The sequence below is a fragment of the Daphnia pulicaria genome, chromosome 6 (genome assembly GCF_021234035.1).
Source record: "Daphnia pulicaria isolate SC F1-1A chromosome 6, SC_F0-13Bv2, whole genome shotgun sequence".
Lineage (NCBI taxonomy): Eukaryota > Metazoa > Arthropoda > Branchiopoda > Diplostraca > Daphniidae > Daphnia > Daphnia pulicaria.
Window position 1 is genome coordinate 18,667,810 of NC_060918.1, and position 72,089 is coordinate 18,739,898.

Genomic DNA, 72,089 nt, shown 5'->3' on the forward strand with positions numbered 1-72,089 from the left:
ATTTCTTCTGTCCCTCAACAAGGTGGCCCATCAGGTACCTAATATTTATATTCATTTCATTCCCATTTGTTAACTTCATGTTTTTCTGTTAACATTCTAGGCCAAAGTGCTATGCTAGCCTTGCCCATGCCAAGTATATCTTCTGTCGCTCAACAAGGTGGCCCATCAGGTACCAATTATTTATATTTATTTCATTCCGTTTGTTAATTTCATGTTTTGCTGTTAACATTCCAGGCCAAAGTGCTATGTCAGGCTTGCCCATGCCAAGTATATCTTCTGTCACTCAACAAGGTGGCCCATCAGGTATAAACTATTTACCTGACAGAGTTATCCATCTATTCTGAATCTGAAGGAAGGGTTAGGGAATTCAGTCACTGACACGCACAGCTGTGCCTAAATATTTTTCCAATCTTTTCTCACCATTCACTCTTTCTGTGACTTAATTGTAATTGCTGACAAGTAATTGTTTCAACTATCCAAATGTGAGTTTGTCATCTATACTAACGGGATGCAATTAATGCAAGTTTTGTATTTTCTGTTTTTTTTTTTCAAATGATTCTAACCAGAGTCGAATTATTTCTTGTGTCCAGCATGATCGGGATGTCTGACGTGGACATTTTGATTCAAGAGTATCTAGATGAAGCCAAAAATACTCTGATTTTTCTGCAACAAGTGGCAGCTTGTCGTGAAATATTGAACATCATTAGTTGGAAATTCTCCAATTACAAAAAAGGCACTTTAAAAACATACAAGCTGTTGTGCTGCATTTTGCACAATTCTCTGCCGTTTAAAGGGGTAATTTAGCAATTTAGAAGATTCACGTAAGCTCTTTTATGAAATGGAAAAATTCTACAGGAACTCCCTGTCCCCTTTGGGATGTGGGATGTTGCCCCAGCTCGCCTTATTCGCATCCAAAATTCAGTTAAAAGATTAAAGTTTTCTAAAGGAGGAGTGAAAAAAGGATGTAAGGCGGAGAAAAAATGAAGAAAGCGAACAAAAATAAGCGTGGGAAGAGGAACAGAAAGAAGTTCTAAATTGGATTGGTTTTGATGGATATTGCTACTTATTCCTTTGATTGCCACGAATATGGAAGGCAAAATTTAATAGTTCCATACTGTCTTTTTTGGACTCTTAACCTTCTAATTTTTATCGGCATAGCCTTTTGTAAATTCATTAAATTTTGTCGAATAGATTCCATCTACTTTGGGAATTTTGTTAATCATTTAAATTGGAACAGGATATTCAAAGACTTGATGAAATATCTGAAATAAGATTGTGTGGAAGAGGATTCAAGAAGTCGAAGAGGACAAAAGCTGACATTTTGCTTTCATGCATGGTTCATGCTTCATGTTACAAATTACAGGCCTCGCGTTAAAACTTGTGTTTGCAAATGAAACCTTTCTGCCAAAAATTTGTAATCATAAAACAGCAAAAGGTGCATTAGGATAGAATCAATTGTCGCCTAAAGCTCTGCCCCTGGTTCACGCGTTCACGCAAAGACCATTAAAATCAAATGGAGTATTCATATGCCCAGCAATATATACCAATTCAAAATCAATAATTTCCCGCTACCTTTCTTTCAATTGTTCTTCCTAACCTTCTTTCTACAATGGAGATCAATATTCGCCGAAAAGTCATTTTTTGATTGGGAAATAAACAAAAAATCACTTTTTGATTAAGAAACAACGAAAAGCACTGTTTATTGGAAATTTCAAAGTGATTTTTGATTGGGAAATACAAAAAAAAAACACATTTTGATTGGAAAATCCATAAAAATCACAAAAAAGTCACATTTTGACTGCATCCCGTACACTTGGCCAAGGAGTGTTCAACCCCTCGATTCAAAGGCAACATGAGAGCTATCCTGTGAATGGGCTAGAGATTTCCAAGTTTCAAAAAAGGAATTTCAAAAACTTACAAGCTCTTATGCTGCATCTTGGATAATTCCATACCGATTAGAGGGGTAAGTTAGAAAATTTGAAGATTCACGTAATCTCTTTTATCAAAAAATGAAATATTATGCAGGAACTCCCTGTGCCCTTTGGGATGTGGGATTTTGCCCAAGCCCGCCTAATTCGCATCCAAAACTCAGTCAAGAGGCTAAAGTTCTCTAAAGTAGGAGTAAAAAAAGGATCCAGAGCCGGAAAGAAACTGAAGAAGGAAAAAAAACAAGCGAGGAAAAAAGAACAGAAAAAATAAAAAGTTCTGACTTGGATCGGCTTTCTTGGATATTGCTATATGTTGCATTGATTGCTAGAAGATGGAAAGAAAATGAATATTGATATTGATTGATATTAAAATGATATTGAAGACCAAGAGCTGGAAAAATGGATGAATATTACATTAAAAAAGTTTCAAAATGCCGGTAATACTCTGCGTTTTCCTTTGTTTTTAAAGAGAAATTCCTATATAATTCCTTATTTTAATTCCCTAAAATCATTATTAATAAAACAATTAAAGGACTGACGAAAGATGAATGACTCACAGTCTTAGTAGTTTAGCCTTTGTTATACTAGACTGTACTGTTTCCTAACTGAAATTTAACGGTTGGAGCAAATTACCGGACTTATCCAACCAGTGCCAACATAAAAAATGAGAGAATCCGGTGTCGCATCATTCGCATCAGCTTCTTCAACAGACAAGGCTAGTACTAGTACTGGAGGCTCTAATGGCCAAAATGACTGGTCTCGAGGCAATATGTACTAAGTAGTACATAATCACGGCAGCACTTTTTCCAGCATTCTGATTTGCTCTCACCATACAGTGTTGCCAGATTGATGTAAATCAACGCGTGAAAAAATACAATCTCACTTGGCAACGTTGCCTATGCAGTGCGCGCTCCGCTCAAAAACCAGCTTCCGCCACGCAGCCGCTTGAATCAGAAAAGTTAAATAAAAGGCTAATCGGATACGAGGTTCGAACCTTCAACCTTTTGAGTGATTGGGTGGCTCGCTAACCACTTCACCAATGGTACTTTACAGGTTTATTTTTAGGTAGGGGGTAGGTAGGGCTATGTTTCATTCCTCTGGCCGTTTGGTTGCACCACAAGACCAGCCTGTATAAAAAAGTGCAACCGCGATTGTGGACTAAGTAGTACATATGGAGTGAGACCATGTTGCAAAATGAATACCATGGAGGCAACTTTCAAAGCCAGATTGCTAAACCAAAGGTTCATTTCAGTTCTATCCAAGCGACAATCCAACTCGTTCACCTCTATGTTTTTATGCCTGTAACATGAAAGGGATTTTGCAATAAATTGTCCAAACATTCCACCAGCTTATCAGTGTCCATTATTGTCCTCGGGAAACGCGAGTGCTAGCCAATTTGGGCAAGGTCGGCCAAATTGAGTTCACATGAGATCCCATTCAATTTCTTTCTTCCACCCAGTCCTTAAAGAACAATAGTCCTTTATGCCCTTTATCGACGTAAGCCAATATAAGTTTTTTACTTTTAGACGCCACGTAAACAAGGGTTAAGGGGGGATTATCTATAGGGCTTTGTTCGTACAAGAAATATAAAGATCCAGAGGATCTCGCCACGGATGTCCCTACGGCCGAAAAAGGGTAAGAGGCCTCTTGTCGTAGGAACAATGATAGATTACAACTTGGACGGAACAACGGCGGTGAGAATCAACGAGAATCTAGTTAAATCAGCAGAAAAAACCAATACAGTTTTGCCGGTACTTTTTTGGTAGTAGTCCTCGCATTCTGATTGGCTCTCTCTTAGTGCCCCCCCCCCTTTAGTAGGGGAACCCATTCATCAACGGTAATGGTGCTGGGGAACGGCGTTCCATTTATCCACATCCATTTGTCCACATCAAACGCAGCCAGCAAACCCGATAGAGAAAATTAAAAAAAAAGAAGCTGCGAAAGCACATACACACGAGGGCAGAACACGTAATGTGTGTGTGTGTGTAAAAGACGAGCGCAAATTTAGAACAAAGGAATAAGGTCATCGTAGCAGTAGCAGCAGCCTTTCAAAATTTAAACATTTTTTTCCGCCCGCTTGCTGTGTGTAAATGGAATCGAGTTGTTGTTGTTGCGATGGAATGTCCTCTTTTCTTTTGACCCCTCATTTTTTAAATTTTCTTTTTTTGGCGCAATTTTTAAAATAGAATTATTTTTCCCTTTTTCTTCTATCCACAAACGGGGGGAAATTGTTCAAATCTTTTCCGGTGCGCGCCGATTTGTCTGTGTATTTGTTGATTTTTTCTGATTTGAATTATTATTCGGCGTGACGAGGAATTTTAAAACAGAAAAACAACTTCTTTTTAAAACATAAATACAGATATGGCGTCTGAATCTGCTCCGGGGCATGACATGTTTGAGGTCAATCAAATATTAGATAAAAGGTAAGCTATAGTTTAATTGTATTTGGGTTTTGATTATTAATTGATAATTTTTTTTTAGCAAGTACAAAAATAAGACAATGTACTTGATCAAGTGGAAAGGCTACTCCCACGCTGAAAACACGTGGGAGCCTTATAGCCATCTACACGAAAATTGCAGTGATGCAATCAAGAAACTTCGAGAACGGTAAGTCAAATTTATTTTTACCATTAATTAAAATATTATAAATCTAATTATTTTTATAGTTTCAGGAATATGGGTGGCAAAGTGAAACAGCTCACCGATGCTGATGTGCTCCACCAACGGACTGCAACACCCCACATCTTCATCGATATTGACACCATCGATAAAGATATTGTGGAAGAACAACCGGATGCAGTTTTGCTGAACGCTCAATTGAAGTGGATGCATCATGAAGGATTCATCCGTGGCATGGTAAGATGTTAATTACTTTAAATTGCATTATATATATATATTATTAACCTGTAAAATTTTTAGGAATATGCTGCTTCATTGTCAGCTTTTTCTGGTCCGCCGGTGGGAGATGAGCGCTTAACGAAAAAAATTAGTGGAAATTTAAAAAAAAAATCACAATTAATAAGATAAGCGAAATTCTATGTTCATGCTTTTTTAAATAAAATCCTTGTAATCATCCTTGATTTCCACCCTTCACCACTCCTACTGCAGAGTTTTGCTCCCACGAATACCGTGATTGGGCGTCTGTGATGCCGTCGTTGTTCGTTGAGAACCTGTCATTAAATTAGGTCTGTAAAAAAAGAACCGGAAAACTCTTAAAACGTAAAAGTGTTACCTGATTGCTATTTTTCCCTGACAGTGGAAATTTAAAAAAAAAAATCACAATCAATAAGATAAGCGAAATTTTCATGCTTGATTAAATAACATCTTTTAAATCATCATACTTGTAACATCATTCATCACTCCTACTGTAGAGTTTCGCTCCCACGGTTACCATATTTGTGCTTCTCGGATGTCGTCGTGTTGTTCGAGCCTAGCATCAAATCAGATATGTACAAAAGGGACCGGAAAACTCTTGAAACGTAAAAGTTTTACCTGATTGCTATTTTTTCCACTGCTTGAACGCAGCACCGCAAGGGTTCATCCTGGCTGTCTACCTTGACCTGTGACTTTGTTGGTTTACAGCTGCAGATTGCAATTTTGCTTCAGCCATCACGAAGCAAACACATCCAATTCCGATGACCTTGATGCCTGGATAGTTTTGAATACGGATGAACTTGACCTACATTATTCCCATTATATCTAAATAAATCCGCACTGAGACATCTCTCTTTTCCACCGTAACGCTTAAACTGCATAGGAGCGCTCCTATCGATTCAAGCTCATTTACAGTATGTACCTTTAAACATCTTGTAGGGTACACGAGCTTTTATTATCAAGCCAATAAATCACGTCCCCACACTGTAATTGAAGAATCGGAAAGAATTTCCAAATAAGAGACTTTTGGGGAAAACACTTTCTCTCTGTGTTACCTAAGGTTACTGAACCACCACTCAAGATCTTGCATAAACTCCACCGAAAGTGCGCATTTTATCTTAAGATCAAAATTAGCGCGTCTGGCCAGATTGATATAAAAGGCCTGCATTCTTCTGAAATGAGCCAGTGCAAATGGAATCGCCTATGTAAAATTTCCCATTATCGAAGCCATTTCCCGCAAAGAAATTACTGATTTTCCTAACGCTACGTCGCATTTAGCCTTAACTTCCGCCGCTTTGCTGCTTGGCATCGAAAAGGAAAAATTATTTTAATTAATCATGAGGCCAAAATACTCCATTATTTGGCTAGGTTCCACCATTGACTTTTAAAAATTGATTAGGAAGCCTATATGCTGCAAAAGATCGATCGGTTTTTTAAATCCCCCCTTCACGCCTTCTTTCGACGAATTCATAATTAAAATATCATAGAGATAAATAACCATACGCATTCCTGTGTTCTTAGCTTTCTTGTTTTTTTGTGGGAAACCTGTCCCAATGTGATTGTCAAGTAGGCATCCTTCAAGATTAATTTGACCATGCAATCCCTCTCTCTTATTATGAAACGTGATGAGTCAAGATTCTCCATCTTGAAGTGTTCCTACCTTATGAATTTAGGATTCAACGTTTTCTAGAATCACAATCGACCGAAAACCCTCAGAATTAGTGCCTTTTCTAACGTCAACTTTCTAACCCAACCTCCACTTCGGCCTATTTTTCAATAACTCGTCAACTTCCTGGGCCATAAATTTTAACATGTCCACAGATATTTGAACAGGTGACGGCTTTTTAAATTGCTTTGGAGCTATAAGAAATCAAAGTTTACCCCACTCGTCACGCAATCTAGTACCCAACCATCTTTTGTAATTTTACCAATATTACAAGCAAAATCCAAAATACGAGCTCCTACTTTTATTATCTGTTCCTTCTTACAATTAATGCTAATTTTAGGGGAATCCAAAAGACTGCACGCTACATACCTTTCTCCGCCTCTGATAGAAGCGAATCGTCTCTGATCTTCTCGGTCTCAAGACCCTGGTGGATGGATCAGGACGGCGATGGCTTGTCTTACTTGCGCTTACTCTGGCCTTCTCCCTTGCCGCCGATTAGTTGGCCAGCGTGACATCTTGTGCCGCCTCTTACAGCATAGATTGAAAAAAGGAGTCGGTAAAAAGGAGCTCTATAACCTCCTTTCCAAGGACTCCGGGTCCACTAGAGAGGCCACCAAACGTCTTCTACACTGAGAAATGTGGTTATAGACTCTTCTCTATTGCTGCAGGATCAATTGAACCGTATTTTCTACCTGATCTTTCGCTTCGCCATCGCCCTTGACTTCAAAATCTAGCACAAATTTCTTTGAAATCAATTTCGATTCGTCCGCTTTTAAACTTTGCACCAACCAGTTTCTAATAATCTCATCTCGCCAGAGATCTCCTCAAAATTGGCTCATCGGAGCCACTAGCAACATTGGACTTGCTTGTTTGTCACCTCGACTGACAAATCCTTAATTTTATGCTTCTTCCGCTGCTTTGTTTTCGGGAATCAGTTACGATAAGCTGGCCTACACGCAGGGAATTCCGCCTCCTCTTGTTCTGACTCTACATCATCAACGTTCTCTTCCACCTCAACATCTTTTTCCTCTTCTTCCTTCATTCTTCTACGCTTCCTCTTTTTCCGATCAACTCGCTTTGCACTTGGCTTATCAACTTATTCGTAAACTTCCTCATCGACATAGCTTGGTCTACTCGACCCTTCTTTAAACTCGTTGCTTCTTTATCAAAATTATTTATTCCCGACACAGTGCCCCTTGAACATATGCTGTCCGTCATTCCCGAATAATCATCTCAATTGTTCTCCTCAGCTCGCGTTTTCTCATCTCAGCTCATATGGGCTTATCTACCATGTGAGAGTTTCACATTATGTCGACACCCAAATAAAAAAAAGGTCTATTTTGACTCAGCTAATCCGGCGAATCATCCTGCAGGATCTTAGTGAACATATTGGTATTTTGGGGTTTTCCTCGTCAGTGTCTCCCGAATATCGATGTGCCATGATTCTCGGACGGTTAACAAAATATTCGAATAACAAAACAGGTTTTTTTGGTTTTTTCTCCCTATTTTCCCCGTGTTATCATCTCACAGGACTGTGGGATGTTGTGATAACGCAGGAACTCTTTTGCTTAAGTAGTTTACCAAGACGTTTGTTTCTACGTGTTGAGCAGTGTCCCAAAAGGACCAGTATGCAAAAAAATATTCGTGCTGTTAGGTTACAATTAAATCAACTGTCGCCGTGTGAATGGGAACTAACATTAGTTGGATGTTCTGTTTTTGTTTTGTCAATCAATCCTTCTGTCTGTATCGAAACACCAACTCACTACTCTACAACACTATTCCATTTACTACTAATGCGATTGGTCAAAGTGTCAAAGCTGTTTTGGCATTGCTTGGCGAGATATAAGAATGTAAAGACTAGTTGACCGTACCATCCACTAGATCCCACCAGGGTGAGCCGGCGCCAGAATCATTACATTCAATGAACAAGTTCTGCCCAATCTACAAGACTCTAATCCTCATGAACGAGCCATTCCGGAGTGTTCCTATTTTCCTCGATAGGAGGAATTGGTATGGTTTTGCTGGCGTAATTTGAGTAAGGTTCGGCAGTGAAAGCCCAAGTAGTGCCTCAGAAAAAGATCTTGTTTCGCAAATTTATACTTACAAAATTTACAACAGCGATTTTATCTTACATTAAACACTATTAGTTAATGCCTGAAAAACAAAAATTTGCATTAGCAGAAATCAATTCTCCACCATATCATAGGGAAGACTCTTCAAGTCTGACATCATGCGATCGAGATGGGCCGACCCGACGACCACCTTCGTCACTTGGATCACTCGTCTGTTCCTGGCGACGGTGGGATTCCTCATATGGACGAGAACCTCTAGAATGAATAATCGTTAAGACAAATGACATTTTTAGAATGACTGTTTTCCAAGAAAGGAAATACAAATATCTTACCGATTCGGAAACCGGTGGGCCGTTCGTCGAAGAGCGGTAAGGTATGAATCGCGTTCCATGACGTGGCCACGGGCCTGGTTAAATGCTGCAAAGGAAATTTGTGCCAAACGAAAGCTTAGGTAAATGTAAACAGCCGGGAAGAGTTAAACAATAAAAACGTAATATTTGACAATTCAAACACCTGCTATAGCTGCCGCCGGTGAATAGCCTTTGCGCTCAATCAGGTATCGACAAACCAAATAGCCAGTTCTGTTGACCCCGTGGGTACAATGAACTACCAGTACCTTCCCTGCAAGATAGGAGGCAGAAAAATATTAATGACTGAACACAAAGATGTCACCAAAATGGTCTCTTGTCATTCTTTTAAATTATTGAGGAGAAACACACTCTTCAGAGCGGGCGCCACGAATAAACTTGTCTGTGAATTGAAAAAATCTTGAAGAAAAAGGTGGATCACCAAAACATAGGGGATAAACAAAATTGTAAACAAATAAAATTAAAAAATCCAGGCCTTATTACTTCGTCACTACAGTGTGGTTGGTGATCTCGCCGTGTTCTTTGCAAAATATCTTGAAGTGCTGAATTCCTCTCTCAGTCAAAATATAAACCACAGCAAAAAATTAAACATCTACGTAAACATTACCAAGAGGAAAGATGTAAAGATGCACAAATTCATACCTTTGATTCATAATATCGATCAGTGGCCGTTAGGTCGATGACAGAACCAAAATTGGGGATCATTTCAATCAAATTTTCTACTGTGAACCTGGTGAACGGATGAAAGTTTCACACACCATATTGTCATTAATTTTACTTAACTACGGTTTAATCAAAAATAATTTACCATTTGTCATGACTAAGTCTGTTCTTCACCCAATATTGCAAAAAACAAGATAAAATTGGATAAATAAAAATAAAGCTTTATCAATTTACTGATGTCATTCACAAAAGGAATAAAGTTTAAACTTGATAGTACTGCAACTTAGAAATGATAAAGAAAATATAACTGCTTTGTTCAAACCTATATAGAATATTGTAGGTAAAGACCACTGTGCCTAAAATCTTTTAACGATTGCTATACTCAAACAAAACTGAAGGAAGTTGGTATGAAACCAGAAGAAAAAAACATAACTGAAGATCTAAAATTACAATCTGGCAGTAAAATAACTAGAAGTACAGAAAAACACGATTCTATCTCTTTCAAGGGAACTTTTCAGGCCATGATATGGAGTGTTTAAATCTCTGTTCTTACTGGTGTGTAATTAAGCCATCTGAAAAATGAGTAAACCAAATAATATAGTTCATACAACTGTTAGATACAACTGTTAGATACAACTATTGTTCGCACACTGAGAAATTTTCAAAAATGCTTGCATTTACTCCTCTTCCACTCAGATCTTCTAGGTTGTTAAGCTTTACGTTTTAAATTTCAAGCAGGAGAGATTCCCGTTTCATCTTCTTAAGGGGATTAACACGATTCTCACATTTCTTAGATTTCCTCTAGAACCCATGTTCTTCTGTGGGTTGGGTCGGTGGGTTTCTCTGACTCTCAGTGGTATGTATCTTTGCTAGAATGAGAAATAAAATTTGTAATCGCGCATCATGTTTCGTGGAAGACACACAGGTGAAAATGCTGGAGAACACTACAGAAGGAAAGCCTGCAGATTTGTAACCTGCTGAAGAGAATGGACTAGATGTTAGGGTTGTTTGGTTTTCCTTTTTTTAGTAGTTGGCGTAGTTGTTTACTACATGTTTTTGTTTTAATTCGGCATGTTTTTTTTGTTTTACAGCCACAGTGTATAAACACATTTTTTGATTCTATCAAAATCTCCTGTAAAGAATGAGACGGCCTTGAAAAAATCGGAGAAAATCGTTCTTTACATGCGTCGAGGTGATTTCAGTATTTCTGGAATACGACACCCAGCAATATTACGACCAAAAAAACTGGAGAATAGAGTACTTAGTCAAATTTAAATATGGGCCGGATTATCCCCCCCCCCAGCAAAAAATTTTTTTTTCGATTCACTTCAAATCGACCTCACTATTCAAATTATGTGAACGAGGGATTTAATTGTGACAAGTTCGTCGGCCGTTTTTGAAGCAATTTTCACTGAAGCAATTTGCACAATGTCTCCAATTTTGAATGTTGACTGCCACATTGGACGATTTTGAATGAGGGTTAATGTAATGCGAGAATAAACACTAATGGAAATCTTAATTCTTTTCTAAGATCGACCCCATTACTCTTTTCAGCCCCCACCTGTCGTTTCGATCTGATGCCTTATAAGTTGATGCTTGTGCTTAAGCTAATTCGTCATTGTGTAGACGCCGACGACGACTAATTTACAGAAAAATGTTGAATTTCATGTTCAAAAACTATCTTGCTCGAACAGAATGCTTTGCGATCACCGTTAACCAAAATACACCTCTGAAAATTCAAATGGCAGTAACGGACATTACATTGTTCTTTTGCAACTTAACCTCATAAAACAATCATTACAATCATCACAATTATCAATCAATCATCACAATCATGTAATAATGCAACATTCCTGGCGTTAGAAGGAAATACCAGAGATTTTCCAGCCTTAGCAGTACGCAAATTTTCAGATCTTTGCAAAGAAATTCCCCAAATGGGGGAATTTTTTCCAAAAGTTAATTTCTCTGATAACACAAAACCTGAAGATTGAAACTAGAAGAAATAACTAAAATGGTATCGAAAAGTGTCTTTTTTTTACAAAAATTACCTTTGCAACAATTTAAATGAAGCAAGACTAACTACAACAGAAATTTTTGTCCATTTTCTTGTTACGTAAGTTAGGTAGATGAAAACTTTCAAAGAACTTGCCAGCAAAGGGCCGAATAGTCGACTGAAAATAACCAGTACCTGCCCGAGAAAAATGTCGAACATCTCCTTTTTTCCAAATTTCGGTGACATTAAGTGTCCACTGATAGATGTCCATTGGTCTTTACATTTTTGTCGTTAAATTAACTTACAAAACTAAACGTGGATACGCGTTAAATTGCTGCATCTATAGCATATGTATGAGTAGCGCATCTATAGCCACTCAATGTTGGGTTTACTACATTGCCGTTTCAGTTGTTGGTATGTTTTCTGTTTCATTAGATCCGGAAAACAGGAAAACTGAAAAAATTATGCGGTTTACTATTCCAAAGACAAATTGTTGAAAAACCTACTATATACAGATACAGTTATAGAGTAATCTGTGTGTTGTTTGATTTCTAAGAACTTTTCTTTGGGAAAAAAAAGTTGTATGTGTAGAATGAAAACTAAACGATATCTTTCAGTGCCAACCAAGGACATTACATTTGAAAATCAAAACTTCAAAACAAACCAAATAAGCCTAATTCCAAATGAGTATATCTCTTATAGTTGTTGGAAGACATACTGGTGGTTAAGCAACTGACACGGCCCACCATTTCCGAGACGGGTCGATTCATTCAATTTATCATTTCCCTCTTCTTCTTTTTTTCCCTTCAACCTACATCCATAAATCGCAGACGGGTTGGGGCCATTGTGTTGCGCGCTGTTGGAAAACGACGAGAATTTCAAATTTGCGGGACGTCGCCGTCGTGCTACGTGACTCAATAAGCTTATCGAACACGTAGTACTACTATATTCCGATTAATTTCCCGTCCTCGTAGGTGTATCAATTCGCAAATTAGCAATTCAATGGCGAGTCACTTTGTTTCACTTAGCGAATTGGCAACGCTCGGCATTGATTTTTCGGTTTTTTCTTTTTGTTACGGAACGCGTAATCAGCGCTCGGTTGTTGGCGTTTGCGTGGGCTCTGTGGGTGTGTGGGCTCGTGATGTTAAATCTGAAACATGTGAATAATTTACATATCTAAATAATTATTTACATATGTGTTATATTTGTTTTATGATTATTTTTTAAATGTAATATTTTATTAATCGGAAGTATCAAATTTGCGTTTTCAATCTTTCAGAGTACGTAAGTTCTTTTTACATCAACAAACTGAATCAGTGTCTGAAATGGTAAGTTTAACAATTATGTACATTAAACATATTACATATATAATGGTTTTTATCACAGTTGTAGGAAATCAACGAAGACAACGATCCGCCATTCCCAAAACTGGACATTGGATACCCCACGAACGTTGATGATGTGGTACGTAAAATGTATTCTAAATGACTAATCTGTACTTCATGATGTATACTAAATATATGTCACGTAGGAAATTGGCGATGACGATGATGATTACGATTGCCGGTACTCTATGCTAAAATTGTTTACGAGGTATGTACTATGTATACCATATGTATAATGTATATTCAAAATGTTGTGTTCCATTTACTTAATGTAGGAAATTGGCGATGCCAACGGACCTCAACTATCACCTTTGGCCATCAATAAAGACGATTATTTCACCACCTCCATTGACCATGTAAGTATTATTCACTGACAAGGGAATGAATATGTGAACTGCAAAATCAAAATTGTTATTCAACGTCAACTGCAACAAATAAGAGGTAAATTACTATTACAATAACATATTTGTATATATATTTTATAGATGCGATGGATGAAGTCTTCCCAGGAAGTAACCGTGGCAGGAGTGATGCTATTCGTAAAAAAATTTAACTCCGTATTACTCAGATATTTCACTATTCTTTCGAAGAATACAAAGAATTGCTACTTAAATACAAGGAAGTGAAATTGAAATTGGCAATCTTTTGCCAATTTCACTATCAATTTACTTTCTTATTTTTTCAATTATGATGACGCTCACAGCTTCATCAGAATAAATGTATCTCATCTCATATATCTCATCTCATGTATGTTTTTACATGGCCTTCTCATTGCTCCATTTATTAAGAATAATTATTTTTTTTTGTTTTTGCACTCTTTCTTTTTCAATTTATTCCATAATTAGAAGGTTTCATTATTTGTTAATCCAGAACTTTGTAAAACATAAACATTCAGAAAAAAACATCTTTATTATTTTCTTGAACTAATTGTATGCAATTGTATTGTAGTAGTTTATTCAAAATTGCAGTGAAATGTATTTCCAGGTGTCTCTTTGCTTTCCTCAAGATTTAGTGGGTCATTTCCAATTACATTGAAGTGTAATTCTGCAATATTCTCATAATCATCCTCTATTTCGTCATGAGAAGCAACGGCTTTGAATTTGTTGGGTGCAGTCACGAAAGGCAATCCTATTGAATTCCAATATAAATTAATGTATTGAATTCAAAAAAAAATTAAAATTACAACAAATTTAGTTTCAGTTGAATACCTGTAAGCTCAGAAACTCTTGCTGTTACTTTCTCAGCAAATCCAATGAGCGTATGTAGACTGGTTTCAAGCCGTTTCAACAGTGGGAAGTTAGATTTCAGCAGAAATCATACAGATGTACCAATCGGACACATGACATATCATCACAAAGTTTTACATCCAAGAGAAGTTTGACTTTAGCACAATACACTACTCCATCATATCTACTCCATCCATCAAGAAACTTAACCAGAATCACACACAAGTTGATATACGGCTATATTTCAGATCAACATATGTATTCCAAATCTGCGTATGTGTGTGTCTCTAATGTTTCTCCGATCCCTGAGGCCTTGTAAATAATTTTAGAACAAAGGAATTAATTCATCACGATTTTGTCATCATGATAGAGTTTTCTATTCCTTTTGGCTTATAACCAACTTATAAAGCACGCAAACAATCTCTTTGGAAAGATCGTTATCCTCCCTCATTGTTATCGAAATGTGTCCTTTGGCGTTCGCTTTTTTGTTTGGGTAAAAATAATTAAAATGTAGGAGTTCAGCCGCATGAACATAATAAGCAATCACCATTGGGAATCACAAATGTGATTACATGATATGTTTGAGAACATGCGGTTGTTTGAAATTTACCCAAAACATATCTGATTATTTTCGGTGATTTCTAATGCTGTTCTAATGTTCTATATTGTTTGAAGCCATGCGGTGCCGGTCAGCTTAGAAATTGGACAAAACATAAATAAGATCAAATAATAATATAACATAATAATATTATATCCCGTTACTCGGCTCCTTGTCGGTTGACCAAAAGGCCCTCGCAACACGCACGCCTCTCTACTCCACTGCGGTGAATGTTGGATTCGTCTCTCTCATGAAACGGAATTCCCTTTCGTCTTTGTCTGTTGAGCTGAAGTTCGATGATTCTGTCAGGCACAGTTGAATTACCATATTCTTCTTCTTGCTCAGCTGGGCGGATCCTTGGAGCCGCTTCTCCAGCGGGCGGACTCGTCGTCACTGTCACAAGCTGGGCCGATTGCCGGCTTGGAAACGGTTACTCGGAGTCAGTTGGAGCTGCTGCTGCTGCAGCTGGCTCCTCACTTTGAGGTCGAACTGGAATTGGTTCAAAACACGTTGCTTGAACTGGGGCTTGAATTGGAGCTGGAACAGTAGGTAAAATTGGAGTCGGAATTAAGTCCGGCAATGGAGCCGGAATTGGAGCCGGCACTTGAGGTGGTTGTTGAGCCGTATCCTATACTGGCCTGTAGCGATCGCAGATCTTCAACTTCCATTGCACTCCCCTGCCTTAAAATGAAATTGGTAGCAGTTTAGGCATTTAATTGAATTTGGGATGAATTCGCGTAAGTTAAATTCATGGAAACTTAACTTAACTAGCCACATACTCTGACAGTGTCGGTCCAGCAAACGTAATTACTACGCAGCTTGTGTGCATCGTTCCTTTTATCAATCTTGCACATTTGATGACCTTAATTTCTGAGTTGATGTCTGTTTCAATCTCTTCGTTAATAATGGCTGTATGAACTCTGCTGATGACACCTTATTAACAGTCATTTTGGATCTTCGGTTTCCATTTCACCACATCCCAGGTACCTATTTTTTTTATAGCCAGGATTTCGAGTAGCGTGACGTTAAAGGTTGTGGGCTGTCAAAGATCTATTGGGATGAGGATTGGCGCTTGAGATCCCCCTCGCCTTACTTTCCCTTTTAGACCTTTAACAATTTAGAGTGGACTCACCTTCATTATGTGGAAACTTTTCCATTTTCCGATTCAGTGATTCTGGTTGAAAGGAGGGAATTATGTTCCGTCCCACATTTTTTGTTGTTGGGGCGGCTGGGTGTCATGCTCTCTGTGGTGCTGTTTAATGAGCTGAGCATATACATTCCTGTGGTGTCTGCATTGCGTATGATGCCATTTTGGGACCAGCCTGCCTCGTAATACTGATGATGAGCAGGCCCGCAAGCATTCATTTAAATTAGGAGAAATACTTTGGGAGAAATTGAAGTTGCATAATTTTCTAGTTTTCCATTCATTCAGCAGTTGCAGTTGATTAATTAAATTACGCTGCAGCCATACAGTTTTTCTGCAAGCATTTTGTCTGCTCGCTTATTCCCCAAAAAGAACAACAACATCATTCCTTCACCTTTATCGCAAGTTATATTTATAGGCAAGTGGTTTATTCGATTTCATTTCTGCGAGTGCTACAAAATGAACAAACATGAATACCGTGAAATGCTAAAAGATTTATTTTCATTCAGTTTTCTATAGATTGTCATTAACAGACATCACAGATGAGTGAACCGGCGGCCAAGAAGAAAACCATTAGGGAACTGCTTATAAGTCGCATGGCGCTCGTCAAATACACGGCCTTTGGCACTTACCTAGAGTGTAAATCGCGGGATTACACAAGAGATAACCCTGGCTGTTACATCAAAGATTACGAAATTTCATCAGTCGAGGACAAATGTCAGGTGATTCATTTCAATGAAACACTTCTTTTTGGCGTTTGTTGACAGCTATGCGAGCAAAGTCATGTACAAGAAAATTCTCCCTTTTTTGGGTAACTTTATGTAATGATTAACCTCCAATGATGTCAAAAACCCTGCGATTCCAGTTAAGCGTCAACATTTCTTGATGCCACACCCAATAGGCTTTCAGCAAACACGAAAAGAAACCTTACGTGTACGTGACAAAGATGCGAAATGAAATTGTCGATTTCAAGAAAAAGGAAATCGATGACGAAATCATTAGCCTCCGAACCGGAAAGCGAGATTATAGCGGAGATGACATCACTCACAAATTGACGCAAATGGAAAGAAACATAAAAACGATAAAAAGGCCTTCAATCCCATATTTTTGTGAGTACCGGTACATTTACTTTAGAGGCTCATTCACGTTTACGCATGGCTTTCGACTTTGTTGACGTTTGCTTTCCCATCTTTTGTGCCGCGTTTAGGTACCAACGTTCCTTGCACTCAACCACCTACAAGAAACAGGAGGACAGGCAGTGGGTGGAAAATTATCAGCTGTTTCGCAATCAAACTTATCGTTACTGGTGGTCGCTACCAAAAAACCAACCAGAAATCTTCATTCATCGAGCCAAAGTAGAGTTCAGCAACTTCAATCAAGGTCGGTTACACGACTTTGTATTAAAACAAAAACTGTAGCTTGAGTTGGTGACTTAATTTGTGTCGACGTTTCCTTTCGCTTGGTTCCAACTTGGGAGATGACGTCATCCATTTAGTTCTCGAAAAGGCATTGGAAAAACACACTGAAGCTGAGAAGTACAGAAAGTTGCCTACCGAATACTACAGTGACGACGACGGCCACGAAAACATTTAGACACCCCATTCTTTCAGTCGGTGTTTATTTAAATTTACAGCAACATCAAACGAGAATTAAATATCATTAAACTAACTTTGAAAATAAAGAGCAAGTACATCATCGATTTCCCTACTTCAAATCAACTGTTATTGTAATTGGTACTTCTGCAAAGTTTTAATGTTGAAATTTTCTTAAACTTTTATTGTTCACAACGTTTGTTGTGTAGCCATTGTTAAGTGACCATCGCTTGTGTAATTCTACGTCCTGCAACTGTTGACGTCTTGCATTTTCTATATACATATATAGATCGCATTTTTCGACTAAAGTAATAATTAATACAAATAAGTAGTCACCAAAGATAAATTTCCCAAGAAGAATTAGTGATGAGCTACTAAACTGCATTTAAGGAACATAATTTCCAACTCTTACACGTAGAATTTCTAAAGGCAATGGCCTGTATTTTACAAGGTCAATTTATATGAGTACTGGGAAACGCGTAAAGGGTTTCTCTAGGAAAAGAAGCGAAATAGAATATTGTGTTTTGTAACAATTTAGAATCTACCTCGACGATAAACTCTCGTCGTTCGAAGATTTCTATTTCGTCTTTGGTGGCTGGCTTTGTGCCTGCTCAGTCGTTTTTGTCCACTCATACTGATCAGTCTTTTTTCATTTGTTCCGAGTTAAAATGAGTTACCAACAAACAAGTAACAAAGCTCTGCCATCTAAAAAAATTGCTCGAAAGAAGAAACAGGGCTAGTTGCTTCTTATATGTACAGTATCCTACAAAAAAATCCGAACGGCGATTTTCTTGTTTTGAGCCACCTATCCATATTTCAGGAAAATGTTTGACTTTAGACCTCAATTTGGGAGGCAAGGAATAAAGCGAATGGTGGGAACTGGGAAGAATGAAAAAAGGAGTTATAGGCTCAATTAGCCCATGGCTATGTCTCCACCCCCCCCCCCAAATATGAACAAAATCAGACAGGCTGTCTGGAATTGTCATGGCGCAAAAAAATGAACAATGAATTATTCCCGTAGCTTTTAGGTTTTCTCGTCACTTGTCCAAAAATTGACAACGAGCCTAAGGCTATTCCAGACATTACTTTCTTCCGACCATTCACTTTGTTCCTAGCCCCCTAAATTTATGTAAAAAAGCCAAACACAGTTTCCCGATGTATGGATAGGTGGCTTAAAACAAAAAAATCGCTGTTCGGATTTTTTTGTAGGGTACTGTAAAAAGTACCCCCCAAAAAATCATCTACCTAGATTGAAATAGCGACAACCGTCACGGCGAATCGTAGCTCGTTATGCCTCAAAGTCATTGCTCGAATGTGAATCTAGGATTTGCTGAGGGTAATCAACGCTGATGAACCATCAAAAGCTAACCGCAACTTGATTACTAGCTGAATTAAGCCATGTTAAGGCAGGTGACAGCAGCTGCCAGTAGCCCTATTATTAACAAGCCTTTATAACCGAAATTGACGCGCTCCTACAAACGGCTCACATCTCGTGACGTGTAACAACGAAACACAAATTGAAATTGACCTGTCATAATAAAAAGCAAAAATTTCGATTTTGCTCATTAACATTTCCGCAAATGTGTAAGATGCCTTTTGTCTTTTTCCTGCGTTTTAATCATTGAGAGTAGTCGAGCTGAGACACAAAACTTTGCAAACAGTTTCATTTCACGCTTCTAACGTTTTCCGGCAAAAATACACAATACTCAGTCTGAATGAATTCTCAAATAGAAATGAAGGTAAAAACTCACACACCACGAGATCCCACGACGACATTACATGACATTGGTTTGGCTGAAAACAATTGGACCAAGGTAGTGGTCTTTGTTTCACCAAAAATAAGTGAGCTAGTGCTGCTTCCAACGGCCTCGAAGACTCAAACGATTTCTGAAAAGGCCACTCACCGACGCTGTATTCGGTAGCCAAGTTGGAGGCATTACCGCAGAAAACGACGACGAAGACGTCTCTGTGGCCGAGCACAGACGCCTCTTTTTAGTTGGCTGTTCATCATGTAACGAGGCTGGAGACTTGCTCGACGATCCCCTGTTCCCAGATGAAGCGACTTTTCGGCTTTCGCCGCCGCCACATTTATTTCCGTCATCAGATGTGGAGAGAGAGTTGAATGTCACAACTTGGACGACATCCTCTTCATCGGACACGGAGCTTTCTGCGACGGGATTAGATGACGACGACGACGACGAAGACGTCACTGTGGCCGAGCACGGTCGCCTCTTTTCAGCTGGCTGTTCATCATGAAACGAGGACGAAGACTCGCTCGACGATCCCCTGTTCCCGGAATAAGCGAATACGTAATACGCCTCTGGGTTGTCTTTTGAAAAGGGGCTTATGGCGTGAGAACTGTACACTATTTATACACTATAAAAACTTTGAAAAAATGCGAGAGTAGAAAACGCTAATTGACACCTGTCTAGTGGATTTCGAAGGAACTGTAGTTCTACAATAGTGTTAACACTATTTATATGAAAAATTTCGGTCAGCTCTCCTTCAGGAGCAAGGGCACAAGTTCGGCGGGGAAGATCACACGTAAAGACTATGACTAGGTGTTACAAGGTCACTACGCCCAATTCGATTTCTTAACTTGCCCTTACGGTTTCTAGTTCTTTTGTCTTGATGCTGTAACATGCGAGTTATCTAACGAATTCGAGACTTTTTTTTTTCGAAACCGAAATGCCCAGAAAACATCAAAGTGGTTTGTCTGGACACAATAAGAATTCAATAGTGTTAGAATGAGTTCTAAAACCTACCTACAATTTACGGCTTTCTTTATATTTAATAAAATGTATCTCTTCTATGTGAAATGAAGAGTTTCAAATTCTGGTGTATAAAATCTGCACGGAGAACCCACGACTTGGAGTAAAAATGAATCTAAATAGGCTTCAATAAGCCATGGTTTACAAGGGAACTGAGTTCGGGTACCCATGAATCTACTCTTGGCAGATGCAGGCAGATTAATTGAAGATTACAACGAAGAACGTATCAAGTTCGTGCCCCATTTTCCGCCATCCATTTTTATGGAAACTACCATCTGATCATGATTCATTGTCAATGGTTTTATTGATGTTTATATTTTATTATCAAATACATTCATCAGTGTCAATGGTTTTATTGATTTTTATATTTTCGAATTACATTCATAATAATGATAGGTGGCTTTTTGTCTTCAATGGCGGAACCGATGGATTTTCTCACGGTTCACATTCTTTTGCATTTTTGAATGTCGCGAAAAACAAAAAAATATAAAAGTTTTTGGTTGGTTTTTAGATTGGGCCAGAAAATACGACGGTGCAAGTCGTGATAGGTATGATTCCCTTAATACATATTTGTTCTTGAAAATAATATACAATAAATATGTAATATACTGTTGATTTAACACTATTTAGGGCTGATAACGGTGGGAAAATTGTTCTCGTAAGACAGTTTATGCTTATTCGCTGTGGGTTAAACCGTGGTTATTTTCCCGAGGAGAATTTTCGCATTGTGTTATACGGTCGGATCAGCACATGCATGTAGAACGCAATTTTAATTCATTATTGGAATGAATTCTCCGTTTTTGAAGAGGAGTGGTTAGAAAAAAGGGCGCTGACTGCGAAAAAGAATTTTCCGTTTCAATGACGGATGAAAAATGCAATGTATATGGTATCCAATAACTAAAATCAGAATCCGTTTAAAGTCATGTTAAAACATAAAATTTTGTATTTATAAATGCTTTCGCTACAAATATTGTATGGCTAAAATAAAAAAATCCTGTTCATTTGGAAGGCCAAATAACTCAAAGACTTTGAAAAAAGCTACTTCGAGGACAGGAATCGAACCTAAGACCGAGAAGCTTTGTCTAGCTTCTCATACCGAAGCTATAACCACTATACCAACCAGACCACATATTACTTATATACATTGATAAACAATACAACACACAAAACGAGATAACTATTGATCCTTTAGTCAAAATGGCCGTCTTAACTCTTTAAAATTATTTTGTGGAAGACGCATATCGTCGTCAATCAAACAATATTGGTTGACTCAAGAATAACCTGACTGTCTGAAGTAGAAACCGAACGTAGGCCATTACCATCTTACGACACTCTAACCACTGCAACAGTTTCAACAAAACAACTCCTGCAATCAAAACTGGTAACTTATATGCATATATAAAAGATAAGAATAAATGAAAGTCGCACAGTATTACTCTTTCATTCAAAATACTCTAAATTCTTCATTAAACATTCTTCTTCATTTAAACAGCCAGGTAGTCGTTACAATGGAGGCCCATTTCGAGGGACGTATCCCACGATTGGCCTTCCTCCAGGATCGTCAAGTCAAGAGCTGCTTTTTCACGTGGTCTCCAGTGATCAAACCGGGCCTGATGGGAAGTCGTTTGAACTTGTATCCTTGGTGCCAAAAGATTGGGTAGATGTAGATTTCAAATATTTTCTTCATCCCCATCCTGACTTTAATGTCAACGGACTCTACACTTGGGAATGGCTTTTGATTAATTTCAAAAAGCGCAGGTACCCTGAGCTGACTTTTGTAGAATACGACATAATGGATCTTACCACTGAATGCCCTGGTAAGTTCTGTAAAAAAATTTCTTACCTTCGTCTAAAGTGCTGTAATTTATTCCCGAATTATATTTTTGTCCATGTGTAGTTCCTTATGAAGAAGCTGAGAATGAAATTAGTAAAGTTTTAAACACCTTGCAAGAAACTCAGCTAGGAAGCAACGAGAGCCTCGAATCCTGGGAACGACCTCCGAAAGAGCTCTCTTTTTGTATGTAATTTTTAATATAAGGTGATTTCTTCAACTAATTTAATTAAAGTTATCAATGTTTGCCTTTATTTTTCATAAGGCTCTAATGGTGATACAAGTTCGCACGCCCTTATGCAGCTAGCGAAAAGAATGGATAACTCCAAAAACTTGTCTAGAAGCTTTTCTGCAAGTACTCCTAATAGTAGACGTAATTATTTTCACATTCATTATCAAATTCTTGCTAAAATTATTTTGCTTATTTTGGTATTTAGCTGGTTCTGGTAGCAAGCCTTTTCCTACTACTTGTGGAAATATTGCGAAAAAGCCTCGAACAATTGTCAGTAAGAAAGGAGCAGCATCAAAGGGAACGGACGATGAGCGAAATTCTACTCATAGTAGAAATCAATCCGTGATTTCTCTTGACAGTGAACCGAACGCAAGTTCTAATCGTAACAATTCCGAAACGAGATTTACGGGAGTAACGGCTTTACAAAAACGAAATAGTGTTTCCAATGGTGAGACCGGAATTGCAGTTCAGAACAATATTCCAACAAACACTACTGGTATTTATGGCGTGTTTCCTTCTTAATATTTATCTTTCTTCTTACTATACTTGATATGTCCCTTTTTCGTAATTCATTTTAGATGATGCAGCTTGGAAAGCCCAAGTGTTGCAGGGCATAAATGCCACTAATACATTACTGAAGCATTTGATTCCGTCAAAAAAATTTATAGAAACATGTCTCGATAAAAACATGGATCACTTTCGGAAAACGGTAGGGCGAAACTTAAGTATTCCTTTGAACCGGTTAGAAGACGTCATGATACTCAACACTGCTCTAATTGATTTGGATCTATCCGTTAGTCTGGTAGGTCTAATTATTATATTATTACATCGCATTGTGCCAGTCAGATCATTTTACTTTGCTTTACATTTAGTGCGCGGTCCAAATTACGGATCTCGGTCACATTTCGTACTGTTCAACTTTAGCTAAAAGAATAATGGACTGCTTGATAACCCGTGAAATCTGCACGAAGATGCAGTGGAAGACGCGTACCAAAGATTCGCGGCCGGGTATTTGCCCTCTCGTCAACATTCTTTCAATTTTCGGAGGTTTGTACTGTGGTCAATAGCACCCTACTAACGAATGTTTTAATGCCCATTTTTCGATTTGTTCTTTCATTTACAGCAGTGATGACGGCTGTTTTAGAGAAACACAACAAAACCACTTCAATGGCCAAGATTGTTTTTGCCGTCCAAGAAGCGAGGCGCCAGCATCAATGTGAATACTATAAGTCGTTGAACATGACGCCAGTAAATGAATCGGAGGAGGAAAGTAGTTCTGTTCAAAAGAAATGCGAAAAAAGCCAAGCCATCCTACTGATGCAACAGCGGACTAAGGCAATCTTACAGGCATTGGAAAATTATCGAGAATAATCACAAGCGCATTGGAGAACATAATATTATTTCTTTCAAGTGATTGTATTAGTTTGTTGGTGAATTATTTCTTTTTTGTTTTCTACATTAATTTTTTCAAGTACCAATAGTGAATTGAAACAATAATTTGACTTTTTTATGATTCTCAATTTCAACAACAATATAATTTTCCGTTAACAGCAAATTTTTTGAAAAAGATTTAGTCTTGCACTTTCTTTTCGGGGTCTACTGTTTAGCGTCATTCATTTCTCAAATTATTTGCAATAGCCGCCATGTTTTGTAAAATGTCAAAGTGACAAAATTCTAATATTTTGATTTACGGGAGCAGAAAGCAGACCCCTACTAAACAATTTAAGTTGACAAAGTTGTGAAGAATGAATTCATTCTAGCCTTTTATCTAATTCAGTTTTCCCTGGAACTAGTGTTTGTATAATGGACTAACAGTGCAGAAAATATTTTCGCCTACGATCTTAACCTGTTGCTAGTTAAGTTGACAGCAAAATGTTTTACGGCATTTCAAACTGTTGCTGGTAAATTTGAAAAAGAATTTGTGTAACTTTTAGCCTACTTTAATATGTTTTTAAAAAACATCCAACTAAAAAGTTGGATTCACAGCTTCAGCAACTACAAGATTGGGCACGAAGAGAGGAGTCTAATTCAAGATCTGACAGATGGGAATCTTGCCTCCTCGCAGCTCAAGGCTTTAACTGATCAACCTGTTCATGCTAATAAAGAAAAATCTGAAGCCCTTATTAAAACTGAAGAGCTTAACAGCCAACAACTCACTTTGGAATACAAGTAAGCTCACATTTTTAACAGCTTGTATTAAGGTAAATCAAAATTGAAAATTTGTATAGAGAGAGAAGGCTGGACCAAGAACGGGAACTTTTTGTTCGACAACAGAGGCTTCTGCAAGATGAACTTGAAACAAGAACAAGAGAGATTATGACCATACGACGTGAGAAGACTTCAAGAGTGCTAGAACTCGAAGAACTAGAAGAAAACATTGAAGCCATGTCACCTGCGGCTTCTCGGTAATCGAATGTGTTTCCCATTTTTTTTAATGTAAATTAATATAATGATTTCATTTAATAGGTTGTTAAAATCAGGAATGACCCTAACTCAGATTTATAGTCAATATGTGTCTATTTCTGAGCAAATGCTATTTGAAGAGGAAGAGAATAAGAAATTGAATAACTACATAGATCAAATTCTTCAGGTAAAGAAATACAATTTTTTCTGTGTGTTTGAAAATTAATTCTTTTATTTCTTTCAACAGGAACACGAGGATCGAGCGCCAACCATAGCTCGACAACGCGAAGATAGTATCCTCAAAGAAAAGAAAGAAAAGGAGGCTGCTTTAGACAGTCAAATTCAAGCACTTCAAGGACAGTTAGCTGAATTAAGAGCCCAGAACGTGCGTTTAAGCACCCACAATGAATATGCCGATTCAAAGGAAAAACCATTGCAGGTAATCGCAATAAAATAAGTTTTAATTAGTAAAATTGTATTAAAATGTGCTCTTAAGGGCAACTTGGAGTCTTGCAAGAAACAACTTAACGCTTTAGAAGATAAGAATAAGATTTATGCCTGCACAATTGCTAAACACGAGCAAAGCATTGCAGTTTTACGAGGTATTTTCATTACATCTTTCACTTAAAATTATAACTTTGAAATTATTATTCCTGTTTCATAGACGAAGCGATGAATGCTCAGCAACTGCTTGCAAGCGCAGAGATAAAAGTTTCGATGCTTCAAGAAGAAAAGCAACTACTTCAAGATCTTGAAAAAAGCCTTACAGTTGAAAGAAATGCATTGGTAAGCGAGCGACGTAGCCAAGGCCTTCTTCATGCCAACGCAAATTTTAATTAAAGGTGTAACAGTTTGCATGAATATTTACGCCGCCCATCACAATCCGGAATTTTTCCCTGATCCGGAATCTTTCAAACCGGATCGATTCCTGCCGGAGAACAGCGTCGACGACATCTGTACGCTTTTATTCCATTTAGCGGTGGCGTCCGCACTTGCATCGGTGAATTTAATTCAGAAGCTTTTTATTTAGACTCAATTAAAAATAATTTTTCTGAATTTGTTAGCGCAAAAATACGCCATGATTGAGCTGAAAGTTTGTCTGGCCAACATTTTACGGAAATCGAAATTTTCTCTTTCCGATCCATCGGCATGAAAAAAAAATAAATAAGTTTGCAATGGCGTTGCTGCAACTTCACGCGCCATTGGCGGAGAAGACTCATCCGAATGCCATATGCTGAATGCCATATCGCCCTTTCCGGATGCTTCCGAGACGCGGACGTCTTTCGAATTTGATTATTCAGCCCTGGCGTTGCCCGTTCCGCTGGAATTCGCTGACACGGACCGTTTGCAAGATGTGCCTATCGACGGCTTTGATAAAGAGACTGAAGGCTGCGATGTTCCGACTATACCGGTGGAGAGTTTAAATGTTATAAGTTATATGTTATACGTCGCATGTTATAAGTAACGTTGATGAAATAAATAAAATAAAGTTGACAAAATCTGTTTCTTTTTGTCTTTTTTGCCGAAATTTCTGAATCCAATAGAACTACATCCGATTCATAAATATGCGGAATTTCATATCTGTAGGCCAAATAAAAGTTCGTTTTCAGCATGCATTATGAATGTATTAAAAACACATTTAAAAATGAAAATAAAACAGTTCTGTGCATGCACGTAGAATACGTGTTAAACGCTTTCCAAAACGGAAAAAGGGTTCACTTTTGGTGTATGTTGCACAATGCATGTTACATTTTTTTCTTCCATTTACAATACATTATAAATGCATGTCGTCATGCGAAAATTCTCCTCGGGTTATAACAGGGACATTGGTACATAACCAGATAACTGAGCGTCTTTAGCAAGACGCATAGAATGCCTCCATCTCATTGTTGTATGAACTTTTCATGTAATTGTCGTATCGTTTTTTACATAATATTAATTATAGTTACTAACAATATGTCTGTTAATAGGAAACTGGAGAGACAAGGTATCCTCGGTAGTGTTTCCGAACTGGATTTGTTTTGCCTTCATATGGTATTTCTCCCAATTATTCAGTAGACAAATTTTTAAATGAGTGGAACCTCATCAATGTCCCCTATTTGCATGTTAATGAGAGGGGTTCACATCCTTACGGAGAAGATCCGCATTGGAACGAAGAAGATTCAGGTGAGCGTTTTGACAGTTAACATTTCTTTAGTAATTATTTTAAATACTTCCTTTGTTAACATGGGATATTAGTTTCTAGCAATACATAGGTGAGGACCCATTTATGAACGGCGAACCATTGGAAGGCACAGAAATCGAGTTTGAAATTTACTGGTGAATAGAACGAAGCCTTAAAGGAAACATTTGGTATTTGCTTAGCAGTCTCCCATTAGCAATGCAGATATTTTGACGGCTTTGCCAGGAGGTGATGGAAATATCTCTTAATAATGACGTATATTTGTTTAATTTGACTGAAGCACACAAACAGTTTCCATCGAAAACGGAAAATCAGAATCAGAATTAGATTTGACGTTTTACATTTATTAGAGCAGCCGGAATTTGAACATTGGAATTTCAGTTTTGTTTTGATCATGCTGAATAATTCAACTTCCCTTTACCCTGAGGGAACACAAACAGCGTAAGACAACGATGAAATAGGGACACAAAAGAAATTCTGCTTATAAGAACTCGAGAAAATCAGCTGATGGACTTATTGCTTCCAATTATTCTTTTTATTGGAACCGAACCATTTTTTTGCAGTAGCTTTTCTGTTTTTCTGCTAGAAGTGCACAGTTATTTTCCAGTTTTATTGTCAACTGTTTCCAAAATGCCTGATTTCAAAAGAAGGGGCCAATAAACTGTGATGGGTTAAGGAAAAAGCTGTTTTACGCAAAAACAATCATGAAAAACTTTACCGTTTACAGTTTTACACAGCCAAGGATTGTTTGGGCGTCACATTGTAATCAAAAAAATATTTCTGTTTAGTATAACGAACTAAATGAATTTTAAAAAATATTATTCCAGATTTCAAAGTGTTTGAAGCGTGAAAAAGAGCTCAATATTAGTGGTTCCAAGTTAAGCCGAGAGAACTGCCCATCCTATTGCGCGGAACCGGAGACTACCTACCCCCGCATCTTTCAAGAGGAAAATCGCAATGCTGGCCGTTAGTGTTACATGTTGAATCTTCTTCCTGGAGAAGAAGATGGGGAATCTTTTATAATATGTTACTATGGATCTTGATGGCATACACCTTTACCATTACTCTTTTCCTTTCTTCTTCTACAACTCTCTCTTTATCTCCCTCTATTAATTTCCTCTTTTACCATTTTCTAACAGTAGCTTGAAACTGTTAAGTAATGCTTACCACTGTTAACCTCCGTATCTAACTAGGAAGTTGAGAACGACAAAGCTTTTTAAAGGGAAAGAAATGTGTCACGGCATTATTTAATTTCAATCTAGCATTGTGGGAAGAAAAGCTCAATGGTGTATTCCACGTCCTATCGTCAAAAGAGCAATGGGCAGCATTTCCACACCACTCTCGATCAGCCAAGTCATTCTGTCGATGTTGATTGCGAAGAGCTGGCGGCATAAGAAGAAACGAAGTTGACTTACGAGAATGTGGAAGCCGTATGTAGCTATTGCTAGTGGCGAAGAAGTAACACAACCTCAAAGAAAAGAAACTGAAAGGACATTTTTCAAAAAACATGTCCGTTGAAAAGTACTGTATCCTTAAATATATTTTGCATAAATATCATCTAATACGTGGAAAAGTACTGTATCCTTAAAAATATTTTGCATAAATGGGATATAATACATGATCTTTTTTACTCTATTTATAAATTGCCCAATACCATAGTTTTTCCAACCCATCGCAACGTTAACCCAGAACTATGGCGTTGGCCCAACCGATCACTGGTTATCACCGATCACCCACCGACCACTCTTCATCACCAGCGTGGGAAATTTTTCTGTCGCAGTGGTTCTGCTCAATGGTCAGACCAGCACCAAACTTAACAAAAACTTTGTCTTTACTTTTCGGCACTGTTGACGTAAATTAGAATTATTTAAAAAAAAAATCATGAGGAATATTGAGAAAACTAAAAACTGATTTTTATTCACAGGATTAAGAACGGGAAGACGGAAATATGGTGGCTCTAGAGTTGTAAGATTTGTAACGCATTCGCTGTTAGATGAATGATGTAAAGAAGTCCCATCTTTTCAGCCAGTCTGAGGTGAATTAAAAGGCAAGAAATTTCTATCCACAACTTCTTCTTCCTTATTCAAAATGCGTCTGCGTTATAATTGTTGGTACAGTGAAAGACAGAACTAATTTTCTGCAATAGGTAAGTGCCTTTAGTTTATCTTGAGCTGGTAAATTAGTGACTCATCCCATGTTGGTCTGTAAAATGTCGAATGGAAACTGGAAAGCGTCTTCACATCCGATTAGTAACCTTGCGAATTTCCATCGGTAATAAATTTTACTAGTTTAGGGAAGGTTTCGGGAAATTTAGTCAATTTTTTTGGCAACTGAAGTAATCAAGAATGCAATCCGTTGAAGTTTTTTCCAATTCACCACATATTTTCTCACGGCATTCTGTTGGCTGTTACCTGGCATATGTGTTCCAAACAGCCCCGAAGATTGATTCTAGAAAAAGATATGAGGGTAGTTTCAGTTTGTTCTCGATTCAGATACGTTTACTGTTCTCAGTAATTCTATTGAAAGATTTTGGTGTGGCCGTGTGGCATCTGTTTCTGAATTTGCTATGTATTGGGCGCTTTAGTTTCAGACAACTAGCATGTGTATCGTTTTGTGCTATTGTTTAACTAACTGTAAAGTGGGAAAATAATAGCAACAGCGATCCAGTGTACTATACTAGTGGAGTAGTCCAGCTACTTAAATTCTTTCTAAAAAAATTTTTATTACGTTACCGATGATCAGAGTTGTACAGAATGTTTTGATTGAACGACTGTTTTATAATTTCCAATAGACTTTACCGCTCAAGACTGAAGTAGCTAGGAGCGTCGGTTACAAAAAAAAACCGCAACGGATTTTGATGACCTAGGAGAGATAGAGCTTCGATGGAAGGTAAGACCACTTTGATTGTTGTACAATTAAGATCGAGGTGAAATAAGATGTTGCTGAAATCACATTTTAAACTTTATTTGCTGAATCAAAAAAATTTGTAAAATGTCTACAAATGTAACGCTGTGATTATGGATGTCAGATACTTTTATTATTATTATTACTGTTACTACTCAGCCGGAGCTCGGTACAGTCATCATTGCCTATTTAGCCGTCACATGAAGTGGGGGCACATTCGTTTTGATCAGGTCTGGTAGGGTCGGCGTCTTTCAAAATCAAGTGGCGATTAGTTGTGGAGTGGTTTAACTTTGATAACCGAGATTAGGATGGAGTTCCTTGTATGATACTTGTGATGTTTAGCACACGAAAACATAAATCTTTGGTCTACTAACAGTTAACACCCACCATGCTCTTCTTTTTTTACCAAAATAATAAGGGCGGGATCAACAGAAAAATAGAGATTCAATGTGATGGATACTACCACTAATACCGACGTATACACTGTTAACCATTCGGCCACCACGTCTGTTAATTAAATATTTTAATTATATATCTGGCTCATTCGTTTGGGTTGTTGTGACGTTTTGTCACAGGCACAGGCCCTGGCCCAGGCAAATGCTTCAATTTCTATAGAGCTACACTCACCGGCCGTGCCAGAAATCACTGGTGTGGAATACACTTGCCATTTCAAACTGAAAGATGTGCTCATTCAATGCCGCGTGTACACAATCAAAGTTTCCCCATATTATCAATCGCTCAAAGGCAAACCATGGATACCGAGATCGTTGTCCCACCTGCAGTTAAGTAGTAATAAGAAATTTTGTTTTCACCTGTAGAACAATAACTCGATAGACAGCAGGGAAACGTTGTTAAGCATTGCATAAAATACCAGTTCCCTTACTGTAGAATGGAAAGACTCTGGGTGTGCACCTCAACTTGACTGCATTTTATTTAGAGATAATACCAGTATATTTTTTAGCTTCTTTCCGTTTATTTTCTATTTGGTTCCGTATTAACTTTGTATTTAAAAATAGGACGGTATGGAGGTATGGAGAATGCTGGAAATGCGACCACGTCCCTTCAAATCCCACGTGATTGTCACAAACAAACGACAGAGGAAACTAACATTTCCTCCCTGTCACTTTCTGAGCATCAAACTTGTTCTGATATATGGGTACCGTTGGACCAGTGCCGAAGTTATAAAATTGAAATTGAACCACCAATCCTTATATACTTTGATTGAACTTCTTAGCCCGTATGTCAACAGATATTAATTAAAACAAAATAAAGTTTATTTGAAAAAAATCGTCGTTAAAGAAAGAGATTCAACCAAAAGAAAAAAGCATTTTTTTTGTTTGATTTGTTATTGTTGCAGAATATTTTGTCTATAGATACTTCCTCCATCACAGGATTTAATTATTTGTAATTAAATTAATCCTATCTTAATTTTATTAATCCTAAATTTGACATACATAAAAATAGTGCCAAGCCAAGAGGGATTTTATGCAGTGTTAACATTGACTGCTATAAGTATTCAATGATGTAACACTCACCCCACTAAAATGTCCCTTTTTTTTCTTTTTAATGTTTTATCTTTACAATTTTGAGTGTTATTGTTAGCGTAATGGATAGCAATCTAATCTGAGACACGAAAATCAAATTTTGAGGGAAATTTTGTTTTTAGTAACCCCAATAGTTTTTATGAAGTGCTCTTATTTAGACAACATAATCCCAACCTTAGCCAAAGACGTCCTAGTAGAGGAGACGCCGTTCCCAGTTTGGACAGGAGCTCAAAATATTTTCTTTTATCTCCAAAATCATGTATACAAATCTGTTTCTTAATTTGCATATAATGCTTTCATATACCCCCTAGTAATAATCAATAATAAAGCAGGAAGCAAGACCTTAGAAACAGTATTTACTCCTTTATTATTACTTAATGTCCTTTTTGTTCACTTATTGCTTCTGCTTCACCAAGCTGCGTTGCCAGATAAAACGGCAGAATAAATAGACCCCGAAGATTCCTAGAGATCTTATCTTTTCCAGTAGATGTTTTGATTTGGCAACGATGCCCACTGCATCTCTGGTTAAGCTTGGCAGAGGACGTTTCTTAAGTCTAGTGTTTACACGTTTCTGTATATCGCTCTCTGAGTTTTTTTAGGGGAGGGGGGGGGATTTAATTTACCAATTGGATTTTAATGAAATTCAGTTTGCATACTCCATGTCAGCAATTGCTTATTGATGCAACTAATAAGAATTATGCCGGTTGACCGTCTGTAACAGAAGGGAAATTTAAACAGCTTTCTTTAATTGTGTTAAGGTTCTTTGTTAATAATGATCTTGGGAGATACATGATTTACAAGTCTTTGGCACCATTCTTAAGTTCAAGTTTGAGCCACAAACTAGTAAATCCAATTCATCCACGTAACTTCAGGTATCATCTTCAATCGTCCAAGATATTTGTAAGAGGACGAGAGTGTAACGGATGAGATGAGATGAAGGAAATAAAGAGAAAGCAGTGGGATAGAATGTTCCTTCATCTTCCAAAAATAAGTAAATAAAAATAAAAACAAAAAAAGGGAAGAGACCAATGAAAAAAAAATCTTGTTATGGCTTTATGTTGGGAAGTTTTGGAACATTTAATCGGGTACGACAGACGCCTTTCATCCCTAATTGTTTCCTTGGACATAGTTGGGGGACATTTCCCGTTGACGTTGGCTTGATTTCGTTATTGGCATGACCGGAAAAAGAAGCCAGTGTTTTGTTAAGTGGACCCATTCGGGTATTGGTTCCCGTTTTAACTGGAGCTCCATGGCCTCCAGATCAGCTGGTAGTATCCTTTAGTTCCGGTTTTACCTTCACTTCCAGGGATTCCAGGTAGACCTGGGAAGCCTCTTTGTCCTGTGAATCCACGCGGGCCCATTTCTCCAGGCATGTCAGGCAAAAATTTCGGGATTCAAATTTCAGGTTCAATTTCAGTTCAAATTTCAGCAAAAATATTTATTTCAGGAACACAATGTTTGATGTGAATACGTAAATGAAAAAAACTCAAATGGCGTCTCTAGTCTCTACGCAGTTTTTATCACAAAGAAGCTGGAGTGCCAGATTTTAAGAATTCAATGCTAAAATTATAAAAATTTAATTAATTATTCGATGAATAAAAAGAAATAAAGAAAAAAACCGAATAACTATTATTTATATCTGCGTATTGCACGTTGATTACTTAATTTGGAAAAGATTAGGATTTAAATCCGTTTATTCCTTTTTTTTGAAAAATCAAAAAGCGGGTTAGAAAGGTCTTTGTTGTGGGTCCGTATTCGTTTTGAATCCGTGCGACTACATTCAATGTCGATGTAAGGCCCGGCTGGGGTGCTTACGGAGAAGATGGAGAGTACACGGAGACGAATAGCCAAAGGTGAAGCGCTTGTATTGCGTGTCCTATTGACAGGGGGAGTACAGCAAGAGAGAGAGAGGGATGCATACAGAGGGTTTATATATGGGGAGAAGCGCCCGATCAGCACCTGCAGACCGGGAATGACTTGCTGCATCGACCGGGGACGGCTTGCCACGGCAAGTCGTTCCGACTGTCCGCGCCAACCTGGAATGGCTGTCCGCACTATCCCGAGATGGCTCGGGAGGATGAGCTGTCTTGCAGTTCCCGCGTGACGTCAGGGATGACGCTGTTGGGGTGACGTCAGTGGTGCCGGTCGTGACGTCGGGTGTGGCGTCAGGGCGTGACGTCAGTGGCGGCGGCCATCTTGAAGAGGGCGGGGCTGCCGCCGGGGCATTACAGAGCCGTCTCCTTTAGAGACGACTCTCGGAGTCGGCAAAAAAAACAATCAGCAAGGTACACAAATACAATGGGGAACTGGGGGTTGTGGAAAAAAAACAAAGGATATATTTGAAGAGATTTATACCAGTTGCCTTGATATCCATGTGAAAAAATTTAAAAAAAAACGGAATATAGGGACAAAAATTGGGAACTGAGGAGTAAGAAAATAATACGCACGGGTGGGAAATAGGGGGTTGGTGAACATGTAAATGGAAGAGAAAAACCAGAGAAAATAGAACAAAATAGGGGAATGGTTTTTGAACGGAAAAAGAATCAAGGTGGGAAAACGAGAAGAGAAAAAAAACATGTAATGGCTGCAGGGGGAAACTGGGGAGGAAGGCGGACTTGAGAAAACGTTATTGACGGTGATACCTGGGGCGGGTATGTTTGGAGGAAAGTACTCTAGGAAATATAGTTGGGGAAATTAGCATGTTGAGAAAAATGGTGAAATAGATGGTATACTATATGTGTAAAATCAATAGGGGGGAAGGTGAACGGGGAACTGAAATTTCATGAGTCATATATGGCAACAAATGGTTATGGGAAACTGGGGTGGAAGGCGGAAGTCTATGAAAGTCGCAGGGTGGAAAAAAAATGTAATGGGATGTGTCTGTAGCTAGGCATGTAGAAGTGTTAAGGGGAAATATGGTAAAGGTAGAGATTGGTTGTGGCTGCAAAATGAATGTGTACGAAGAGAAAAAAAATATGGGAAAAGATGTAATGGGATCGATAAGGGGTTTTAAAAAAAAATATTAGCAGACGATATTTAAAAAAAAAACGGTTAACATGTTAAAAAGAATTAGAGCGGCATTAGAGTGGGAGTTATTGTTGTTGCCGTGGGTCAATAGCCCTGGCTCTCTGGCTCCTTTCCGCCGGGCGTGGTTTGCCCGTGCACTGTGAGCGCAGGTGGCCCGCTTGACGGCATCTAGGACATGTTGGGCCGTTTGCTGCGACCGCGCGGCGACGTACTGGGCGGACCGCAAGGGTCCGTGGCCACCGGATGGTGGCGCCGGGGAATTCGAGTCTGAATTCCAATATTTGTAAGTAGTCGAGGCCTAGCATGAACTGTGTGTTGATTCTTGTAATCAACACGCAGAAATGTTCACCGCTTGATCTTAGTTGGAGGTTTATTCTTCCTAATATGGGGAACCTGGTTTTTGTGATCGGGTCGAGGTGGTACTCCCCGTCTTGACCGGGTTCCATATTGTATTTTGATTGTCGCTGCCAGGTGATTGATGCCATGGACACCGTTAGTCCTGTGGCGTATATGGGACGGGGTGTGGTTAGTTCCTCTTCCCCGGGGATGGGGTAGTGCGGGATCATCTCCTCGTTTCCGTCACGGTTGGCGAGCCTGCCCTGTAGTGTTAGGATGGAATCCATTCCCAGCACTAATGGGGCGCCGATTTCGTCACTTTGGACGACGTACGCGGTGATGATTTTTTGTTGTCCCGCGTACTCCAGTGTTAAACTGGCTTCACTCTCGATTTGGTAGACTCTTGACGTTGCCGGGTCTTTAAATGACGTGTCCGGCCCGTACACTGGGCGGGTTGGGCACTCCAGTGTTTCCACCGTTGAACGGCGGATGAGGGTTATCGCCAGGTTGGTTGCGAAGGTGGAAATGATGTTGCTGTCGTTCACTACCATTCTGACGGAGGATTGTTGTGCCATTTCACTCGTTGGTGGTTTGTTCTTGACTGGCTAATGGTCGCCGTCTGCAGTGTTTTCGTTTTGACGTTTCTTTATTTTTTCGAAGACGGCGGGCCCTGTGTCTTATTGGAGATGCCCCTACGTGCTTTGTGTGGATGGGCGACATCTTTATTATCGGGGCCCCCCTCCCCCCTTCCTTTAATTTGATCTTTCGTCCCTTTTATGCAATTGCTATACATGTTGAGCGGGTCTGCGCAGGGAGTGGGGATAATAAACTGTCTTTTGGGCTGAAAAAAAAAATTGCTTTTCGCCGTCAGACTTGTGTCTTAAAAAAAAACATCTGGTGGGGAATTGGGTTTGAGAGTGGGTCCCAAAAAAAACATATAGTCTTAAGTTTCGTTTTTTTTTTCGAAATATGAGGGAAAGTGGGAATCGTTTCGAAGGGGGAAAGAAGGAAAACAAAAAAAAATAGTGATTTGGGAAGTTTATATGGAGTACGAGGTGGAAAACATTCAAAATCATCAAAGGGGAAAAGTGTGAGGGGCGTCTAGTAACTTTTGGGGATAACTGTTGCGAACAACAAAACATAGGAACGATTGGATCAAACTGGCCCGTGAAAAAAAAAATTCGTGGTTTTGTCGGGGACATTGACCACACCTTTGCGGACGAATATTTTGTCGCCGCTTAAAATTGGGGTTGCTAAGGGGGTTTCAACGGGAGGCTTTGATTCAAGATTGACGGGGAGTAAGATAAAAACATAACCGAATGCATTCGGGTGCGTCTTATTTAGCCTGTGTAAGGGACGAGAAAGGCAATGTGCCCCTTGCTTCTGGGATGGTGCTGGACCATCTTTCTATTGTTTGTGTCGGGCTTTTTGTAGGTTTGCAGGTGTCGATGCCACAAAGCTTGTGGCGATTGACGACGATGACATATACACGTACTCTTTACTCCTCTACGCTACGTCGGCTTCATCCTTGTCTCCGTAAGGGACCCCTCCTTACGATTGGACAGGAAGTGTCCTGTGGGGGGAATTGCTGAACGCGATGGTGGACGTCGATATTGAATAGTGGTGTGAACAAGGAATTCTTTTGTTCGGGCAAAATTAAATTGTATGGGAGCTTGTTTAATAGCAGTGTTGGAGGGAACGAATACGGAGAGGAAGAAAAAAAATAGCGAAAGACAGATTAATCGAAGCGAAAGGAATACGGGAGTTTTAACGTAGGGGAAACGAAGACGACGAATACGAAAACTAAAGCGACCTTTGTGTTGGTCGACACTGTTTTGTCAAAAGTATGGATTTGGGGGTGGTGTGTGGTCCCTTCCCGTTTCTTTCTTAATTCTAGATCCTTTCCCTGCGAGGGGAAATCTCGCCCCACAGACAGTGCTGTATAGTGTTTTCCGTTATTTTCTTTTGGAAAAACCGCCGTTCGTGATTTGGCTTCCTCTTTTGGGGACCCAAATTTGGCTTGACGTTTCACATTAATCTTTGCATGTTGAAGATTTACCAACGTCGCTATTCGTACACTGGTTAATGGTGCAACTGATTGGTGTTCCTTCCTCATAATACGTTCGCATGGAACGTTCATCTTTTACCGTTAATTCAAATTTAAAAACAGCAGACCGGTACAGTTGTTAACATGAAATGTTTTTGCTATCCCACAGGCTGAATTCAATATTTTTTTTTTCTTTTTGTATGTCGTCTCGACACACCCCGCCGCGTGGCTTTTGAAAGCGCCCTAGCTTCGGCGGTGATTGCCTTGGCTAATCCGCTGTTAAAGTGGGCACCCGTCGTGCGGTCAGCCGACAGTGGGAACTCATCGTCAAAAGAAAATTTCAGTTTCTAATTTGCCTTTCGGCATTTTCTTAATTCTCCAATGATTGGAGTGTTTGTCCTTGCCAAGCATCGGTACAGTATTTGGGAGCGGTTGGTGGAAAATAGACCATTTTTGGTGGTAGTTAGAGACGTTTTCGATTTACGTCGTCGTACAACGGTCCCGCGACACAGATTCCTTCACCTTTCGATTGCAAAGGGGAAACGCGTGAAGGAACTGAGCTCATTGCCGAAAATTGGGAGGCAAAGGTTGTATGACTTGCGACTTTTGTGCTTGGTTAAGGCAATTTATTGCCTGCGTCGCCTCGTTTTAGTGCGTACGTTTCGCCCATTTTACTTCACGCAATACATCTCCTGCTACCACGTAAATATGAAATTTTTTAAAGCGGACAGAATTAGATCTTCTCTTAGTGTAGTGAAAAGTTGCCCCTTTCTGTTTTGGACCTACAAAAAGGCTTGCCCTAAATGTTTTAAGCGCGTCGTTCAGTGGAGACCTCCGCTGGTTTGAATGCGTTTATTCCAATATAGCAATCGGAAAGGTTACCTAGGTTTCCCTATCAACTATTTTTCTTTTTTTTTTTTTTTTAGAGACCAAGTACGACAAAATCAAGGGGTTTTTTTCTTTTTTTTTAGTGAGGGCCCGCCACATAATTCTCAACTAAAAGGAGGCGGAGCGTTTCGTCTATCTTATTTTCGTTTCTCTGTCCGTCTTTCTTTTTCGTCCGATGGTGTTAACGGTGGGCTTTTTATCCTCGCTTTTGTCAAGGCGGAAAAAAAAACTAAGAATTGCTGCATATCCGTTAACGATTTTTACAATCCTGACACATTCTTTTCTTGTCGAAATTAACAAAGAGCTATCGGGGTTTGTTTGTTACTATTTTTGGATTTCGTGTTCAAGTCCCTTTCTCACACGCGGTTTTAAGAAAAAAAAAAAAAATCGGCTTTTTAGTTTTGAACTTAGCGGAAAAGTGATTGGTATGGCTTTATTACAATTTTGAACTTCTCTTTTTTTTTCGCGTGTGCGTGAATTTGATTTTTCCATCGAATTTCGTATCTGAAATCCTTTAAATCTTACTGTGAGCTCGGCCAAAGAAATTTAGGGCGCGATCGAAACATTTTAAAATCCAAACTTTTCTGGAGCCATTTATTCGCAAAAATTGTCCGCCAATCGTGCGGCATTACTGTAGGGAAACGCGGAAAAAATAAAGCTGCAACCTATTGCTTTCGCTCCCTAGCTTGTTCCGTATCCTCTATTTCTAACCTCTTGATTTAAATCACGAAACGTGATCTTCGTTCCGTCACCACACGGATATTTTTTTTCTTCCTTTCTTCTTCTTTTTTTTTTTTCATCACAATTCTCTCATAGAGCGTATTACCGCCCTTTCGTTTAAAAACCATTTGCAAGGGTACGATTAGTCCGGCCCATTCATCCCTTTATCACACAGCTTTTTTTTTTCTTTTATGTCCCCATTTTCTATGTTCATACTGGTTGCTTCTTTGGTGCAAGTAGTAGACGGAAATATGGGTTTTATGACACTTGTCTGAGTGCGGAACATATCCTAGCGCACTATCCGACGACGATCAGCCGTAGGCTGTCTCGTCTTTCTTCGAAAATTAAGAAAAAATGTAAACATAAAAATGCCGTAGCTTTGTGGCCTTGGTGGGAAAAATACGGTGCGTCTTCTGACCAACCAGGTGGCGGAAATTAAGGCCTGCCTAGAAGTCAGAGAATTAAAATCATGTAAAAATTCTTCCCTTTTCGGAAAATGATAGATAGTTAGCCTATTACGAAAGCCGTTGGGTGACTTACAAAATGAAAAAGGAAATTTTGCACAATCTTGCGATGGACAAAGAATATATATAAAAAAAAATTTAGTCCTCCTTTTACTTTTCCTCTGTCCAACTTAACGGACAAGCCCAGACCTACTTCTTTTCATGTAAAAATCGTCGCAATGTATGTGGGAATTTATGTAAAACTACTTTTGAGAATACCAGTTTCAAACGAAACACACCTATTGATTCATCCTTTGGGCCCTGGTAGGGGCTTGTAATGGCTTGCCTGGTGGCCGGCCTAGCCGTCGATGCACATTTTGCCGACGGCTTTTCCTCTTCTTAGATTTTTTATTGGCACCTTCCAATTGATTCTGTTGGACTGATTGACTAATAAAAAAAAACTTGGGAGCAAGTCAATACCTTTTTTTTTTTTTTTTTTTTTTTGGAATGCGAAAATGATAAAAAAAAATACGGGGTTGCCCCTTAATTGCAGCTACACCTCCCGACCCAGTGTGCGCTTTTAGGCGAACTATTTGGCCGCTCTGCTATTTGCAATTAACCTTTTCTTTTAGTATACCGTAACTGGGGGGATTCCCTAACTATTCGGATTAACTGAACAAAACCTGGGTCCTGTCGCTAATTGTTTCGTCCGAATCGGGTGGCGGACTATTACGAACTGTTCTAGAGTTTGCTTCACGGATAGTGCCCTGGTCGGAATTTAAAAAAAAATGAAACAATGATCATAATGTATATTTATGAATTAGATTTGATTTCTTGTACGTAAACGTGGAATCTTCCGGGCAGACGGATGACTCGGATTTTAAGTCCAGTAATAATTTTCCGACGGCTTTCCTGTTAAAGCAGCAAAGCGGCATCGCTTACCAGCATTGCCACTCAACAGGAGGAACATGCGGAATGGACCCAGACATCATCTTCTCACACTTTCTGTTTAATTATTTGAATTTACGGAATGAAACAAAACCCGGGGCTTGTCGCTACTTGTTTGGTTTGTAGGACGCTAATGGTAACACGGCCATACATATTTTCAGAACCGTGCGGGGGGGAAAGAAGACAAAATTGTTTTGGGGTTTTTAAGTTTCGAACGATACTCTACTCCTATCGGCTCCTTGGCCTGCGTGGTAGCCGGCCTAGCTGTCGATTATCATTTGCTGACGGCTTTTCTTCTCCCTAGGTTCTTTTTTTTAACGTTTTCCCAGCTAATTCTGTTGAATTGATTGGGGGAAGAGAAAAAAAACTTGGGGGTGAGTCAATACTATTTGCGTCGCTGGTGAGCTGGATGCGCCGTCTACATGTTATTGTGGATAAATGGAGAGAGGAAAAAAAAATAATAACGGAATTGCCTTTAAATGCAGCTGCTGCTTTCCTACTGACCCAAGTGCGCTTTAGGTGGATTATTTGGCCATATTTATTTATTTTTTATTTTTTAATTAATCTATACTTTTTTTATAATTTGACGGGGAGATCCCTTCATTATCTGGATTAGTGGAGTGAACGAGGGCCCGAGGCCCGCGTTACTTTTCGGCTGCAGGACGCTGCAGGTAACCCATAAATAAATAAAAGGGAAATATGAAAAATAGACGAAGAATATGGAACGATCGAGTGGCCGAAATAAAAAGGCCATGTAAATTAGCGCGTAAAATCGCCCGACAGATTCCCTATTGTAGAAAATCTTTCGCACTTTTTGAGAGAAGAATCGATAATTAAAGCATGCTTTTGATTGTTTGCCTTGATATTAAAAGTAAGTTTAAAACGCTTTTCGCGTTGTCGCCCTTTTAGTCGGCTGCCCTGTTGACGCTGGCATTTTTCGTGCCCGTAAGTAATTTTGACTGAGAAGGGATAAACTTGTTACCCCGATAGGCCTAACTAGTTACTTTGCGGCTTTGCAAAGTGCAAAAAAAATGAAGAAAACAAACGTGAACGAACGATATTTGGCGAGTGTACGCGAAGTATGTAACGCCTAGGGACCCTAATGTAATGAAATGGGGTTAATAAACTGGGGTTTGTAGGCCTAACGACCACCAGAGAAGAACAAAAATGCTTTTGTTTACTTTGTTTTCTTTAACTGGAAAGCTTGCACATTTAGACGGTCTGTCCCAAAACAACGGGGGTTTGGTCGCGCTAATAAAAAAAAATTCTCTGGGAGTGGGGCAACTCGGCTGGCCTTGGTGGACCGGCGCCGGCCTACCCCACCTGCCGCCCGCTGCGTTATAAAATTTACCTCAATCAAATGATTTTCGCAGCCTTACCTACCGTGTGGGTGAAAATAAACAAACAAAAAAAAAATGGGACAACCTTCATATTATTTTGCCTACTTGACGCAAATCCACTAGTTGCAATATATATTTAAGCCTTTAATTAAGAAATTTGTTTTTATCCATACGTAGTTCAAACCAAAAAATTTTTTTTTTTTCGTTCTTTTGCTGTAAATTAACTCTATTATAAACTCCGACTAAGGGTGCTGGAAACGAGAAGAGAAAGAGAAAAAAAAATAGCTAAATAGGGTGAGTTACGTTGAACGTTTAAGCAAAGGGAAGCGAACCCACGATAATAATAATAATAATAATAAAAAAAAACGCACAGATAGAGAGTTATTCACGAAATTTGTAAGGCTAGTAAATCGGTGCGGCAGAAATCTCGCGTTTGCTCTAGCTGTTAACGTTAAATCAACTGGAAATAACATCGATCACAAGAGATGAAATATAGGTGTGTTCTCCTTTGAGTACTGAGACCAACTGGCGTCTCTAAGTTCCGGGGAGGAGGGGGCTGTACTTGACCAAGAGGGTCGGCGATGGTTTTGTCGTGTCCAGAACAATAATCCATTAGCAAGGCTACTTTTTATGTCGTAAAAACGCGAACGCACAGGAGAAACACATATTAAACCATCAGTGCTTGTATCGTTCCTTGTCCATCCATGCTTTTTTTCTGATCAATGTATGGTAGTGGACAACAGTCATTTCGGTAACATGGTTGTTTAGATGTGCCGATGATCAGAGGTGGAACTTTACACGTTCCTGTCCAATTGCAACAAAGTACAGCCGTGATTCAATCCTTTCACAGCCTTTGTTCCATTTCTTAGCTGCCGCACATCGCCACCACCGACGATATAGGTGCGGTTCGGCATACATCGAAGGTTATACAAAACACATTACCGATGATAGGTCTTTGTTCACAACGTTTTCAAGCATTGACGCAGGCACTAAAACCGCCAAAGGAACCGGCAAAAACAACTTTCCCCTATCTGTTTTAGGTATAGGAGATGTTCGAATCCAGTCTCAAGTTAATGGTGACTGACATGACGGCATAATACACGGTGTCCTTTTCGAACCAGACCTCGGAATTAAACTTTTCTCCATTGGAAAGGCCACTGATCGTCAAATAAAGGCAACTTTTACAACGCTGACATCATCATCACAAAGGAAGAGAAAATCGTCACCAGAGGAATTAGGATCAAGAAAAATCCATATCGTATGAATTCTGTCTTTTAAATATGAAGAGCTCCATGCAAGTCCTTTTTCTGAAAAAAAACAGCTATGGCATGAAAGCCTCGGACACGTAAGGAATTCATCCGGAAAATGTTTAAATTAAACGCAGCTGATTTCCTCAAGATCACTTCAGTTCTGCTCTGCAGTTTTGTGAAGGTTGTCTGCTTGGTAAACACCATCGCCTCCCTTTTGGTACTAGTGGACGAAATCGTGCAACAAAAATAGGTGAGTTGGTGCACACAGATGTATCTGACCCAATAAGAAAGCCCTCTCTGAACGGTGCACCGTATTTCTTCTCGTTTCGAGATGATTTCACTGGTTTTCGTTTCGTCAAGAAACAGAAGATCGAGATATCGAGAACCTTAAAAAATACTCCCCCAGATTGGAAAATAAAACCGGTCATCACATCATTACTATTCGCAGTGACAATGGCGGTGAATATACGAGCACTGAACTCAAAGCTTGGCTAAAAGAAAAAAAGAATACGCCACGAAACAAGTGTTATTACTAAGAATCCCAGGCAGAATTTAGTTTCATATCGGACAAATTGCAACATCCTTGAATCTACCAGGAAGTTGCATCATCTATTGTCATCTTTACTCGGAGTCGAGCTATAGGTTGAAGCCATTGGATGCGCCTTTTCTTATGGAATCGATGAGTCCTGACTCTCCTGAACCCAGCAATGACAGAGTTTACTCCATATTATTGATGGTATGATCGAAAATCGAACGTTTCGCATCTCCTAATGTATCTTCGCACCGCTTATGTACCCATTCCAGTGGACGAGCGGTTAAAACGAGATCCAAAAAGAATTAACTGCTTCTTTGCGGGCTATGCTGAAACTCAAAAACAATTTCGTTCGTCTCTCTGATCCCGTATCAAGAAAGATAAACATTTCAAGAGATGTATATTTTCATGAATATGAGCAAGACCTAAGCAGTAGTAGAGCCCGTTCTACCGATTTTAGTGACTTTAATTGCGCTAACGACGATTCAGTACCTCCAGGTGGTGATGGATTGAGTGTAAATTAGTCGAGTCATCTTGAACGTCCCACCGGAACTATATAACACATTACATACTCTGATTAATCGCCAAGTACACTACTTCAACTACACTACAAGTACTCAACTCATGTGAATCCTGATCACCAACAATTCGACAAAAATCCACCTGCAGGCGAGACTATGGAAGATCCGACGAAATTGATCCTGACATTGACCCTTTCTAAGGTTTCTCTCCAGTCTGCCGCTCTCAACGAATTGAAACGAAAAGACTTCGTCTCATTGAGGATTCCAACTTCGTCAGTTATGACAACTCTAGTCCGATCTTAGAAATCAAGGAACCAAAGTATGCTAAAACTCTGGAGAGTCCCAAATGAATGCAAACATGGGCGAGAGAAGAAGTTGAGTCGCTCACAAAACATGGAACCTGGGTGCTCGAAAATCTTCCATAAGGAAGGCGGACAGTGAAAAGCAAGTGGGTATTAAAATTAAAACACTTCGTCAATGGACAGCTGTGCCGTTCAAAGCTCTTCTAGTGGCGAAAGTGAATTCACAAAAACGGAGTAATGATTATGTTACGTCCCAAAAGTTACGGTCCACAAGCCAGGTCTCGCAGCTTTTTCTTTGCTCTCTTTCTTCAACCAACCTCTTTGACGTCTGGCCCTGCACTGTCTTCTTCTTTCCCCTTTAATCCCGATGAGCACCCTCCGTCGTTTACTCCACGTTGACTTACGTTGACTTTTCATTTATTTTCCTTTTCCTAGAATCCAGCCTGACCTAAAATTCTGGATCATAACAATTATAACGAGACATACGCGCCAGTATTTAGCTATGAATCAATCCGGGTGGTGTTAGCAACGACAGCGGTGCACAATATCGAAATCATACAGTTCGACGTAAAAACGGCGTTTTTACAGGGAGATTTAAGTAGCCCGAGTGATTTTCCGACAGTCGCCTTCCAAACAAGGTGTGCCGATTGCTGAAAAGCCTGTTAGGCTTAAAAAAGCATCAAGAGCTTGGAACTTGAAATTTGACGACATTATCCTTCAATCTAGTTTAATCCGCAGCAACGCCAATCCCTGTGTTTATTTTCAAACCTATCAAAAGGAAAAGGTATAATGATTTGGGTTATATGGGTAGACGACGACCTGTTGCGTGGAACCAACCGAAAAGTCTGACATCAGTTATCAGTTTTCTTCATGAAAAAAAAATTACTGTAAAAGCACTGAAAAGCTTATGTGTCCAATGCGTATCGACAATTATTTCTGTTATTCACCGATTTACAAGGTAGCTAAACTTACTTAAACATTTTATAAACGTATATTTTACTGTTTTTTATTTCCACCATGTTTTCAATATAGATCTGACATTTTCAATTTCTCCAGTGCATATTTCTCGAGTAACTTCAAAATCGACTTATTAAATGCCCTCCAAGAATTAAGGTAAAAAACATGTTTTGATGTGCCTACACATTTTAATTGTTACATTGTGTATAAGCCTCAAGGAATGAAAAAAACTTCCAATACCAAAAGAAACGCACTCAAGTAAAGCTCATTCAATTTTTAAGAACAAGAAGAATTTAACGTCAAGGCAAAAGTCACAAAACGCGAAGTTAACTGACTTGAATATACCTAGTAAAATAAGGACCAGATAAAGATCTTGCAATGATCCTAAGAGCTAAGCCATCCAAAGGGTATGCCGTTCATCTGCAGAGTAATGCAGCACGCATTGATACAAATGACTGCATACAGTGAATACAGCGTTTATTTGTGCTGTCAATCGCACGTGTCAAGCAATATTAGACTCATTCGATGTGACTTACCATACATCGCAGATTTGTATTTCTCGGGAATTGAACCATTTGAGTGGCAATCGAGTGCGATACCAGCACGCCACTATATATTTATATAAATGTTCATTCAGTTTTAATAGATTAGTTTGTTACCTTGTTGATTAATGAGGAAGCCCTTATACCATATCAAAAAAGTGTAAGGTTAACGTCCGCATACAAATTTTTCTTCTAGTTTTTGGTGTGATTTAACTTTGAAACTCTTTAAGTGGAGTTGTTATGAAAGATATTAGGGTACCTTTAAAAAATATTTTCGCATATTAGCAGGGTTGTAAATCGATATTCTCCGCAATATCGCCGGTTGCGATAGTGCTATTTAGTTAACCCTGTATTGCCGATACCGCTAACGATACTATCGCGAGAAAATACCGCCGATAGCGATAGCGATACATAAGACGATATTGAAAACAAATTTGTTTGAAAAAATTATGAAAGCTTGGCTAAAAAAACATTTAAACCAACTTTGTTAGAATCTTTCGATTAGATCACAAAACTTAAGAAATTCAAAATGAAAGTAACTAAGTCTTCAATAACAATAAGGCTTAAAATTTTAAACAGAATTCGCCATGCCTTTATTCTGCAATTTGATAAGTGAAAATCTAAATTAAGGCCATTTCTTACAATGAAATGACGAAACGTTTTCTGATTTTATCGCTATAGCAAAAACTAGCGGTGATATCAACGCCAGTGTTTCCGATAGCCTAATTTAGAATTAAAGGGCGGTTTTTTAGCGCTATATTTAAGTTTAACGCCGATAATATCGCTATCGGGAGCGCTAGCGATACTCACAAGCCTGCATATTAGTCAAGTTCAACCACCTGACCTGGTATGAAGTGCCCAATTAAAACAATTTATATATATTTTTTTAATGTAAGGTATTATAATTATATCCTTAATTTCATAAATTACTTTGTTCACCAACAATAATAATAATATTTTGTATTTATAAAGCGCTTTTTCCAATCAATTATGCTCAAAAGCGCTGATCAAAGGCAGGGATTACAATCATCAGTCGGGGTAAGCAAGTTTAAATAGATGGGTCTCCAGGCCGGCTCGGAAGTTCTCGATGGAGGGAGACATTTTTAGATTGATGGGGAGGCTGTTCCAAATCTGAGGCGTTGCATGAGTGAAACTACGAGACCCTTACGCCCCCGGTAGCTTCACCGGAACCCCCAAATCACGTGAGATCTCACTATAACTCCTGAGGCGACGATTAACAGACCTGGGGGATACAAGTTTACACAGATACGATGGGGCAGTACCATTAACACATTGATAGGCCAAGACAGCAATTTTGTACATCACACGCTGAAGAATCGGGAGCCAATGAAGACTTTTCCGCTTGCACGTAATTTGCTCACGCTTCTTAGTCTGAGTTACCAGACGGACAGCTGCATTCTGCACTAGTTTTAGTTTGTCAAGAAGGTAATCCGGAAGGCCATAGAAGAGGGAGTTTCCGTAGTCAAGATGCGGGATGACGAGGGCACAAACAACCTGGTTACAGGCGGCTGCATCCAGAAATTTTCGAATGCGCGAAATGCGACGAAGATGATAGTACGCATTTCGGCAAGTGTTCACCTGGCGCTCCATGTTTAAATGGGAGTCGAAAATCACGCCCAAGTTTTTCACAAACGGAGAGGGAGTGATCGTGTATAAGAAATACCAATAAATTTCAATGCATAAAATTTTACAACAACTTACATTTATGATTATTTTTCAATAGTTTTTATTTTATTCAAGATGAAATAGTATATGCTACAAATTGTGTATAAGAAATATTATAAATAATATACATGCGACGTTATAAACAAAACAACAAAATATCTCTAAGATAGATATCGAATATATCTAATAGATGTATAATTTGATATATCTCAACGGTATACTGTAGATATCTTCGAAATGTAAAACAGCAGATAGAAATATTGATATCTATAAGATATCTAAAAGATAACTTGTTTTACTAGGGCCCCCTAAAAATCACTTAATTCTCCCGTTAACTGTTAAGTCGATCGCAAAAATAGCAATTTTCTGTTTCTTGCCAATAAAATTCATTTTTTTAACATTACCTAGTCTTTCATGAGACTTCTGTTTTGAAGTCAATTATCAACTTATCATGACAGTTTTTCTGCTTTGGCAGTTGTCTTCTGCTTGTTTCATTACATCAATATAGGGCGTGTCACAACAATTAGTCACGTGGAGCAGACGACACGACTGTTATGGACTGTCATGGTTATGGTTACTGTCATGGAAGCAACATTTTTCAAATCTTTGGTGACAAGGTGACAAGGTGCAGTTTCTTCAAAACTGGCGCTCCTGGTCTTCTTGTAAAATTCCCTCAATCTGGCATCTTTTAGTAGGGGGTTCACGAGTGGGCCCAAATCCTTCTGCAGGGGCTTGTGAGAAAATTTCTCTCCTTCGTCTTATCCTCCGTGGTGTTCTGTAGAGGAAGTTATTTAGAGGACTGAAATAGAACAACTGATTGTTAATGGGGGAAAAATTTAAAGATTTATATTATAAAAATTTCCTTTACAATTTGATTTTGCTGAATTTTATTCCATCCAACATCAAATTTGTTCGGCAAAACGACATGTAATGCAGCATATAATTCTCGCACTTGGTTTTTAGCCGCTTTAAACCGTATTTATCAGCAATTCTTTACCCATTGCTTCTATTGTGTTGGCGGTAACTCGTCCAGTGTATAATTAGTGTAACAGATGACGCAGAACTGCCGAGAAACTCTCTTTCTTGCGAAAACTATAGCAAATGCCTCACTGCTGGCATTTAGAATGCTTTTGTGTGCCTTAGGTTCATGGCCATCGGCCATCGGCGATTAAAATGACTTCACTCATGTGTCGAAGAGTCCCTCCAATTCTTCAGACAGAGAAGAGCTGCAATTGAAGTCGGTCGGTAGAGACCTTTCCATATTCACATGGCATGATGAATGAATGCCACCTGGCTTTTTAGAGTTTGTGTTGATGTCTTCTTTGTAAAATATAAACTTTGCTTTTCGCAATTCTCCTCCTGTCGTGATGACTCTCATTTGTCGCCGCACCTTCTCTCCTTCTTCGTTGATCAATTCCAGTTTTACTAGTTCCTCAAATTGGGTTGTTCAATCGCCATGCGACGTGACAGTTGTACGCGTGTTTTATCCAAGCATTAAAGATGGTTAGGTTAAATATAATATCAGGAATTTCTGGCAGAGGAACCAGGGCAAATGTAATGCTTTAGTACTCTCGTTTATATTGTTTAGTAATGGAACTTTGACGCTCAATTTTCAACTGCTGTTGCAACTTTAAAGCCCGGACAATCATACACAAAGGCTGGCGTTTTAAAACGAAACAGCTGAAATTTGAGTTGAATAACTGCAATTAAAAGTAACCTAATTCGCTGCGTTATTTCAAACGATTACAAGTAAAAAGAAATGTACATTACACACAACAATAACAATAAAAATAAAGAAACAAAGTAAAACGTAACGTAAAATCCACAAAAAATATTTTCATGTTTTCAATATTTTCTGTTGCCCATCGGAAGAGTGAAAATAAAATTTGTATGTTTGTTTGTATAAAAATATACCTTGTAAACTATAACCCTATGCTAGATGTTTTATGGTCCCACCGGTTTCATCGCAAGGTCCCTTTTGTGCAAGAAAGTTCCACTTGACTCTCACTCAAAAATCTTCCACATGATTCTAAAAGTTTGTGGAATTCTCACAATTTTCATATGGAAAAGCTTTTTTTCGGTGTCTCCAAGGCCTCTTCAAAAATCTTGAGGATGAATGAGTTGGCCACGTTAGTAACGTGAAACCAGTATTCGTAGTACTGGACACGTAACTCTAATCTCTCGAGAGCTAGTGCTAATTTCGTTATTAATTCCGCTTTTCTCCTTTTCAAAGTTTTTAACTACCTGTGTTTTCACACTATTATCTCTTACCATCATCTCTAAAACTCTTGGAAGTGCCATAGAAAAGAATGAAATTGAATTAACGATTAGCGCTTTTAAAAAAGCAAAAAAAAATTGGTCAACGTAAAACAGAATCGTCGCAATCCAAAAAGTAATCAGGTTCTGATTCACTATCTTCTGATTACACACCACATCGTTCTTTGTATAATAATGATAATTCACGATGACTATAGGCTATAGAACTCTTCCTAAGGGCATTATTTTCGACTTTTGGACGTTCAATCCAATAATCGTGATAAAACTCGATTTTCAGGTTCTTCTCTTAATTTGGCTTTTACAGTTTTATATATTTGTGACGGTTTTTTCAACAACTACAGAATTTGAATCGGGTTACCTTTTTTATTTCTGTCAGTGGCCCGACCTTCACAGTAGACATGTTTGTTTTTGGCACAATTACTGATTGTAATTGTTTTTTTTTCTCTGTTACTGTAGATAAGCCTTGTACCTTAGACATTTTAAAATGCTGGGTAACTTCGTCTAACAAACCTCCACCCACCCATTACCTGCTGATGCTGAGCCTATATAAAAAAAGAAAAACAGACCGAAATCAAATCAAACAAAAATAAAAATAAAACGGTATAACAATCAATTACCCCTTGAAAGTGACAAGACCTACAGCACAATTGCATTATTCAACATCTAAGAACATAAGTCTTTGTATCGTTGACACTAAAAGGTCAACGAAGTGTCATGTGACGTCTTGAAAATCTCGATCACAGGCACATTGATCACAAAGGTTTTTATTTTTCAAACTGCTTGAATGCTCTTCTAGTCTCTTTATTTTTAAAAATTAGTGTTAGTATTCCGTTAAATCTGTAGTGGGTAGCACCATTTTAGTAGATACAAGATAAATCTGTTTTGAATTCCTTTAAAAGAGAAAAGTTAATATGATTTCAAAAAAGATAGATTTATGTCAGGTTAAATTACAGGAAAAGTACCCAATTTTAAATTTTAAAAGGAAGGGTCAAATCAAGTCGTCACTGATGAACGTTTTCCACTGCTGTCGGTTGGGTCTTATAAATGTCAAACAGTGGTAAAAAGGACAAATTCTAGAATAACATAGGAAATCTGTTTTGAGTTAGAGGATTGGGTTAGAAGAAAGGCAATTTTGTGGTTATGGAAGAATTTCCTCGAATACCATGCCAAATTTCAAAATTGTTAGAATTTTCTGTACCAGTGTAACGGGACAACTAATGTTTCTTTACCTATGCTAATAAAAATGGTTTAGGGTTATTGTTTTGTATTTTAACATTTATATAGCGCACTTTCCATAATGAAAGGTTTAATGACGCTTTTATGTATAGACAAAAAAAATATCAGATTTATCAGCGAGAAAAAGCCATAGAAAATAAGAGTCTTCAGACTAGACTTTAATAGTTGCTGGTCAGTCTCAGATCTCACTGAAAGAGGGAGTGCATACCAAATGGACGGAGCAGCACATGTAAAGGACCTCTCCCCATACTTCGCAAGGTAATAGGGTGGGGATACAATGGTATGGGAATTTACAGACCTAAAATCACGTGTAGGCTTGTACTTAGACCAAATCAGACAAATAAACTGGGAAAGAATCGCTCAGGCAACGAAACGTCAAAAACGCCGTCTTGAAAACTACCTGCTGCTCAACTGGAAGCCAATGAAGGGTCTTGAAATAATCAGAGACTCTTTCATATCTTCCCACTTCGACAACTAGCCTAGCAGCAGCGTTCTGAACGCGCTGCAGTTTCCCTATCAAAATCTTTGGGAGGCCAAGCAGAAGAGAGTTTTAAATATTCATTGTTAAGTCTACTAAGTATTCTAGAGCATGAACCAAGGACTTAGCCGATTTTGTGTCAAGGTTCTTTCTAATTAAACCAATCAGGGTAAGATGTGATAAAGCAAATTTACATACACCATTTACATGATGGACCATTGTGAGTTCAATATCGCAAGTTACACCCAAATTGCGAGCTTGATCACAAGGGGAAGAACAGAGTCACCAACAACAAGTGGAGAGAGTACAATGTCCGAGGCTTTACGTTGTGGAATAGTATAAAGTAGTAGGCTCTTTCCCAAGTTCAGCTTCACCCGGTTGACAATAAACCAGTCCACGATATCCGCAGCACAGGCGAAGAGAGATCCAATTGCCATAGTCAGATGATGGAGATCAAGCTGGAAGTGGACTTATTCTTGGGTGTCGTCGGAGAACTGCTTGAGCCCAAAATCATGGAAAAGAAGCAATGGCCGGTATCTGACTGGTGTAGATGTTAAAAAGAGATAAACCCAGGAAAGATTACTGCGGAACACCGAACCGAAGAGCTATCGGCAATGATCTAAATCAAAGCACCTTCACTGATTGGGTTCTACTCACGAGGTAAGATTGGAACCAGTTTAAAGCAGAACCAGATACACCGAAAGTTGTAACCATTCTTTCGATTAGAATATGGCGATCAACCGTGTCGAATGTGGCACTGAGATCCAAGAGGAGGAGCGTACTGCCCAATCCAGTGGCTGCCGCAACAAGAAGGTCATTCTGGATGGCAAAAGCAAAGTTGTCTCAGTCGAGTAGTCCGTCCGATACACAATTGACTAGGAGACAACAGATTGAAGTCCGTGACATGTGATGAGAGACGAATAAGTACTACACGTTTTATAAGCTTCAAAAAGAATGAGGAGCCAGATAACGAGAGGTAGCTGGCTATATCTTTGGGATCCAGTGACGGTTTCTTAAGTAAATGCGTGATGACTGCGTGCTTCGGCGAATCAGAGAACCGACCAACCAGTTAAAAGTTAACAATTCTTGCTATTGGTTAGTCAAGATTCTTAAAAAATTATGTAGCAAAGTAGTAGGAAGTGGATCCAGGCAGCAGGCAGCAGGACGTCACAGTTGAAGACAGAATGAGATTTTTCACGAACTCAGCTGTGACCGGCGATAGCCTATCCAAACAACAACTTTCATAATAGAGCGAAAGGAAGGACTCCTTCTTAATGGAACTGTCCAAATTCATAGATTTCGCCAAAGAGTCAAGAAATGAGCGGATATCCGCTATCTTACACTGAATTCCTGTGCAACACTCCGATCCGGAAGCTTTTGTTTTGGTAAAGTGAGAACATCAGATTTGCCCATCAGGTTGTTGAAAAGACGATAGAGAGCCCCAGTGTCACTGCCACACTCAAAAATATTGTTACTGTCGAATAACTTCTTTGCTCTCTAGAATGCCAGAGTACTTCTTTTGAAACTCTTGGTTAATCTGAAAGTAAATCTACCGCTTCCATCTTCTCCATATTCGTTCGTACTTTTGAAGCGCTCTCCTAAGGGCTCACACATTTTTGCTCATCCAGGGGTTAGCAGGGCGAAGTACAGTAAGTTTTCTCTTTCAATGGGGTGGCGTGCTTGTCAATCACTTGCCTAACACCAATTTTATACTGATCAATGAGACCATCAATAGTAATAGCCGGATCAGTGAACAAGTCCAGACCTATCAGGTGCACCACTATCAATTAACTTAAACGATCTAAAGAATGATCAAGATTATGGCCCTTGATTTGGTAGGGAGAAGCAATACACTGTGTGAGACCAAACGCCTCCATGAGACCGAGAAATGTCGTGACCGAGAAATGTCGTTATCATACTCGATTATGCAATCAAAGTGAACCGTGGCGGGTTCGGGAAAAAAATACGCTTTCTCTAGAAAAAAAGAGAAAGACAATTTTTCATCCGAGGAATCAAAGATTTTTCTATAGCAATTAAAAAATTTGGTAAAAAACAGCACTCAAGGCTACGTCTCACCTTGGAACGGCATCCTAAAACGCTGAACAAAGTGGGTTTTTTCGATTTTCCCCGAATTCCCTTTCTTTTCCTTAGAAAAACTTCGATTTACTCTTATGAAAACCTTTTGTTTGCTTTTTATCCGAAAACAAAGGCTTGTCTCTGACCAGCCACTAGATGGTTTAGGATAAAAAAATTGCTGTTCTAAATTACGTGAAGGATACATTGATTGGTTTGGTGTGGATTTGTCTCCAATTTTTGTCGTCAATCCATCTTCCTGCCTCTCAAAGTGGCTCGTTGGTAGGGTTTCCCCTGAATTGCGTTTGATTTAAATTAATTCAACTCAAATTGCGTTTTTTGAGATTTATCGAATATCCAGTTTAAAAATTAAATAGATATTAATTCGAATTCCAATATTTTTTGATAAATATTCGTGGAAATTTACCCGAATATTTACATTAAATCCTTAAAAATTTTGAATTTACCACTTTCTATTTTCAATTTTGAAGAATGTGCCACTTTTTTGTTTCGTTAAACGAAGGGGATGGGTTTTTTGGGTTGTTACAAATTGGCAAATATTCTTATTAGCACTAAACTTAGTAACTTTATGTGCTTTTTCAAATTCCTTGCCTAATTGAAGAAATGATTTTTTTTAAATATTCGATTAATATTCGATTCGATGATTTTTATTTTTAATATTCCCTGTATACTGCATAGAACTAAAAAATAAAAAGTTAACAAATTGCTTGCTTTCAATAGTATGAAACAGGAAAAAAAAAAAAAAATAAAAATATCAAGGCAGTGAAAGCGAGAAAATATTACTACACCAGGCCATACAGGGCCCCTAAAAATCTATCCTTAACTTATCAGCAACTTGGGCTTATAATCTAAACAGCGAGAGAGAGTAGAGAGTATAATCAAGAGGGTGGTTGAGCTGGACTAGATGGCAACATTGTCAACATCGTCCACTGCCCTCTTTACTATAGACACACTATCAGTTATTACATTTGCCAAATGATTTAAAGTATTTTTGTATACTATTGATTTGGTGTTTTCAAAGATTTCTAAGAGACATGTCTTTTGTGTAGAGGGCTTACCCAGACGATGCAGGTTTCTTCCCTGAAACGGAAAGGTTAAATGACGTGTTTAAATACTGCATGAACAATACGTCGTCATGCAGGCTGTCATTAATTTTGCAACACTTTGGAGAAAGTTGTACTAAGAAAGCTTGCGACCGGAAAGCCAAGTACGACATTTGCCACCAATGTGTAATTTGTTTTCATTGTCTTTTTGTTTTTAATTGTTGTATTAATTCTGGTTTGGTTTTCTTTAGAACAATTTAATCAATGAAGATGTCACAAAACACTCTGCAGCTATAGTCGATTTAATTGTAAACCAATTTTTCAAGGAAAAAGTGTGACCATCTCTTAGCTTGTTATGTGCTCAAGGGCAGCTCTTAAAAAAACTGTCAACAGCGGTAATTTATCTTTAATATTATTGTAATGGTTTCACATTAATGGATTTAATGTATTTTAGGACGGTTTTCGTGCCATATTTATGGTTTACTGACGAAATGGCTGAAAAGTGATGTTGAACGCTTTGTCCAATTACTTTTATTACAGTAACATATCAGTGAAGATTTGGCGTTTGAATCACAAGGACAAGAGTGTGGTGTTTTAAAACCTGGTTTAAAATCAATTGACGCAATGGTATTTTTTTAAATGTGGAACTATCTCTTATCAAATGGGTAATCCAATCTTGTCAGGTTGTTCTACCATGCTGAACATATGGATATTTGTGATCCCATATCAGACGATGATTTTCAAAGTAGATGATACCGGGGCTGCTTGGGACATTTTCGGAAAAATCAGCTTTAAAAAATATTTTTAACAGTAAAAAAAAAAAATTTTGTTAAACTGTTTGTAAGTGTTTTAAAGCTTATTTTAGCTTATTATTACCTCTATTTCAAACAATTTTAAGAATTCGTTTTATAAAATTATTCTTCGAACTAGAAGTATTTTGATGAAAGGATTTTTTTTTTCAAAAACGAAAAAAGGACTGGGTTGGTTTGGAACACTTGACTAAAATTGTTTTTTTTTTCATAGTGTAATTTTCAGATTCATTACATTCTGTTAAAGCCATTCCATTCAGAATTAAATTAGCCTTCTGATTGTGTACAACAGTTATTGATAATCTTTTGGTTTAATCCTTAATAAAGTCAAAAACCGTGTTTTTTTTCTTTTTTTCCCTAGGGGGGGGGATAGCAACGTCAGTCTTGTCCGAAACCATCCCAAACAACCCCAATCTCAATGTCCTAAATATCCCCGCACAAAGTAGTAGCCTTTCTATTTCAAAAATCTGAACGAAAACAGCACAAAAAAATGTATAAAAAAGAAAAGAAGAATGAATTCCCGTTCGAATGCTTCATCTAGTTTTTTGTGACATTTTGATGAAGTAATTATTTTTAGTTTATATTTTTAGAAATTTCGATCAATGTATGAAAAAAAACATTTTTGTCCCTAGTGACTAAATAACCGCTCATTACAATTGAATAATTTCTTTTGACAACATGTGTCGCATGATTTCCCATGTTTGGTTAACAAATATTTTTTTTTAAACGATGGTTACATACCAAAAACTGCTTTGTCCCACCTAACCCTGGTCTCCCCTATAAGTATCACTAATTAGACGAGAAAAGAAACGAAAATTTGAAAACTGATTTTGATTCTTTTTTTATGACAATATAAATTTTTTATTTGGTTTGAAACTATAATAACTTTGAAACGAACTAAACATTTATTTTGTGTACAGAAAGATTATTTCAAATGTCGAAAGTTAATTTATGGTGTTTTTCTAATAAATAGATATCTGTGATATTTGACGTTGCTGGTCTATACAATAAAGATATTTAGATTTATTAAATTATTATTTTATTAAACAACCACAGCGTTTTTGGTGGTTATTTTCCCAAACTTCTTGACTTAACACAACTCATGTGTATGTCAACTGTTCCCACACGCCTTACACTTCAGTTTACTTTTATTGGGGCATTCCCGGGCTCCGTTGCCTGACTATCCGCATCCAAAATATTTCCAGTTCGAATCTTGATTTCTATCCTTTCTTTTGGATCCCATTCCAGCGTATGTCATTAATAATAGCTATCTAGCTATCCTTTCCCTAGGGCTTATCACTCTCTCGCTTCTCTCTTCGCTACTTACAAGTTCCAGTCTTGCGATTGTCTATACACATGCTTTGGTATCTTTCGCTACCCCCTGTCTCCAAGCCATCAGCCTCCAACTCATCAGTACATTATCCTTCGCTCTTCTGACCTCTTAAAATGCTTCCTCAAAATTTCTTTGGTTCTTGCTGCACATCAAACGTTATATTTCCCCGTCTCGCCCACTTAAGAATAGCCTCCGTACAATCTCATCGCTAAAAGTTCCAATCTTGGCGAGCAGTCTACAACCTAATCCCCTTGTGACTATTAGAATTATTGGAACTTGCTCTCAAATATCCCCTCATTGTCACCCGAAAATCTCTGAAGAAAAATATCCTTTAAGCCGTCAAATTCCTTTGCGTTGTCCTCTTAAAATATAACAAAATAAACTACGCCGACTTTCCCGCTAATCTAAAGGTAATCATTTCTAACAATTCTTCCTGGTCGTCAAAAAATCTATAAAAAATCAGGCCAACTTTTCCCGACTATTCTTCCACATTGTCTGAACTCTCCCCCTTGAAAACAGGTACTCTTTTTAACATTTAGAAAGTGTCTATCTTCCGCTATTTTATGTTTTCTCCTCCACTCTAACCGCCTGTATTCTTTTTCGTTCTCTTCTGTCCCGCATCAGTATCGTCCTTTTCCTCCTGTTATTTTCTTTCCTTTTCTTTGTCCTATTTCCCTAGTACAATATTAATCGCAAATGACTCCTTGTAACCCCCCAAAATTGAAACACTTAGATCTTTTGCAGACATTTCCACTTACTTTGTTATTGTGTGATTGACCTTGTTCTTACACCAATGTAAGACTAGACGTAAACACTAGTGTATTTAACAACAGTTAAACTGTCTCAACACTCGGTCAACTCGCCGATTCGGCGAGATGACTGACTGTCTCTCCTTGTATCAGTCCTTTTTATCGGTTACAATTGAGTGGGCGAAATGCAAACTTTAAATACAAAACAGTAAACTTACGTTTTGCACAATTGTCGAGCTTAATGTGCGGAAATTCCAGAGGAGCAAAAGTTCACCGAAGAAACTTCAAGGAACTTCAAGATTTAGTTTTCAACAACATGAGGTATTTATTGTTGTAATTGGCGGTAATATAAATTAATTACAACAGATTTTCTCTATAAAAAAATTTTTTTAGGGAAATACAAAATTTCATCGGATTCAACATTCAAATTCGGATTGTTTCCGAAGTGGCGGGTTATGGAAGTGCTTTGGCGGAGCCGAAAACGATGTCACTTTTCTGCCGTGCTATTGAAAAAACTAAATCTACCCCAACTTCGCAAATGATAGATGTCCTCTCAATTCTATACCGGCAAGGCGATATGCTTGCATTTGTTGTGCACCGGGTCATTCACCTCAAAAGTATCAAATATGGTAATTATTTACATTCATAAGGAGAGCCGCTCTTGTGTGCGCCCACATTCTATATATTATACCGTCGTCGTCGGCGGTAAGGATAGCCAAAGCTCTTTTTCCAAAACTTATTTGCATTTGCATTTATCGAGTGGTGTACATGTAAAACTTGCATTTTTGCAAAACTTAAACTTAAACAAAAATTGGCGGAGTGCAAACTAGAATGATTAAAGGAATACAAGCAATTTGATAATTAGCCAGGAAAGGAATACCTCTAGAAGTTTGTCTTCTTACATAACATATCTGGAGCTTAAGTAAAATTGAGGCAGAATACAAATGTCCCGTTTTATACCTAACCGTGTTGCAATCTTTAAATGGTCAGCTAATTAAACCGAAATTGTTTGCAGATTTGCGCAAGACCGTAAACCGATCAAAGGGTATATTACGGGTTAGATGGCTAATTGACACTCACAGCACATCTTGGCTATATTTCATGTAATAAAACATTAAGAAACATAACAATTTTTACGTAAGAATTTAACAATATCTTCTGGATATCCAGGTTTGAATTCCTTCTTCTTCTTTCGTCATATACTCGACCAACCACCTTTCTGTATCTTTCACTACTGCCTTCCTTTCTTTTTCCTCCTTCTTCGTAGTTTCCTCGACGTCTCTTTTTCTTCGACGTTTAAATTGCGTGGTTCGGCTTCCTCCGTTTAATCCGGCTACCCCAGTGATCTTCATTAATCCTCTTTCCTTTTCGCGAAACAGATATTTAAAATTATTTTCTTCTTTTGCAATATCAATATTCCAATGCAACAACATCTAAAATTTAGGGCTATTTTATTTTTTCTTCATAATAAATTTGGTCTGTATTTTGATAACCATGTAGTGGAGGAATGCGGAATGAATGAATCTATCCTATTTTTGATTTCTAATTAAACACCCCACGTGCGAGGAATGGACCAAAGACAACATCTGCCGGCGTACCACGTCAAAGATGTTTTTGCGTTTTACTATAGGAAGAATGCCGCGGTTATATTGGCGAGAAACTTTCCTAACGGGCTAATAGGGAAGATATACCCCCATGTAATTTTCAAACTTCATTCACCATGTCCCAAAAGGTGACTAGTAAAAGTAAAATTTGGTATTATACATATTCTTAGGCTCATCATTGCATCTACTGAAAAGAAGTTGAATCCCTCCAGCAAAAGCTATATTTGTGTCGTACGGCGAGTAGAAATTTCAATGGGCACCAAAAGAAGTGGTGTTATTGGAAATTTCACAATTTTTTACGGCGACGAATTGCTACAGAGAATCAAATTTTACACGGCAGATGAGAGGAAAGGAATCCCCAATGGTACCCAATAATGGGAAGGGTTTCCCAACGTTGATGGCTATCTCAATGGAATGACGTTCGAAAAGTAAATTTTAAAAATATTCCTTAACAATTCCTTATTTACTCATCTATTTCCGCGCACCATACACAAATGCTAAGAAACTTCAACGATCGTAGCAAATCTAAAAAGACTACAACTCAGTTTCCCCTAAAAAATCACTATCCTAAAAAATTCTGTTTATTTATTTTGTTGTTTGCTTTTGTTCTCAGTTGTCAGGGGACTTCTGTTTTAAAGTCGGTTATCAACTTATCATGACAGTTTTCTGTTTTGGCATAGTTGTCTTCTGCTATTTTCATTACATCAATAAGGCGTGTCACAAAAAAACGAGTAACGTAGAGTCGACAACACGACTGTCGTCATAGTAACAGAATTTTTCAAATCTTTCACGACAAAAGTTTGTTCAAAACTGGCACTCATGTTCTTCTTGTACAATTCACTAAATCTGGCATCTTTTAGTACGGAGTCCACAAGTGGGTCCGATTCTTCTGGGGTGCGTTAAGTAAATAGGCTACAAAGCGTAAACGCTCATTTGTCAAAAGTCACGTGACTAAGCTCATTGACCAATAAAGACTTCCTTAGAATCCGCCTGAATGAGTTGGCGGAAAAGTATAAAAAGCGAAACGACATATTTTTAAACAATTCGACAACGTAACGTGTTCTCCTTTGTCTTGTTTTCGTAGGGGGGGGGGAGGGATAACACCTTTGTTCTCGTAGCTCGTAGTACTTACCCGTCCTCCGAAAGAAAACAAAGGAGAAATCGCAACAAGTGTTTAGTGTGTGTGTAATTAAGTGTTTGTTTGTTAAAAGAAATTTGGCAACCCGGCAAAGTAATTAGTAGCTAAAGTAATTTCAGTTGAGCACGCCTATCTGATCTCTGTGGCCATCTAGCCTTGCTATGACCACAGCCACTTGAGTGTCTGTCGCTGTATGTCACCAGCGATTGCCTGTATTTCAGCGTCATACCGGGCAAATTTCTCTTTAACCACTTCTGTTAGTGTTTTTTCCTTGGGGTCGAACTGAATCCTTCCAAGTTCGGGTGGAGGCATTTCTGGCGATTGCCGAGCGCTTGCTTTCCCTAGTAACTTGTCTACTGTCACTCCTATCTTTGGTGACCGTTGGAGTCTATTTGGATTCCCCTTTGTTATTATTGGTGGCGAACCACTTGGATATCTATCCGATGCCCTACTCGACGGTCTACTCCCTCTCAGGTTTATCGTACCGTCTGGGTTTTCTTTTGGGCTCGTCTGGATCTCGCTTCAGTTTCCCATTCAGAATCACTGTCGGCTAAAATTTGCCTGACGGCCTCTTCTGTTTGCGTCGCCGGATCTGACATGGTTCTGTGTTCGGAAGGGAAGAGTGTCGATTTACCTTACCGAATTAAGTTGAAAAGAAGTAGATGGTTGACACGGGTGTTTTGATTGTGGCTTCGCTATTTTATTCGGCTGACTGTTACAAAAGATAATACAAGACAACGGGCCCGATCACCCTCCAGAATCTTACATTAACACCGTGGGGGGGGGGGGTGGGAAAGGGCACTAAGATGTAGCACAATCAAGCAGGGTGACAAGGGGCTTGAGGTGCCCTAAGACTTGCGTCGGTAGTGCCCCCAACTTGGGGGCAGCGTAGGTACTCGTGTATTACTCGCTTTATTCACAGTTGTTTACTACTACGAGTAACTCGGAGGATGTCGGAGTTTAACCACCTATCGGGGGCCCTGAAGATCAAACTCTCGTATATGCGCCGGAATCCTGGTGGTTCGGCCGGATCTTGTCGTCGGCCGTTGGGGCCGTGTTTCGTTTCCAACATTCTGCCTGCCACTTTTGGCAGTGCCAGTTGGTTAGGGTTCATTTCGCAATAAACAGAAACATTTATTTTTTTTGTTTTACAAGTAGTGTTTGTGTTTAGACACACAGACACAGGAATAAACACACATTTCTATTATGGAGGGGAGGGGTTCTACCAGCTCAAAGTTGTTCGCTGCTTCTGCGAGCTTTCGAACCGCTTTATCTTGCGGGAGGGTTTGGTGGGCTGTGTTCTTCAGAGCCTCTTCTTCGTCTTCTGCTGTGAGGATCAGCTTTTTCTCTGACTCCGATGCCGAGTCAATGCGCTGCCTTTTTCTTCGGCTGAGAATCGCTACTGTGGCTGTCTGTTCAGCCACTGGTTCTTGGGCCTGAGTCGTTGCCGGAATGGGAATCGGGGTTTCCTTAAGGAGCCCTTCTTCTGCTCTGTCAGCATCGCTGAACAGACGCTTCAGTTCGTCACTTAAGTTGACAGGCTCGATTCTGGGATTCTTCCCCTTACCTGGCTCAGGATCTTTGGCAGATCTGAGGCTATTGCGTCGCACCGTCTGCTTGGCCGCCGCCTCTACCAACCCCTTTGAGGGAGGGTTAATAGATTATTTTTGGCCGTTACTTTGGGAGTTTCACTAGCGTTACACCCGGATTTTCTTCGTAAAACCTTTGAAGAATCAACTTCAACTCTTTGGCTGGCGTACGACTGACGGCTGGCACTTCTTTTGCCGCGGGCTTCGGCCATGCTATTGCTTCGCCTTTCGACGGCTTAGGTGTTATCGGACTCAGCAGGGACGAAACTTTCAGGTACTCGACGTATACTTCTTTCGAAGCAGCTGCCTTTTTCCTACTTGCTGCCGGACGCTTAGGAACCACTTTTGGTGTTGGTGCCTGGCTCGTCGAGGCAGATGGTGAATGCTGAGTTGCTGGTGCCGCGTCTCGGCGATCACAGACAGCAACTCTGAGGTAACTGGATCCCTGGCCGTGCCCGGTATTGCGAACTATCCTGAGACGATGGCCGCCTTTAGTAGGTGGAGGAAGTCTCCAGCTAGTACCAGGTGGCCGTTTGGTGAAACAAACGGACCCGTCTTCAGGGCTACCGTGTTGCCCTGATCTAGCACTGGCTGCGTTGTTGCAAAACGTCGGCGTTTCCGTTCGAACTCTTCGCGCTGGGCTTTGCTTCCTTCTCAAGCTTTTCTGCCATCAAGATTTCCCACCTCGATTTAGGCTTTGCCGTTCGGTAAGCCAGGGGGTGGTGGTGAGCCCGTGAGAGTGAAGAACTCGTTAGGAGAACAAAGTTCTAGCACCTTGTGTCTTTCCGTCCTCGATATTATCCTCTTTTTCATCAAACGTGAGCTCGGCAGCGAACGCACGGATGTTTGCGATCGATTCGATCAGGTCTCTCGGTGGATCCCTAACGAAACGGCTACTTGGGCAAGCTTTGCTCGTGAATTTTGACAGTGCAAAGAAAGTAAAGAAAGAGATTAGTTTCGTAAACTAAAGGTCCGTATTAACCGGCTTAAAAAGATATACTTAACATGTAAGTCGTAGAAGAATTTAAAACACTCGATCCTGCAGAACTATTGCTGATTTCGTTAAAAACATTTCTGCATTCAAAAATAAAGGTAAAAAACTGCTACTAAAGCAATTTTTTAATGATACAATTTGGAATTAACGTGGCTTCAAAAATGTTGTTGCGGACTGGCCGCATGTAGTCCAAGGATTGGGCGGTGAGGGACACCGGTGAGCTCGCCTGTCTCTCAAGCCAGGGAAGACAGTCGAGTCGAGCCGCGTGATCCTGCCGGACATAAAGTGTAAGAGGGAGCCCTGCCGTCCTAGCTGGCTACCCCTCGCGTTTGAGCCCCCTCTTGTGTAATCACCCCCTCTCGTTCTCATCAAAATACAGGTCGTATGCAGTTGATTATCTGGCATTCTGTTTTATTTCGTGAAAGCCGCTCGGCCCCCAAACCCATCAACAACAACGTTGCTTCGTTAACCAAACTTCCATCGATGGAACAGAACTGAGCAACAATTGAAGACTGTGCCCCCACCCCGTGCAGTAACTTGAACTAGTCTTCCAACAACAGTTTTTTTCAACTTTCAATCCAGCGTTAAGCATACTGAAGTTTCCTCCAGCTGTAAGTTGCCACCCACCAATGCTGATCAAGTGGTTCAGGAATACTGTAGCACAGCGTCGCAAAAATTTGATCACCTAAACAAATATATACGATTTCAATGTGAAAATTTGATTTCAATTGCATTAAAAAATGCTTATCATGAACTTTAAACGTGACTTCAATTAATCCATTCACTTTAGAAGACCTCACTAGTCACTACCGCCTGAGTTCTTACATGCTTAGTGAGAAAGACACAAAATTTCTCTCTTGACAATGCGAGTTGCAACCTGGGATTGAGCACGCTTTTGTGTGCTCTATGTTAATGGCCATCGGCGATCAAAACGACGTCACTATTTTGCGTTTGGTTGAAGAGTCCCTCCAATTCTTCAGACAGAAAAGAGCTGCAATCGAAGTCGGTCGGTAGAGACCTTTCCATATTCACATGACATGATATCTACCGGCGTGCGCGACTCCGGCCGTGTTGGGAAAAAGCTATCTCCACCACGATCAGTTGGTCTCAGCCGTCCAATTGTTCAAGGCGGCCAACGACTACTCTCTTTACCTTCTTCTGAGCTTACCCTCAGACAGGTAAGCTCGGTAGTGTGCTTCATAGTGCCAGTGCCTATTTCACTAATCGTGATGCGTACTGAAGTTTGTATTATGTTTTTTTGTTTCAGCTGACGAGACATTGGCTTGGGAGACGCTTGTCAACTTTCTCGGCTATTTTGCTGGCAGGTGCAGTCAGCTAGATTAACACTGCATGTACTTGTGCTCCAGGGCGGCGGCGGCAACAGCAGCTGCGGAATCCAAGAAACCCACAGAATAGAGAGCGAATCTTTTTGGGGACGAAAGAAAGCGGAGACGTGTACCGCGTTGGACGAACTAAGCGACTCCCCGCGGTCGAGTCCACGGCAGCGGTAGGCGAGCGTCAATCAGCCAAAAGGAAACATCTCTCGTGGTCATCGTCGTCTTCGTCGTTTGGAAGGCCGGCGCCGCAGGACGCAGCACCGTTATCGCGCGTTATCGACGAAAACTGTTGTGATCGGCCTCCCCCTAAAAAAACCGTGTGTCGTCGCCAACGGCTTTTTCTTGTTAAGAGATTTTTTTTTTTTTTGGGGGGGGGGGGGGGTTGGGGGTTATAGTTTACTTCGTTCGTGCTGACTCATACACCTCTGTCCTGTAGTCAAATTTTGAGCGGATGAGACCATAATATACGCTCATCATCTAACTTAGATGGGCCCCCATTTCGTTCCTCTCACCGTTCTCAGGATTTTGATTGATTTTTTGCAACTTGACTCCACTTCTTCTATGTGTTTCTTCCAGCTCACTTTTCTATCGAAATTTACTTCAAGGATTTTTGAATCGGTTTGAACGGTCACTTCGACCCCTCTAATTGTAACCATCATCTTTTCAGGCAATTTTATTAGGGAGAAGACTAATTGATGTGGTTTTGCTGGGTGACACTTCAAATCCACATTTGCATACTACTCTAAGGCCCTACTTGCTTCAATATCTTTTTGTACGATCGACAGATTTTTGTTTTGATCCCAGATTATCTTGTCGTCGGCGTACATCCCTGAGTAGTTGTGGCGAATGGTTTTTGGAAGATCATTCACCATGATGACGAAGAGAAGTGGACTTATCACGCTCCCCTGTGGTGTGCCGTTTCTTAAAAATATTTTCTCTGGTCTTCCTTTTGGGGCTTTTTCCTCGAACGATCTATCCGTTAGGACGTCGCAGATCCATTAGTGTTCTGCCTTTGATGCCCAGCTGATGAAGTTTGAAGACAAGCTCTTTGGTCCAGATGAGGTCATAGGCTTTTTTAAAGTCCAAGTACATTAGGTCTTGCCCATTCAATTAGGTCTCTTGTATGCTGTGCTTTATTCGTTCAAGGTTATCGATGGTGCCCCTTTTTCTCAGGAAGCCACTCTATTCTTCTACCTGGAGTATTTTTTGTTCTACGTATGAGGACATTCTTCTTTTTACCATTCTTTCCATCAGTTTGTATATGCAGGATGTCAAGGCTATCGACCGGTAAGAGGACGGCTCTGTGGGTGGCTTCCCTGGTTTAACAATTGGGACAACCAGCGATTCCTTCCATTCAGACTAAATGATGATATTTCCCATGATTTGGTTATTAGTTTCAGTAGCGTCGATTTAGCTGCCGGAGAGAGGTGTCGGGTCTCGGCTCTTATGAAGAGAAAAAGTCGTTTTCTTCGGGGTGTATTTGTCTTTCCTCTTCTATTTGGCTTAAATTTTTCTTCTCGATAGGTTCGAATCACTGCTTATTTTCACTTTAAAGTCGGTAAACATCTTGGTTTTCGGCTTCTCATCGGAAATAACATCGCCATTTTAACTCACTAGGACGGATGGTGCGCCTGATGTTCTTCTTTTGTTCATCAGGTTTATTTTAGCCCACAGTTCTCTTGAGGCCGTGGTTTATGTTTTCTGCGTTTAGTACACTTTCCAGGGTTCTGCCCCTGCTAACTTGATGGTTTTCTTGCACACCGCTCTCTCTTCTTTGTAGGCTGCGGATGATAGTCTTCCGGATTCCTTGTGCGTCGTACTTTATTAATTGCCTTCCGTTTAGCTTTGGTTGCTTCCTGGCATTGATCGTTCCACCATGAAACCCCCCGTTTGGTGTGGGATTGCTTGTATTTTGGAGATAATCTTTCTGCCCACGACAAGATGGCCTCAGTTAACTTGTGGTTAATTTCACTCACGTTTTCTGATCCGATCACTTTTTTTTGCTAAAGATGTTTAAATTGTCACAGTTTATATTCTTTAGGTTCTACCTCTCCTTTGCTTAGATTTTCGGTGTGAATCGTTGCTCTTTGATTCAAATGTGGACTGGAAAGTGATCGCTTCCTATGATTGTCGAATGGTCTATGGACCATGTGCACTGGAGAGCCGAACCTGGGCCATTTTTACACGAACGTGGGCCATTCTTACACGAAATTAGGCAATTCCTTCACGAACGTGGGACTGCTCTTACATGAACGTGGGCCTACTCTTACATGAATGTAGGCCATGCCATAAAACCGATCATTATTTCCTTGTATAATGGTGGACGGCTCGGTAAACATAATCCTTGTCTAAATCTATTAGATTATGATCAAGGGATAGACATTACTTTTCATCTTGTTTATTACCATCTCAACATTGAGGAAACATGCCGTCTCTTGGCATCAAGAGGGCTGCCATCTCTTATTGTAAAGAGGGTAGATTGATATAACATATTACCTTTGATCGCAGTCCACTAGCACAGAATACAGAGACACTTGTAAGATAATAATCTAGGTGGGATGCTGAACGAACAAAGTGTTCACCATAAGAAAGAGAAGACACACACACGTAATAGAACGTCAGAAAGACGATGACAACGATTGAGAGTCGTTGTGCATAATCGAGGATAGTCCCCCTAGCGGAGGATTGTTAACTTAACACTCCCCCTCAATCTGAGCGTGTTGATCTAGGTGTTTAATTTTGAAAGAATTGAGAAGTGTTAGACGTAAGGAGAATAATAAGAAAGAAAAAATACGAAAATTTGAATTTTGTTTTAGCTTCGAGGCAAGCTGCAGACACCGATGCGTTCCCTGTTCAGTCGAAGTGCTTCTACCTTCAAGGGCTTCGTGAGGAAGTCGGCCAATTCGTCTGCGGATGAGACGGACAGAAGACGGATGTTCTTTTGTTTGAACTCCTTGCGAATGTAGTGGTACTTCAACTCGATGTGCTTCGTCCTTGCGTGGAAGACCGGATTGTGAACCATCATGATGGCGCTTTTGTTGTCGCAAAGAAGAGGCGTAGGCTCCTGTTGTTTAAATCCGATCTCCTCCAACAGATTTCTTTGCCACGCGATTTCTTTGCTGGCGTGTCCGGCTGCGTAGTATTCTGCTTCGGCGGTTGAAAGTGCGATCGGCTTCTGAAGATGACAGGTCCAAGAGATCGCGCCTCCATTCAAAATGAATATTAGACCGGAGGTGGATCGCCGGGTGTCCTCGCAACCTGCGAAATCAGAATCGGAGTAGCCGACAAGATGATTTGTGATGCCTGTCCCTCCGTAGCAGATCCCAAAGTCGATTGTGCCTGCCAGATAGGCCAAGATCCACTTGATTGCCTCCCAGTGAGGTACTCCGGGGTCGATACTTTGCCGGGAGCAAGCGTTGACGGCGAACAAGGCGTCGGGGCGTGTCATCTTTGCTACGTACATGAGGCCGCCGACTGCGGCGCGGTAAGGTGTCGTTGTGAGCGGAGGTTTACCACTGTTCTGTGGGCGGTCTCTGGCGCTGAGGCGAGAGCAGGGATCAGCTGGCACGTTACGGGGATGACAGTCTGTCATCCTGAATTTCTCCAGCAGTGAACGGACGTAGGTGCCTTGAGAGATGTAGAGTTTCCTCTCTTCGCGGTTCCTTGTGATCTCGAGGCCGATGAAGATGTCGGCTGGTCTCGAGGTCATCTCAAGGTACTGCTCCAGGTGCTGGATGATGGCTGTTGCCTTTTCTAGCGTCTTTGTTGCCAGGATGCCGTCGTCGACCCAAATCCCGAACAGAGTGATGTCGTTCGGGTCCTTTCCAATTTGATAGTAGAGACACGGGTCGTAGTTGGAACGGATCAGTTCGTACTTGACAATATAGCCGTCGAAGGTCTCGTTGAAGTTGTACGCTGACTGAATCAGTCCGTAGATTGGATGATTGAGCCGACCGACTTTTCCTGGTTTAGTGAACCCTTCTGGCAACTCGATGTACAGTTCTTCGGTCAGAGTTCCGCAGAGAAAGGCGGTCTTGACGTCAAGTTGTGTGAGTTCCAAGTCGTGGACGGCAGCAATGGAGAGCAGCACTCGAAGAGAGTCGACCTTCAGGGTCGGGGCGTACGTTTCGGATGACGTGTAGTCGACATCGGGCTCCTGCGTGTAGCCTTTCGCCACGAAACGAGCCTTGTAGATTGGTGGGCTTCCTTTGAAGCCCGGCTTCAGCTTGTAGGTCCACCTGGTTTTGATCACTGAACGGTCTTTCGGCCGATCGACTTCCGTGTAGGTCTCGGTCGTTTGCAGTGAATTGTATTCTTTCAGTGTGGCACCCATCCATTCCTTCGCTTGTTTAGAGGCCACGGCGTCTTGATATTGATCCGGTACTTCATTCTCCGTCGATCGGGCTGTCGCGTACTTGGTGCCGTCGGCTGCCTTCATGCTCTTGATGACCTTTGGCGTCTTGATTCTCAACGAGCGACGGGGATCTGGAACCGCAGGCGCGTCTATTAGGTTTTCTTCTTCTAAGGCCGTGCGCGTCCGTACCAGTCTTCCTTTCTTTGTTGGAGGTGGAAAAGAGGGAGACTCAGGCTGACTGCTTAAAGGAAAGATGAGCGGAGAGGTAGGCACCGTGTCGTCTCGAGGATCTTCAGGCGGTTGGAAAATTGTAGTTACTTGTTCGTCGGTGTTGGGATGAACCTGTGGGAAGATTTGAGTGTCTTTCTGTAAGTCGACGGAGGGGAGACGTGGAGCGTAGACGTGATGAGCCGGTGAAGCGTCGCAGCTCGTGTTAACTTTTCCGGTAGACGGATCGTAGAATCTCTCTCCTTTCTGAGTGTCGGAGTTGCCGACGAAGTAGACCAGATTTCCAACGGGCTCGAGTTTGCCTGTACGAATTGCCTTGGGAATCAAAACGTAGAACTCCCTTCCGAAGGCCCTGAGCGTCGAAAGATTTGGCTTCTTTTTGAACCATGCTTCGTACGGTGTCACATCTGGGCAAGTGGTGGAGATAGATCGGTTCAAAATGTAGATCTTGTGATTTGTTGCTTCGGCCCAGAGCGAGAGAGGAAGAGACTTGTTGGAGTGCAACAAGGCGCGAGTCCCTTCGAAGAGCGTCCTGTTGTCTCTTTCGGCTGAGCCATTTTGTTGAGGCGAATGGCGAACGGAGGTCTCGTGCCTGATGCCCTTCTTTTTCAGTCGCTGTTCAAAGTCGTTCGACTCGTACTCCTTGCCGCCGTCGGTCCGCACGCACTCGACCAGTTGTCCTGTCTGAGTGTGAAGGAGACGAATGAAATCCAAAATTGCACCCGCGACTTGATCCTTCGTCTTGAGATAGTATGCGACGCGGAAATCACTGAAGTCGTCTCTCACGGTGCAGCAGTAGAGGGCACCTCCGAGGCTCTTCACTTGAGCTGGACCCCAGACGTCGGAGAAAATCAGTTGACCAATGCGGGAGGACCTATCTGAGGTGCTGCTGTAGAAGGGAGTGCGCTTTGCCTTGGCCGCTGCGCACTCGTGACAGTGTTCTATAGGAGGTTGGGTTCCTGCTGGCAGAGTGAAACCGTCGACTGCGCCGCTCTTGGACATCTTGATCATCATTGGATAATTCAAATGTGCGAGGCGAAGGTGCCATTCTTCAATAGAATTTTGACTAGAACGGGAGAGAGCTCGGAAAGATTGACATGCTGGTTGAGCGGTCTCGGTCGTCTCCTCCAGACGATAGAGAGTAGCGTCCGAGTTACGTTTTCCGGAGAGAATGGTAACACCGTTCAGGTTGACGTGAACTTTGGTTCCGGAGAAATGGATCGCTGCCCCTTTTGCTGTGATAGCCCCGACTGAAATGAGGTTGATGCCGAGCTCGGGTGCAAAAAGAGAATTGTGGAATGTGATGAGCTGAGTTGATCCATTCACCGACGCGTTAAAGGTGACGTCACCGATTCCTCTTATCTCCACGCGACTGTTGCCGATTCCTTCGATCGACTTCCCTCCTGATGGAATAGGTTTGAAGTTCGAGAATCTGGATTGTTGGTGGAACATGTGTTGAGTTGCGCCCGAGTCCAAGTAGACTTCAGAAGCTTGATGGTTCGAGAGAGAGGATTGAGCGGCGTGGGCGATCATGCTGACACTTGGTTGGCTGGGATCCAAGATGATGGCTCTGTCATCTGTTTCTTGCAAGTATGCGGCATATGCTGCCGGATCATCCTTTAAGAAACGGCATTCCTTCTGCCAGTGGCCGTAGTAGTTGCAATGCCAGCATTTCCCGTCTCTTCTCTTGTTCCCATCGTTGGATGAAGAGAAACGAGAGTCCCGACGTCCGGAACCTCGGTTGCCGCCACGAAATCCACCGCGATTTCCTCTTCCTCTTCCTCCTCTGCCACCCCTCTGTGGATAGGGGCTCGAATTAAATCGAGCTGCTTCTCGATTAAATGGGCCGGCATCGACTCGTGAGGCGTCATGGTGTGAGGAACTTGGAGCTGGATACTGCGATGATGAGTGATGCGAGGGCTGACCGTAAAGAGCTTTGTTGTTGTCCGAATCTTTGTTGTGAACGTTGACATGGCGTCTTTTGTTTCTATCTTCTTCATTGCAGAGTCTCGTCGTGAGATTTGCGAGGGTCCTCTCTGCCATTGCTGTGCTCTCCCACGCAGTGAAGAAGCCGAGAAACTGATCGGGCAGAGTAGTGAGGATACGATTGCTGATGCTCAGCTCGTCTGTTGCACAGCCTGCTTCTGTAAGGTCCTTGGCCAGGAGCTTGATTCCCTCGATGTGGGCTCTGACACCGTGTTCACTGTTGAAAGTGACATTAAGAAACTGCTGTTGAAGAGCCTGTCTTCTCTCAATGGAGTTTTGCTGATACTGATTCTCGATGGAGACCCAGATATCTCTTGCTGTGTCACATGTCAAAAGAGATCTTTGTTGCTCTTCGTGACAGGTGTTGAACAAAAAGTACTTTGCCAAGTTGTCGTCCTTCATCCACTTGTCAATAAGGGCTTTGTTCGTGACCACAGTGCCTTCTTTGACCTGGACGGAGAGAAAAAAATATAGCATGGCATTACAGTGTGTTTCTGTATGTACCAATATTGTGTTTTTTTTTTTTTTAATATTACCTCAGCAGGCTTAGCTCTTGATCCATTAACTATGGTTTTGAGATCATGCTCTTGGAGTCGCAGTTGGATGCTATATTTCCAAATGGCAAAGTTCTTTCCGTTGAACCTTTCTGTCTTAATGCCTCCTTCTCTTGTCGAGGGATTTGATTCCATCTTGATATGAGTCGACTTGCGTCTCTGGGCCCATAACCTATTAGATTATGATCAAGGGATAGACATTACTTTTCATCTTGTTTATTACCATCTCAACATTGAGGAAACATGCCGTCTCTTGGCATCAAGAGGGCTGCCATCTCTTATTGTAAAGAGGGTAGATTGATATAACATATTACCTTTGATCGCAGTCCACTAGCACAGAATACAGAGACACTTGTAAGATAATAATCTAGGTGGGATGCTGAACGAACAAAGTGTTCACCATAAGACAGAGAAGACACACACACGTAATAGAACGTCAGAAAGACGATGACAACGATTGAGAGTCGTTGTGCATAATCGAGGATAGTCCCCCTAGCGGAGGATTGTTAACTTAACAAAATCTAACGAAGCGATCACTTCAAAAAGACCCTTTTTAGGTGAGTCTGTACCCTCAGCGGGTCCTTCGTTTCTGACAATCCAGTATTTCCTCGTTCGAAACGATAAAGAATCTGGAACCAAGAAAAAGTCAAACAACCATTTCAAAATAGTTTTCTTTGTAACGTAACCGTAAACCTAGGTACACGTTGACACCAAAGTTGATTTGTTCAAAAGGATTGGACGAATGTGTCAACTGTTCTAGCAATCCTACCAATCTGGCTGTATCACAATCGGATCTGAAACGGAGGAACTCATAATGCCGTGCCAGATTGAATCAACGTTCTATAGGAAAATTAAAGTATAAGATCAAGGATGTAGATATAATCAAGATCTTAATTTAAATGCCTTAAACACGAAATATATTTCACATGTTGAAAATTGGCCTAACGATTGGCATAAATAAATTGCATTAATTAGTGACGTGCAACAAACGTGGTCAAGGTTTCAGAGATAACGGCAACGAATCCAGGCAGGCAGGAAACTGATAACAAGAAAAAAAGGTTTGGAATTATAGATAATTTCTAGGATCGGCACGTCGGGTGCTGATTAGGAAAGGAGACATTGTAGACCAGAGAAACTTTCAAAATATGTTGGTGAGTTAATGTAGCATCTGTATTCTCGAGAAAATACTTGAGGACGCATAAAATGACGAATCAATCAGGAGCTAAAAATTCCCAAAAAGGGAAAAAATGCAATCAATCCGTTGGAATTGCCCCAAATTATTAGTAAGTTAAATAGATTTCAGAATAAGTTGTAATTTTTTTATTATAACTGATTTTTATAGAAGCTGTTCAAGAAAATTTCACCTTAAAA

The 72,089-nt window shown here is 39.9% G+C and overlaps 3 protein-coding genes across 5 annotated transcripts; 2 read left to right on the forward strand and 1 right to left on the reverse strand.

Annotated features, from left to right (window-relative positions):
* Positions 1-4,289: 4,289 nt before the first annotated feature.
* LOC124342157 lies at positions 4,290-23,898 on the forward strand. The gene is made up of 13 exons (XM_046795124.1): positions 4,290-4,351; positions 4,410-4,535; positions 4,595-4,784; positions 12,957-13,028; positions 13,225-13,305; positions 16,451-16,639; positions 21,773-22,097; positions 22,178-22,297; positions 22,377-22,484; positions 22,549-22,839; positions 22,922-23,145; positions 23,216-23,390; positions 23,467-23,898. The coding sequence occupies exons 1-13, from the start codon at positions 4,290-4,292 to the stop codon at positions 23,712-23,714; spliced, it is 2,211 nt and encodes a 736-aa protein (XP_046651080.1). The 3' UTR covers positions 23,715-23,898.
* Positions 23,899-23,987: 89 nt separating this feature from the next.
* On the forward strand, positions 23,988-26,235 carry LOC124344543 (nucleoprotein TPR-like). Of its 3 annotated transcripts, XM_046798108.1 has the most exons (9): positions 23,988-24,244; positions 24,318-24,512; positions 24,572-24,748; positions 24,810-24,933; positions 24,994-25,185; positions 25,243-25,348; positions 25,411-25,532; positions 25,598-25,746; positions 25,811-26,235. In XM_046798108.1, exons 1-8 carry the CDS (start codon positions 24,216-24,218, stop codon positions 25,604-25,606), a joined length of 954 nt encoding a protein of 317 aa, XP_046654064.1. In that variant the 5' UTR covers positions 23,988-24,215; the 3' UTR covers positions 25,607-25,746; positions 25,811-26,235. The 3 variants fall into 3 exon arrangements, with proteins under 3 accessions (XP_046654064.1, XP_046654062.1, XP_046654063.1); XM_046798106.1 differs by having other exon boundaries at positions 25,411-25,746; XM_046798107.1 differs by having other exon boundaries at positions 24,330-24,512; positions 25,411-25,746.
* Positions 26,236-46,393: 20,158 nt separating this feature from the next.
* On the reverse strand, positions 46,394-46,840 carry LOC124342158. Its single transcript, XM_046795125.1, has one exon. The coding sequence runs from the start codon at positions 46,838-46,840 to the stop codon at positions 46,394-46,396; it is 447 nt and encodes a 148-aa protein (XP_046651081.1).
* Between the last annotated feature and the right edge of the window lie 25,249 nt (positions 46,841-72,089).

What these genes read in the sequence shown, in the direction of transcription:
- LOC124342157 (XM_046795124.1), top strand. Translation starts at nt 4,290, where the DNA reads ATGGCGTCTGAATCTGCTCCGGGGCATGACATGTTTGAGGTCAATCAA. An exon ending in CCACGAACGTTGATGATGTG is followed by an intron (nt 13,029 to 13,224) that starts GTACGTAAAATG and finishes TACTTAATGTAG; the next exon opens with GAAATTGGCGATGCCAACGG. An exon ending in TCCGAAAGAGCTCTCTTTTT is followed by an intron (nt 22,298 to 22,376) that starts GTATGTAATTTT and finishes ATTTTTCATAAG; the next exon opens with GCTCTAATGGTGATACAAGT.
- LOC124344543 (XM_046798106.1), top strand. Translation starts at nt 24,216, where the DNA reads ATGTTTTACGGCATTTCAAACTGTTGCTG. An exon ending in CAACTCACTTTGGAATACAA is followed by an intron (nt 24,513 to 24,571) that starts GTAAGCTCACAT and finishes AAATTTGTATAG; the next exon opens with AGAGAGAAGGCTGGACCAAG. An exon ending in ACATAGATCAAATTCTTCAG is followed by an intron (nt 24,934 to 24,993) that starts GTAAAGAAATAC and finishes TTCTTTCAACAG; the next exon opens with GAACACGAGGATCGAGCGCC.
- LOC124342158 (XM_046795125.1), bottom strand. Translation starts at nt 46,840, where the DNA reads ATGGAGCGCCAGGTGAACACTTGCCGAAATGCGTACTATCATCTTCGT.